Source organism: Setaria viridis, chromosome 1 (genome assembly GCF_005286985.2).
Source record: "Setaria viridis chromosome 1, Setaria_viridis_v4.0, whole genome shotgun sequence".
Lineage (NCBI taxonomy): Eukaryota > Viridiplantae > Streptophyta > Magnoliopsida > Poales > Poaceae > Setaria > Setaria viridis.
In genome coordinates this window covers 5,735,732-5,797,009 of record NC_048263.2, presented here as the reverse complement: position 1 = coordinate 5,797,009, position 61,278 = coordinate 5,735,732, and the positions used below count along the sequence as shown (strand labels likewise).

At 49.6% G+C, this 61,278-nt stretch overlaps 5 protein-coding genes across 6 annotated transcripts; 3 read left to right on the top strand and 2 right to left on the bottom strand.

The window, feature by feature from the left end:
- Positions 1-860: 860 nt before the first annotated feature.
- On the bottom strand, positions 861-4,125 carry LOC117843522 (uncharacterized). The gene has a single exon (XM_034724137.2). The coding sequence runs from the start codon at positions 3,028-3,030 to the stop codon at positions 1,021-1,023; it is 2,010 nt and encodes a 669-aa protein (XP_034580028.1). The 5' UTR covers positions 3,031-4,125; the 3' UTR covers positions 861-1,020.
- Positions 4,126-4,276: 151 nt separating this feature from the next.
- Positions 4,277-9,563, bottom strand: LOC117847499 (autophagy-related protein 11). The gene is made up of 5 exons (XM_034728716.2): positions 7,890-9,563; positions 5,779-7,417; positions 5,460-5,677; positions 5,124-5,337; positions 4,277-4,858 (listed from the first exon to the last, which is right to left on the bottom strand). The coding sequence occupies exons 1-5, from the start codon at positions 8,858-8,860 to the stop codon at positions 4,502-4,504; spliced, it is 3,399 nt and encodes a 1,132-aa protein (XP_034584607.1). The 5' UTR covers positions 8,861-9,563; the 3' UTR covers positions 4,277-4,501.
- A 4,736-nt stretch (positions 9,564-14,299) lies between these two features.
- LOC117848509 (protein RRC1) lies at positions 14,300-22,281 on the top strand. Its single transcript, XM_034729943.2, has 19 exons — positions 14,300-14,432; positions 14,522-14,544; positions 14,620-14,679; positions 14,787-14,919; positions 15,074-15,119; positions 16,387-16,438; positions 16,521-16,664; positions 16,947-17,066; positions 17,153-17,318; positions 17,445-17,557; positions 17,715-17,786; positions 18,441-18,662; positions 19,080-19,138; positions 19,252-19,330; positions 19,464-19,601; positions 20,176-20,400; positions 20,493-21,274; positions 21,366-21,541; positions 21,741-22,281. Exons 2-19 carry the CDS (start codon positions 14,530-14,532, stop codon positions 21,998-22,000), a joined length of 2,862 nt encoding a protein of 953 aa, XP_034585834.1. The 5' UTR covers positions 14,300-14,432; positions 14,522-14,529; the 3' UTR covers positions 22,001-22,281.
- Positions 22,282-24,335: 2,054 nt separating this feature from the next.
- Positions 24,336-27,450, top strand: LOC140221521 (uncharacterized). Its single transcript, XM_072291284.1, has 2 exons — positions 24,336-27,277; positions 27,361-27,450. The coding sequence occupies exons 1-2, from the start codon at positions 24,413-24,415 to the stop codon at positions 27,448-27,450; spliced, it is 2,955 nt and encodes a 984-aa protein (XP_072147385.1). The 5' UTR covers positions 24,336-24,412.
- Positions 27,451-38,142: 10,692 nt separating this feature from the next.
- LOC117852433 (probable protein phosphatase 2C 11) lies at positions 38,143-43,282 on the top strand. 2 transcript variants are annotated; one of them, XM_034734540.2, is made up of 13 exons: positions 38,143-38,549; positions 39,829-39,940; positions 40,020-40,145; positions 40,562-40,625; positions 40,766-40,874; positions 40,982-41,135; positions 41,483-41,608; positions 41,694-41,817; positions 41,902-41,978; positions 42,101-42,153; positions 42,324-42,378; positions 42,488-42,672; positions 42,745-43,282. In XM_034734540.2, the coding sequence occupies exons 3-13, from the start codon at positions 40,029-40,031 to the stop codon at positions 42,773-42,775; spliced, it is 1,095 nt and encodes a 364-aa protein (XP_034590431.1). In that variant the 5' UTR covers positions 38,143-38,549; positions 39,829-39,940; positions 40,020-40,028; the 3' UTR covers positions 42,776-43,282. The 2 variants fall into 2 exon arrangements, with proteins under 2 accessions (XP_034590431.1, XP_034590438.1); XM_034734547.2 differs by having other exon boundaries at positions 38,160-38,549; positions 42,760-43,282.
- The last annotated feature ends 17,996 nt before the right edge of the window (positions 43,283-61,278 follow it).

Here is a 61,278-nt window from a genome sequence, read left to right as displayed (position 1 = left end):
AGAGAGAGAGAGAGAGAGAGAGTGAGTGAGTAGAGACGCCGACCATCGGGCTTGGAGGACGAGCTCACCATGGGTGTCACGACGGTGGCGGTGTCGACGGCAAGGGTAGAGACGGCAGCGGCGAGGATGGTGCTGGGGCGGCGGAGCTTCCTGCCGCTTCAGCACTAGTTTGATCGGTCTAGGGTTTGTCAGGTGGGTTTAGTGGGCACGTTCAACCTTTAGCGTGCGTGACCCCGGCCCCTACCTTTCTCTTTATAGCGCTGCGCGACGAGGCCCGCCAACCATATTCGGTTGGGCGCCCCCGATCAGGGCGAGATCGTGGAGTCCTGTCGAGTGAGATCAAAACTAACAGTGACAGCGCAGAAGCTTTCAGCATGACAACGTCGCCATGGCTGAGGTGCTCCAGCGCCCCAGTGGACGAGACGATACCGGAATGCAGCGCCATTCAGCTGAAGGATTGTCACAGCGTGTCACGTTTGATGCAGCTGTGCATATCGCTTTGAATTTGAAGGTGGCTGCGCCATTGGGTTGATTCAACCACCATTCAGATGGACAAATAGTTGACTGATGGATGATGTTTTGGTGTGTTTGTATTATCGTTTGAACTGAATGGATGATGTTTAATTCAATTGATGCAATGACTATGGAGATTGACTGATGAGATTGAGTTGTCTCTGCTTCATCTGACCTGGTTTCGGCTTCATAATTGACTGCTACAGGTTTCACTCAGCAACTTGATCTGACCTGGTTTCAACAATGCGTTGAATGGATGGTGTTTAGTTCAATTGGTTAATTAATACTGTACATGTTTAACTCACCAATGCGATGCAATGCAAATGCAGTCCAAACTCGCACAGATATCACAGCAAACTTCGTTTATTTTCTTTACAAACTTCCCCAAACTTGAGTTACGGATCAAGCCAGCAAAAGTTGAAAAAAAAAACTCGTGGGAAATGCTAGCTCTCTCGCCCAGCTCTTGATGAGCAATGCATCGCCGTCTATTGATGTGCTTCTTCGGCTTCAGTCGAAGACGGCGAGCTTGTCGTACTCCGGCCCGGCGATGGCCTTCTCCATGACGGCCCTGGGGCTGACGACGCCGCCGCCGTCGAGGAACAGCTTGAGCAGGTTCTTGGAGAACCCACTGACGAGCGCCACCCCCTTCTGCCCGGCCTCCACCGGCACGGCCTTGGAGTCCCTCAGGTTCCAGAACACCACCTCCGGCACGGCGCCGCCGTACCCGGCCTCCGTGAACTTGCGCACGATCGCCTCGTGGTCCGTCTCCCACGGCTCCGCCGACGCCTGGTCGAACTCCATGTCGCTGAACACGAGCAAGCGCTTCACCATCCGCTCCGGCGCCAGCCGGGCCTCCACTGCCACCTCGAGGATCTTGTCGAACACCGCCTGGAAGTTGGTGTTCATGCCCCAGTCCATGGTGCGGACGAAACTGATCTTCTCGGCGAGGGTCTCGCCGGCGATCCGGTGGAGCTCGGGGCGCTCGCTGAAGGTGATCACGCGGCCGCGCCAGGGGTCGTCGCTGAGCTCGGACACGAGGAGGCCCAGCGCCACGCACACGTCCATGGGGACGCCCGACATGCTGCCGGACACGTCGCACACGGCGACGCAGTTGGAGAGCCTGCCGAGCGCGCGCATGTCGTCGACCATGCGCTGCCACTGCAGGTCGGCCACGCCGCCGTCGTTCTCTTCGCCGTCGTCGTCGCCGAGCGAGGCGATGATCTCGTGCGGGAGCAGCGCGCCCGCGGCGATCCGCTTCTTGCCGGACTTGACGTCGGCGAGGTAGGCGTTGAAGCGATCGGCGTCGTGCTTGAGGAAGAGGTCCTTGTAGTTCTTCATGGCGACGGAGGCGACGCGCGTGTACACCACCGATTCCCACGCGCGCGCCGAGATGAACACCTCGGGGAGCTTGAGCGCGCGGCGGAGCGGCACGAGCGCCGCCTTCCGGAGCCGCTCGCGCGCGCGGTACGCGTAGTGCTCGTCGGGGAGGTCGGCGGCGAGCTCCGGGGAGGAGCCTTTGGGGAACAGGCGCCGCGCGACGGCCTCACAGAGCAGGGTCGAGCGGTCATAGGACGAGTCAAGCGACGGGCACCACTTGGCGGCGAGCGAGAACTCCCGGACCTTGCCGTCAGCGAGCTTGCGCATGTCCTCGGCGAGGAGGCCGGCGAAGAGGTCCGCCGTGCGGTCGTGCAGGAACCGGTAGGTGGGGTCGGTCCTGTACAGCTCCACCGCCCTCGCCGCGGCCTCCGCTCTCCTGGTCCGCCGCGCCGCGGCGGCGGCGGCGGCGAGACCCCGGTCGCGCTCCAGGCTGGCTGCGACGCGCTCCTCCGTGGTGCCGGTGAGCGGAGCGTGAGCGTGATTGGCCCCGCGGCGCGGCTTACGGCCGCCGAAGCGGCCCCGACCGCGGCCACGGCGGCCGACGAACCCGCCCCCGGCGGCGAGGCGCGCCTTCTTCCCGGGTGTCCTGGTGGACGCCCCTCCGTGCACGATGCGGTGGAGCAGCTCGGGGAGGTCCTTGAGGTACCCGAAGCCGGCGACGGGGGCGGCGTTGAGGGCGAGCGTGCGCGGGTGGCGCGCGTGGAGCCAGAGCGCGGCGGCGTAGAAGCCCTCGCGGTCGGACTTGCCGCTCCCGCGCACGCCGCGGAGGTTGGCCACGAGGCGGAGCGCGGTGGCCGGGTCGGCCGCCCACGCGGCGGCCAGGAGCGCGGACACGGAGGGCCCCGGCGTGCCGGGCACCACGCGGAAGAAGAAGTCGAGGCAGGGGTCCCCCGAGGACACGAACGTCGGGGAGAGGTTCTCCGTCAGCGCCTTCCCTCCCGGCCCCGCCGCCGGCGCCGCGGGCTTGTTGAAGCCGGCGTCCATCACGTCCAGGAACTCGTTCCCCGTCGTCGCCGCCGCCTCCGCCGCTGCCGCAGCAGCAGCCGGCGCGGCATCAACCGTGGCCCGCGCTCCAGCGTGGCGGGCCTCGGGCGGGCCCACGAGGATGTAGGCGGCGTCGGCGGTGGCCGCGGCGGCCATCTGCTGCAGGGCGGAGGATCTGGGCCTCAGAGGCTCACTTGAGCCGGGCTTTGGGTGACTGAGGCTCCGTGAGACCGTGACTGACCGTGCGAGTGAAGTGTACGGCTTCTGGGCTTGAGGGCTTTGAGTTTGGACTCTTCGGGTTTTAGGCTTGAGGGCTTCGTGTGATGGGGGGATGGATGAATCGTGAAACGAGGCGAGGGAGATATAGGGGGCAAGGTTTCGTGGCGGCCAAGGATGTTTTGGGTCGGTGAGATCGATGAACCGACTTGATCAGCTTGGGTATCGTGTCCATCGTAGGCTTGTTTGTTTTGTCTGGCTCCTTGCTGCCTTCCACGTCGTGTGATCGAAAGGTTGGGGCGTTGACATTGACCGTCGACGGTGTGCCTTCACCATCCCTCCCGTGAAAGGCACCCATTCGCTCGCCTACATGTGTAGCATTTTTTTTTCCTTTCATGAGATTGTGCTGGCATTTTATTTCAAAAAAGAGATTGCGCTGGCATGTGCAGCCTCGATTGTGATTCGAAGATGTCAGTGCAGACATAATTTGAATGAAATTGTAGGCTATTTGGTACAACTACCTTTTTTTTTGGCAAAGGGCTGAGGCCCCATTATATTGAAGGTGGATAACCACAACCATGTGCATAAAAGTCCCTAAAGAAAGGAAAATTACATTGGAAAACACAGGGACATTCTTGCATCCCTCATCTTCTCTGCTGCTCGCCGGACCCAACGCCGATGCCCATTGCCCGCCCAAGACGCACAGCAGGGACAAGAGCATCCACAACTTCCAGAACAGCGAAGAAGCTCCACGCATGGTACGCCGCAAGAGATGCGAACAGACGAGCGCTGACAGCCAACTCCTGCCCGCGCAAGGTGCAGAGGTTAATGCAAAGGAATTTGGAACTTCCAGATTGAAAGTTACATCAAAGTAACATTTCCGAATGTAACATAAGTATTCCCCTTTCCTTGTAGGATTTCTACTTCAGCATTGTCTTCTTGTGGCAACCAATAACCAGTTCTTGATTTTCTTATCGTTTTCCATTTTCTTTCAGACTATTCTGGTTAATGACAGCGAGCAAATGGCGATCGAAACTACTGATTCCCATGTAGCACGGTAGCACCAACAACCTTATTAGTAGCTGAACTAAATACCAGTATACCCCACTGATAATCACTAGTAATTGAACCCTTTTATTAAAAGAACAACTCAATTTGAAACAGCAGAGGAACAATAAGGCGATGCTAGCTGAAAGAATATTCAGTCTGCTTGAACGAAGAAGATGCCTAGCATCAGTAGCTGAGTCTATTTACACCAGTGAAGCTGATCGTATATACAGACATAACTTGAACAAGCGCAAGTGCGAACTGAGAGTCTATAGCAATAAATTTCAGTATATATACACTTGATAGCTTTCTCCCTTCATTTCTGCAGCCAATGGTCAGGCAGGATCAGGAAGGTGTTTTCGTTTCAACGGACGGCGTCGGGCAGCATGGCAACCGTCACCACAAAGTACTCGCAGCCCGGGGTCAGGTTGTAGGGGTTCAGCGTGGATGCGGGCGGCCGACGGCTGCCACTGCTATCAGGGCGTGGAGCTCCTCCCATCTGGTCCGGGTGCACTATGCGACGCTCAATGTGAACAATCTGCCCAATTATGTAGGCCGGGTGCCGCGGGTGCTGCTGGGTGAAGAGGGCTACGGATTCCTCAGACAGGTAGTAGTTTGAGCAGTTCCGGTTGATCGCCTCATAGTGCCCAGCAGGATTCCGGACAAAGACGGCGAGCTCATGGACCTCGAAACGGCCAAAGGATATCTTCTCCTTGCTGGCCTGTTAAACAGTTTTCCAGGAGACACCACAGCAAATTTGCTTGTTAGCACAATTAGCAAAGAGGTTCAATCCATCAACCAATTCATTGCTAGCTGCAGGACTTCAAGTAAAAACAAATTATCTCATGAAGTCAGATAGGATCATGACTTGACAAATTCATTCTTCTTGCATATTCAAGATGAGTTTTGCTTTGTGCATGAGTATTCATCTTATGTAAAACAGTAAAAGATACCAAATTTGTAACTGCATAAGTTACAAGACAAACCTGTTTTTCAAGTTGAAGTTTATTGTAGAGATTCTTAATCAGCTCTTTCTTCTCATCCAAGTCTTTTGCGATAGCTCCGTGTGCTGCCTGCACTGTCGAGTAGCGGTCCAGCAGCTCAGCACTCTGTCGTGTCAGGAAAGTAACTTTTTCCGCCAGGATCTTGATGCATTGTTGAAACTGAACAGTGGTATCAGCTTCATCCTTCTTTACAGAGCTGGAATGAAAGAACAATACGATTTTAACTTCAGAACTGCATTATTTTAACATAGCTATTTACTTGAAAAAAGTTTTGATTTATTATGAACAATAAATATGCAGATGACAGCACTGCAATACCTTGCTAAGGAGACAGCCAAAGAACGCAGTGACTCTGCAAAGCCAGTCACGCCTGGTGCAGTGACACAACTGTTTAGTCTTTCAAACAGACCATGTATCCTCAGAGCAGATGACCGCAGAGCATCATACTCAACAGCCCTTCTGTCAGCTGAACATTTGTTGGTACGGGCCTCTTCTCTTGCCTCGTGTAAGCAGTTTTCAAGATGCGCACAATTCATCTACATCAAAATATGCAGAGGGAGCAACAGAAAAATAAGAATACAGAAGGTGATCAACTTGCACGAAGTAGTAACCTTATCTTAGATTTGGTATGACTAACCTGAGATTCATCAAGAAGACCCCGGGCGTGTTCAAGTTCTCTCTTCAGGGAGTTAACCTCATCTGCCATAGCACTAAGTCTACTTTCAGTTTCACCCAACTGTTTTGACTTTTCATCCAGGGCATTTTGCAGCTCTGACACAAGGAGCTCCTTATTCCTCAACTCTAAGGCATGATGATCTTCTACAGGAACATCAGAAGTATCAGCCATAGTAAGTTGTGTCAGCATTTGCCCTTCCTTATCGATGCTTACAATCTTGTCTTCATTGTCACGCGGCAATTCTGTCATGAAAGCATCCAGATTAGTACATGCTACTGAATCGAGCAACTGCAAGTTCAGTGCACCCGAAATGTCGGTCATGTTCTCATCGCCACCTTCTGTTTGTTTTGATGGCTGTTCGGATGTTGAAGAGGCCTCATCCATGGCCACACTTGATTCATCCCGTATTTGGGTTTGCCTGCCTCCAGACACCTCCAGGTTGCAATCATTACATTTAAATGCAGAAACAAGGGAACCAGACGTGCCTTTGCTTCCTGAAACCATGTGGCCTTGCATGTACTGGTTAGATAACCGTTCCTCAAGATCCTGGATTCGCTTCTCATATGACAAGCATTTTTCCTGATTTGCAGTGAGCAATGACTTGAGCTTGTTAGCAAACTCATCCTTTGCAGCCAGCGCCTCAGCAGTTTTTTCCCTTGCTTTTTTCAGTACAGAATCAATCTGCTCTTCATCAATAGACTCATATCCATATTCAACACCAAGATTGCAGAGAGTTGCAATTGCAGAAGCAAGCTCTGCTTTTAACCTGGCATTCTCCACTTCTAACTTACTAGTTCCTGCAATATCGATAGTGTCATAATCCCCCAGAAAATCTTGGAAATCCATCTTATCATCAGCACTCAGAAGATTTTGCTCAGATTTATTCAAATTTCCACTGGTGCTAGAATTGCTCAGTGAGGACTTGGGTAGCTGTGACCTCTCGGATTTCAGAAAAGGCCCAACTAGAGACTGGGGAGCAAGCTTTTCCACATCATCAACATCAATGGGAAGTAGATCACGATCAAAAGGAGTGACTTTTATGTCACACTGACTTGGAGAATCAAAGAGTCCCATGGAACCCATGATATCATCTGGAATGTACTTGACCCATGTCCTATAGAAATCCTCTCGTCTTGCTTTCTCAGTTTCACACTCAGTTGCCAGCTTTTCCGCATATGTTCCAGCCAATCCAGTATACAGCTTAAAATAAGATTTTCTACGTGCTACCTCAGCAAGACAAGCTCTATACGCATGACCCAAGCCACTAACTATTTTCAGGTTAGCAAAATCATCTTGATGACTCATCCCCTCCTGGAATGCAATGAGCTCATTCATGATGTCTCTGATATTCATCTGAGTAGACTTTACTCTTTGCATGGAAACATGGACCAAAGTATTCATTTCATTCTTTTTGTCCCTGCATTTCTCAAGTAATTTTGTAAGCATGTGATCAAAATTTCGTATTCGGGGCAAGTTATCCTTTTCATGTACTTCATAGATGCGACCAACTGCTGAGACTGCATCATGAGGACGGAGAGAAGCAGATAGCTGGCAGCTTGAGCAGTCATCAACAAGCTTCTTTGAAGTATCCACATCTTTGCTGCAAGACAAGAGAGTTTTCAGCATAAAGTGTGATGTGTAACCATAATCATGGGGAATGGCTGAAGAAATGGTTGGTACCAACATGTACATTTCAATTCCAAATGGGTAATTAAGAAAGAAGCAAGCCCTTTGATAAGCTATTTGTAGCAACAGCAGCAAGCCATAAAGAATCGCGAAGTCATAAGTTGTAACCATCCCATGACACGAAACATTAAGTTCATACGAATTTGTTAAATTGCTCACTAAACAAAATATATAAAAAATCAGGATGGGACTGATAGTTTGAACCCAACCTGTTATCTCAGTGATAAATCACTAATCATTCAGCTAAGCTACATTTTCCATTTTAAAAAAAATGGTATGAAGTCAATTAGATGATTCAGGCCAAATCTCTCATGGTAGAAATAAATAGTTCCTAGTGGTTCTCAGATAACAGCAACATAAGCAGGTAAACAAAAGCTAAGCCTAACCTTAGAGATTGCATGATGCTCTTCTGCTCACTGATGACTCCCTGATGCTCTTTTATCAGCTTCTCAAGATCCTTGCACCCACTTGAGCTCATAACATTGAATAAGTTATCCACCCTCTTCTTCAGCTCCAAGAAGTTTGCCTTCAGTTGCGACACCTTCATCTCAAACTGCTTCTGCGAGCTGAAGCACCCATCCGCCAATTTCCTCATGTCATTCTCCTTGAGAAGGTCCAGCAAGCACTGCCTCCCCTCGCATTGCAGCGCTGGGTGCAGCCTAACAGCACGCAACCTCTGCAAATCTCTCTCAAAATTTGTGAGCAGCTCCATGTGTGCACGGTGCTGCTGCGAGAAGCACCGCACAAACTCTAAATACCGCTGCGAGACCTTCTTGAATGTGTGATCCAGGTTGCTCCGGGCTGTGTCCAGTGCTCGCTCCTGCACCTGCTGTTCCCGTAGCAGCCGCTTGCATAGCTCAAATTTCGTATCACTACATCGGTACACCGCATTGGCAACCTGAAAGTGGTACCTGAACCTGATTTCATAGGACACCAGCGCCTTCAACGCAGGGTCGGCAGACACCTCCACGGGCGGCGAGTCCTGCGGCCGAGGCGCCGGTGGAATTTTTGGCTCCGGGATGTAAACGGACTCGGGCGGCGGGGGCCGGGAGTCGGCCAGGAGGCGAGCCTTGTTGTAGAGGAAGACCTCGCGGTCGTCGCGCGGGAGCCTGTAGTAGGCGAGAGGGTGGGCGCCGTCGAGGGAGGTGTTGCCGCAGAGGAGGCGTTGGTCGCCGGGCGGGATGCCGCAGTAGCGCTCGATGGACTGCTGGATTGCCTCGACGAGCGTGTCGCCGAAGCACCTGATCTCCAAGCTGTGGCCGTTCTCCGCCACGTGCACCAGCAGATTCTGCCCCAGAGGCACCGCCACCGCCTCCTCCTCCGCGCCGCTGCCCGTCACCGCCGACCCGGAGCTCATCTTCCCCGCAATTCAACTCCAACAATTTGGCCCCTTTTTTTGTTTCCCTCCCTTCCCTGTTTGGCTTCACGCAGTTCGGATTAAATCTACAGTCCCAACATACCACCAAACGAAGCAACCACCGGACGCGCACAGTTCAACACGAAACACCAAACTCTTCACCTCTCCGGCAGGACAGCCTCCGTCCGTCCAAGAAGAAGACGAGCCAGCGCCCGCCCGCCCGCCCAATCGCAGAAAGCTGCGGCCTTCCCTCCCACGCCTCCGATCAGACGCACCCAATCCTTATCTCCCCAACAGGAGCCGCCGAAAGGCGGCGGCTTTCTTGGAATTCCGGCGAGGAACGAGGACTCCGAGGCCGGGACCGACGTCTCTTGGCCCAATTCACCCCGCCCGCACGGATTCGGGCGAGGAGAAGTTTGGGATTTCTTGATTAACAGATGGAAGCGACCTCCGGGGAGCAATCCAACTCCTCCGACCACGTCTAGGTTTGATTCGGTCGCGGAGGGGGCTGGAGCGGAAATCAAGGGGCCGCGATGGGATTTATCTACTGCTCCGTGTGGGAGGGGAGATTGACGAGCAGTAGCGTTAGCATCAGGGAGACGAGGAGATGAGGGAGAGGAAGACGAGGACGGAGAGGGGAGAAAGAACAAAAAGGAAAATAAAGGGGGTGAATAGAAAAGTGGACAAAGCTACCGTCTGGACTCCGGAGATGGAGTATAATAATAATAGTGCGAGAATTTTTTAGAGTGGTCCTTATAGATTCCCAAATTGACGTGGCGTGAATTATTGGAGAAGGGTTGGCTTTGCTTCCGCCGGAAGAGTGGCGGTGTGGGGGATGGATGTACCAAGCTATACAACCATGGCTGTGTTCATCCGGTGGCTTTTTTTTGGGACGAGGTAGGCGCGTGAAACACGAACTCTCTGGATTATTATAATGTAAAAATGATTTTGTCATATGATACAATCATACAACTCGATAGGGTAGGTAAGTTTGATATAAAAAATTATAACTAATTAAATTTTATGATGATAGTAGTATGGCTTGTTTTATTCTCCTCCACATGCTTATGTAGCATTGCGGTCATTATATAATTTTATTACTAATAAAATTATACCTTCAAATTCAAATAATATCACTTATATACTAACTTGAATATTTATAATACCCTGAAAATTGCTAAATTAGATGCACATTTTTATGAATATTGTTTTAAATTGATTTTGCACTGCAGTATCATGTCAAGTGTTGTTAAGAAAAGAATGATTTTGCAATATATTTTCCACTATAGGTGGTTCCTTCCATCTTATTACCGATCGATGCATAATCTTTAGCTAGTGTAGACGAAGATGGCCTGCAGGTGAAAAAGATCATATGCAGTCGCATTTCTATGTATTCATTTCTCAGGTTGAATTGTTGCTGTTACTGTTTCTGTGGATCCTGACAGCTGAAACCTGAAACATTTTGTTCCAACACGGTGCTAGTGCGACACACTAGGTCCCTCTATTACACACACAAAAACATGCACGCTTTCCTAGAGGGTGCAAGGAAATATACAGCTATCATCCGAAAATCCTGTCCCTGTAGAACACTCGTCACCCTGTCGTCTCCGAATCTATGCGCTCAGAAGGAACGTGCACGCATGTGTCACGTACACTTGTGGTGCGTGTGTGTATATATATATATGTGGCACAGTTTGTTGTTTTTAATCTTATTAGTAGAAGTCTTGCTCTGAAGTTTACACAAACTGCACCATATTCTACAAATTTCTTGCGTACTAAACAAACCTTAGTTTATGGCATATGTCAATGCAACATAACAAAAACTTGATTGAAATCGAATACAAGGGATATGGGTACCCACGGGTCCCCACCGACTGGATATTGGTCAGCCTGATAAGTGGGGCCCGCCCACTCGTGGTGTGCAAGGCAAGGTATGAAGACGCGTGGAGTACAAGCTTAGAGGCTGGGCGAACGGATTCTGCTCAGATATCACGAGATACACGTTGTAGTCCGACTTAGATTGTTTTCCATGTAACAATCGACTAGAATTAGCTCTTATCCGACTTGTAACCCTAGGTCATCACCCTATATAAGGCGGCCAGGGACACCCCCGAGGGTAACTCAATCCAACGCATCTCGTACCAGCAATATAATCAATCGAAACACAAGACATAGGGTACTACTCTCCGGAGGTCCGAACCTGTCTAAAATCCTGCGCCTCTGTGTTACCATTCGAGTTCTTATCTTGCAATCTCCCCCGCCTACAAATCTACCACTTGGACACCCCCTAGGTGGACTGTCGGTCACTAAATCCGACATAATCATATCAATTATCAAAGCACTACTTCTCGGTGGATTGTCGACACTTGTTCGCTAATGTAGTTGACTACTAGTGGCTTCCTAATCCTAGCTAGGATAAACAACGGCGTGCAGAGCGCGGGCTGGGGAATCATTCCGTTTCTAGACAGCATCCATGTCAAAACCAGCAGCTCCCTTTCACCAATCCAGCAAGCAAGGATAGAGATCTTCTGCGGAGGACCATGGGCTGCGCAGCCCTCGCATGGGGTTGATCTGCCGATCCAAGCCCAGACCAGAGGGTACCTTGCAAGAATGCAGCAACCAAAGGGTATCTGCCACTACAAGCAAAGAAAACCAAAGAGTTGAGCTAGTTGACAGTGAAGTGCAGGTGCCTATCGTTGTTGCTATCAACGCCATGCAATGCTTCGCCGTACACGGACGAGCGGCAGCCCTCACATGGATCATATCCATCGCCTAGCTCCGGTCCCTTTCCAGCTCTCTACATACGAAACCCAATCTATCCACCCGCCAGAACCGAGCCGCAATGAACCACCTGCTTTGTGAATCGTGATCGTGTGCTATACCGTACATCCATGACACTCCGGGTACCAGGAGACACGACAGGGAAGTATGGGGGTGTTTGGGAGCACTCCGCTCCACAAAAAATTGCTCCACTCCACAAACTCCGAAAATTTCGCAGCCAAACGCGTCTAGCTCCAGTAACTCCGGCTCCAGAAAAAAGGTGGAGCAGGGGGTAGATCCACGTTTTTCATGGAGTACCTCAAGAGGTGCTCCAAAAACCTCCTTTTCAGACTTCCTCATGGAGTTGCGATTATTTACCCACCATTGCCACTGGTTACACAGGTTACCGGTTCGATTCTTTTTTTCTATCTCCTCCATCATCTTCATTTCCTCTCCCATGGGGCGCAGGCCGGCAGGGGCGTCCGGCCGGGAGCGAGCTCCCCTCGCGGCGGCGGCGCGGCCGGGGCGGAGGCCGGCCGGGGGCGAGCTCCCCCGCGACGGCGGCGCGGCCGGGGCGCGGGCCAGCCGGGGCGAGCTCCCCGCGGCGGCGGCGCGGCCGGGGCGAGCTCCCCCGCTGCGGGGGCGTGGCCGGTCGGGGCGCGGGCCAGCCGGGGCGAGCTCCCCGCGGCGGCGGCGTGGCCGGGGCGAGCTCCCCCGCGGCGGCGGCGTGGCCGGCCGGGGTTGTCGTGCACCAGGGCGAGGTCGCCGTTGAGCATGCCAACGGAAAGCTCCTCGCCGCGTCCTGCGCTCGGGGGGAACTGTCGCGGGAACGTGCCGGGGTTGTGGTTCATCATGCCGGGTCCGCCGCGGAGCACGCCGACGAGCACCTCGCCGCGTCCGGCGCCCTGGCGAACCTGGCGCGCGAGCTCGCCGGGATGGCCGTACATCGCGCCGAGGTGGATGCCACGGGAGAAGTCGCGGGGAACGGGCGCTGCGCCGTGCTGGCTGCCGAGCATGCCGGCGCCGATGTGGACCGCGCCTCCGTGTGCAGCGCCCGCCTTGCTGAGCTCGTTGGTGGACTCTACCGCCGCAGGCGGCGCCAGCTCGCCTCTACTGGCCATGTTCCTCGGCTTTGGTTATTCGGAACTCTAGAAGTGGTTTGGGAAATGGGAATGGATGTTGGATGGATTGGAACTCTGGCCATGTTCCTCTACTGGCCATGTTGAATGGATGTGGGAAGAAGAGAAGAGGAGAGGAGAGAGAGGAAGAAGAGAGGAGAAAATAGAAGAGTATGACATGTGGGTCCGTTTACAAAGGGTAAAATAGAACATTCACAACAAGTGCTCGTATTTTTGGAGCTGAAGCACTGCCATTAGCCAAACACGTGCAGCTGCTCTATGTTTTTTTGGAGTTGGTGGAGTGGAGCTACGAAAGTGTGGAGCTGGTGGAGTGGAGCTGGTTTTTCTAAAGTGGAGTGCTCCCAAACAGGCCCTATACATCCTCGTAGCAGTAGCCCCACAGCCACGCAGGTGGTGGCACCGCTCGGAGACAGGGACACGACATGCTCCGAGACATCCTAGGTTGATATTAGAAGTATTAAATATAGATTAATTACAAAATTAATTGGATAAACGAAGGTTAATTCGCGAGATGAATTCATCAAGCCTAATTAGTTCATGATTTGATCATGTGATGCTACCGTAAATATGTGCTAATCATGGATTAATTAGACTTAATAAATTCGTCTCGCGAATTAGCCACGGCTTATACGATTAGTTTTATAATTAGTTCACGTTTACTCCTTCTAAAAATTAGTCCATGTTCACCTCCTATATTCACGCGCCATGAAAATTATCGATGCGCGTGTGATGCTTAGACCTTGGAATAAGCGTGGGAGGTTGTGAGTGTTTGCGTATGTACTTTGTTTACAAAAAAAATGATTAAAGCTAACCTTTAGTAATATTATTGCATTTCAAGAGATCGAGTCTGTGGTCACGATGGATGCACGTAGAAATTAAAGATCAAGACTTACATGGCATCATCACATGACTTATCTAACATTTTTTATAAGAATGTTTGCCACTCGTATATGTATATAATAAGCACCTGTCTTGATGTAAAGAGTCGAGGGAATTCTTGTTACATTATAATGAGCCCAATAAGACCGAACCACCCAAACGAATTTAGCAGGCTAACTACTCCTCGATAATCCACTAAAAGGCTCAGAGGTGAAAAAATAGTTGTTCCTTATTCACTTTCCGCTCAGCGGAATCACTTCTCATAGTGAATTAGAATTACGAATTAGAATTACGAATTAGAATTACGAGGACCTATGTCAAATAGACCCTCGTGTACCAATTTCATAGAGCTCTACATCTGTATACAGCTTCGGCTGGATGCTGGCTCGTCAAGTGGGCTCGTGGCGACGCCAGATCTCTGCTTAGGACGTATTTGACGCGGAACACAATAATAGACTGAACTAAAGTTTTGGGCCAATTTTTCTCCAATCACGCTGCCATATTTGCTATAGCCTATAGGAGTATTTTGATTTTTGATTGAACCGGAAAATAAAAAAGAGCACTCGGGCTGCCTTCGGCCCAGAAGTCCAGAACGGCCCCGACCCCCGAGTGCGCGTTTGGTTTAGGGTCTCGGCCTTTCCTCCGCTGCTTTCCTATTCCCTTCCCCGTCCGCTCCACACCACTCTCGGTCTCGCGGTCCCGGCCTTTGCGGCTAGTCGGCGACGACAAGGGCGAGCGGCCACCCTCGGCCCTGGTCTTCGTCGGGCGCTTCGCCGCCGACAAGAATCAGACAGGTATGCCCTCCTATCCCCTTCCCTTCCCTTCATTTCCTGCGGTGCGAAATCGAACACCCTAAACCCTGGTGTATGCTATTTGTGTTCAGATCTGACCATGCATTCGCCTGCTGTAAACTTCGATTTTTGTTCTTCTGCAAAAATTGTCCTATGCTGCGTCCGCTCCTGATTGTGTAATAGTGTCCAGATGAGTTCGAAGAAGGTTCCGTACCACAAGCACCGAGAGGCTGAGGAGGCGAGGAAGAAGGTTAGGGTTCAATCCTTTTTAACCCTTTCATGTGACACTACAGCTTTACCTTCCCCCCCTTGTACTGCGTGTTCATGTTTTTATTTTGACTGCATCGATATGTGAAGAGGGAGGAAGATGAAGCGGCACGCGTATATGCGGAATTTGTTGAGTCATTCAAGGGTGATAGCTCATCTGGGGCTAAGTTTGTCCGAGGTGGTGTGATCGACCCCAATGCTAAGCTGAAGGCCGATCCTGAAGGTTAGTGGCAGGGGTTTCGGTTTTGATTATTTACTCTTTGGTACCCTTTCCGCTTCGTAGTTTCTCTACCTTCCAAGATGGATATATGCATTGTTTCTTTTATTGCTCCAATTGATCAAGAGATCGGCCTTTTTTATTCATTCGGCAATGGCAGGTGGAAAATCCAAAGATGGGGGGTCTGTTCCAAAGAAGGGCAGTAGGTAAACGGCAAAAATACTTGATTTCTAGAAGATGGTATTGGTATCCTGTGGTACCGCTGCTACATCTTTAGATGGTCATGCGGCCAATATAACCAGAATTCAGAGACTTGACCTAGTTGTGATTACCTTATGCTATATACTGTGGCGCATAGCTCTCTCTTTGTTACAATTATGCTTCTTGTAATAACTTAAAAATTGTTACCAAGTACTGAGTGGAGTTGAAAACAGTGATAAGGTAGTATGAAGAAGAAAATAGTTTGGCTGGACTTATTCGACCACACCATCTTGTTCCATGACTAGTGTTTGCATTTATGCTGTAGCTTCAACTACAGTTAGCTGATGGAGCAATTCATTCTAAGCTCATGATTACACTAGTTCATGTCTTGCCTTTGTTCTATAGTCATGTTTGTTTATGATGTTAGCACGTCTGTAGCGGTCCACAATGCATCATCCCTCGTGCTTCCAGGCCTTATACAACAGTGGGCTATAATGTCTAATGTCATGAATATATACTAGTCACCTAACTCAATGAGGGATACCACAAATCTGCTGTTGTGTGTGTTTGGTAGTTGTTCATTGCCCCCTTGGGTATGATATGTTCGGTTATCATATCTATGTAGATGGTATTAGGATATTGGGTTGACCGGTTGAGTATGGAGAGAGTACTCATGTTGGATCTAGGCAAGTGTAATTAGTTATGTGGTAGTTGGATACATAGGTAATGACGGTTTCTGTATATTTGGATGTGTTCTTATGAGAACTTTGAAGTTTATCATACCTTATGGTAGTAGTTATAGCTCCACACGTCAGTAATGCTAATTTTTAGTTCCAGAGTTTTCAGCCACTTGGAATCTTCTAATTTACATGTCTACTCCTCGTACCTTTTGCACTCTTCTCGGTACCCAGGCTAGATTGAATTGAAAATTTCATGTGCTTGTGATTAAATCCTTGTAGCCTGGAAGCATAAGCTTTAGGATCAATTATACTTTTCAATACAAAGTATTTTTTCTTCAAGCTTGCTGGGGAATCCAAAATTCAATTGTGTGCTTGTGCATCATTGCATTAACAGGAATTTGAGTATATAATAGGCCAAAGGAGTGGATGTTGAAATTTTAGTAGTTGAAGTGAGAATACCTGAAATACCATCATACCTTCAACTCCTTGCCTCTGTTCTCATAAGCCATATCACTTCTGTTTATATATGATATGCATGCGATCTAACTTGTGAGCACCATAGATACCTTATACATAGCATCCTTTTCTCCAGGTATGTTCCGTCCTTCTTGCCACCATCATTTTCAAAAGAGCCTGAGAAGAAGGTTAGGACACTTCCAATATTCTTATGATTTACTTCAGTCAATCTGTATAGTTCCTTTGGTGAAAATTTATCTTGACGTGCAGAAGGAAGAGGAGAGGCCAAAGGAAAAAGGAAAGCCACGCGTAATAGATAAGTTCCTGGAGGAACTTAAGTTTGAGCAAGAGCAACGAGAAAAGCGTAATCAGGACCGAGACCACCGGCGTGATCGTCATAGCGATAGCTCCATGGTAGGTCCTTATATGTGTAATCAATATTTTATTTCATTCCACGCTTCCACCAGAGGATTGTATGGAGTAATCAATATTTTGTTTGGATTGTGGGAATATTATGTGTCAAATTACTAGGATGTAGAATACCAATATTTTCAACTCCTTTGCAGCTTATTTGAACTGTTCTCAAACTCATATCCAGCTCATAGAAATTTATGTGATTGATTTGCAGCTTCTCTATAAATATTATTAGTTTCTCCTTATGTTTGCTGCATTGATAGCTGAAATTGTTTTGTGCAGCCCTCTAGCCGGTTTGATGAACTACCAGATGAATTTGATCCGACTGGAAGATTTCCAGGATCATTTGATGATGGCGATCCTCAAACCACAAACTTATATGTCGGCAATCTATCACCAAAGGTTGCTTTCTGCGCTGCACATGTTCTATCAAACTTATATGCATTATCTAGTTAGCTACCCTGGTGCATTACATGCTATGATTTCAGGTCGATGAGAATTTTCTTTTAAGGACCTTTGGTCGGTTTGGACCGATTGCTAGTGTCAAGATTATGTGGCCTAGAACAGAAGAGGAACGCAGAAGGCAAAGAAATTGTGGTTTTGTTGCCTTTATGAATAGAGCAGATGGACAGGCAGCAAAGGATGAAATGCAAGGTTAGTGTGCACATCCATGTAGTGGTAGCCCATAGGGATCGTGTTTGTTCGTTGTTTATGGGAACTTGAAATGCTATTTTTTTGGATGCTATTCTTACTTTCAGCTTATTTCAATGTTTATTTCAGGTGTTATTGTGTATGACTATGAACTGAAGATTGGATGGGGTAAATCTGTTGCTCTTCCATCACAGGCGTTGCCTGCTCCTCCCCCAGGACACATGGCAATCAGAAATAAAGAGGTCGCTCTTTTTTGTCCTTTCATGCCGAATTAAAATCTGTGTTCATCTGACTTCTTTTTTTCTCATGATACATTGTAAGTTTTAATAGAATGTAACGTTTTTGGTATTGCACACAGGATTTGGCATTGATGATCTTTTTTTTCTTTGTTTTATACAGGGTGGTTCAGTTATACTTTCTGGTCCTGGCGACCCTGCTATTGCATCTGTTACACCACAGACCTCAGAGCTGGTAGGGGAACTTGTGCATAATCCCTTATATTTTCTAGGATCCCATTTTTTTTAATCCTGCAGTAGTACTATACGCACTTGTTCTCTCTAGTAATCTGTGCTCTCTTTCGGCCATATTTTTTTTAATCCTGCAGTAGTGCTATATGCACTTGTTCGTTCCAGTGATTTATGTTCTTTTTCTTTCTCTCTCTCTTCTTTTTGTTTTTATGAGTGCCGTGATCTTGCTATCTAGGTCATCCTGTCACTGTAAAAGAATTACCATTGAAAGCTCTCCTGTGTTTTGCTTTGAGTTAAAATGTGAAGGATGGATATTTCATACTTCATAATGTGGAAGCCAAAATACTTGATTGCTTTGAATCGTGTAGACCAGGGAAATTTGATTACTTATATTGTTGTGAACAACGTAATATTGATATTTTTAAGTGTCCTCATTTTGCACACCAGTTCCAGTGTGCAGATATAATTTCTGGTCATGTTGTTCGTTACTTCTCGTGTAGGCAGATCCAATACTTTTTTTTTTCTAGACTAGAAGAGATATTGGCAGTTGACCACTTGCATATCCTGTGATTTTGCATTATATTAAATGATTGATTAGCTGTATAAGTAAATGATTTGGTAGCTTCAATTTACATTGTGGATTCACCTGACTTGATAGGTCCTTACACCAAATGTTCCTGATATTGTGGTTGCTCCACCGGATGATGGACGTCTTCGGCACGTGATTGACACAATGGCTCTGCACGTACTTGATGGTGGATGTGCTTTTGAACAAGCTGTAATGGAGAGAGGGCGAGGAAATCCTTTATTCGATTTCTTGTTCGATCTTAAATCTAAAGAGCACACATACTATGTTTGGAGGCTATACTCCTTTGCTCAGGTACTTGCTGCTGTCTATATTTCATCAAAATTCTAAATTTACATCTCTATTCTCTAACTATAGAATAGTGTTGTCCTTTTTGTTTATCATATTTACTGTTCTTAGTTGGAAGTCAAACGAGTAAAACATAAGCTCGAGTTTTTCTACCAAAGATAGCAGCAAGCAAGGCTTGTCATCCATTGCATAAGTTGTGCAAGAACTTGTTAAATTGTCAAATGAACATTACTTATTTAGTTTCTTGGAACGTTTGGGAATATGTTTTTCCTTGCTCCACAGAACTTTTCATCTATCACTGTATCATGGCTGGAACATACCTTTTTGAGAACTGGATCACAATTTATTACATCCATAAAATTTCAAGTAACTATGAACAGATTTCTGATAAGAGTGCTAACAGCTTGTGATGTTGTAACATAGGGTGATACTTTACAACGATGGAGAACAGAACCATACATAATGATCACAGGAAGTGGAAGGTAATATCGTTGTGCAGTAATAATGGTATTTAATAAGGCCAATGCGCATGGAATTTGGAATCTGTGCTTTGACTTTCTTGTGACAAAATATAATATGCAATGTGCTATTTCAGATGGGTTCCACCTCCCTTGTCATCCAACAGAAGCCCTGAACGTGAAAAGGAATATACATTTGCTGCTGGTAGAAGCAGGGTAAGTGTTTGTTAGACCTAGTCAGTTTTCTTTGCACCTTTTGATGTAGCATAATTAGTTGTTCTATTTATCTCAATAAAATAAAATAAAATAAATGGTTTACAAGGCTAATTTGCCGTTTCCCCTTCTTCAGCGTGTTGAAGTGGAGCGTACATTGACTGACTCACAGCGTGATGAATTTGAGGACATGCTACGTTCGTTGTCATTGGAGAGGAGTCAAATAAAAGAGGCCATGGGATTTGCCTTGGATAATGCTGATGCAGCTGGGGAGGTACAGCCTACCTTCTAATTTGATCTTCCTTTTCTTTTTTTCCCATTGCTTACACAGTACTGTTACTTTTTTTTAAATGTGCACCTACATAGAGATAAGTTAGCAGCTAGTTACGTGTCCACAACAATGAGTTTATGTATTTAACAGATTTATTTTGTGGTCATGGTCTTGACTGTCTATTTGAAGGACAACCCTTGTGATGGCTGATGAGATTTATCTTTAAAACAGAAATGGGTAAAAATTGGTGACATGTACAGTATATTTATACACTGATTGCTGGCAACATTTAAAATGTTCACTGATTGATGAAATGCAATCTTTGCCCCTTCACTAATGTATCTTATATTTAATTTGGTTCCTGTTCTGTTACATGGCATGGTTTAGGTGATCATATTGACTATTGGGACCTAGTTTTGCTTGTAGATTTTATCTTTGTAGTTAAGTTTAATTGTCGTTATAATCTTGTAATTCAAGCAAATGTACTGTATTCTGGTGTTTTAGACTTCTCTTATCCAAATGATATCTCTTGTGTAGTTCTCATTGCATGAATACTCATTGGTTTATTGTATTTCAGATTGTTGAGGTTCTTACAGAATCCTTGACACTCAAGGAGACACCTATTCCAACCAAGGTTGCTCGGCTTATGCTAGTGTCCGACATCCTTCACAACAGTAGTGCTCCTGTGAAGAATGCATCTGCATTCCGAACAAAGTTCGAAGCTTCTCTGCCAGATGTTATGGAGAGCTTCAATGACTTGTACCGCAGTATCACTGGAAGGATTACTGCTGAAGCTCTGAAGGTGATTTATATTGTGCCATTTCTTGAATACTTGAATTTATTTTTGTCCTTGATGTTCTTACATGATTGCTTGAATTTATTACTGTTTTGCAGGAGAGGGTTATGAAAGTTCTACAAGTGTGGGCAGACTGGTTCTTGTTTTCTGATGCATTTCTGAATGGACTGAGGGCTACTTTCCTTAGATCAGGCAACTCAGGTGTTGTTCCATTTCACTCGCTATGCGGTGATGCACCTGAAATTGAAAAGAAAGGTAGCTCTGAGGATGGAAATGATGGATTTAAGCTTAATGAAGATGGTGCCTTGGCTACAGGAAAAGCAGCAGCAACAAAGGAGCTATTAGGGCTTCCACTAGCTGAACTTGAGCGCCGTTGTAGACATAATGGCCTCTCACTATCTGGTGGTAAAGAGATGATGGTTGCCAGGTTGCTTAACTTGGAAGAGGCTGAGAAGGAACGAGTATATGAGAAAGATGTTGACATGAAATATGCGCAAGGGGAACAGCATAAAATTGGAAGAGAGGACAGCGGTTTTAATGCCCGTAGTGCATCAAGATTTGGAGAAACTCCTAATGGTGATGAATTAGATGTCTCCCGGAACAGTATGGGAGCTGGCAATGGGCGCACTAGAGAGTCTGCTTCTGCTGAACTTGAATCATTTCCAAGCAAGAAGCCAAAATATGATCCTGTTTTACCATCTTCTAAATGGAGTCGAGAGGATGACATTGACGATGATGAAGATAGAAAAGGTGGTCAAGGCTTGGGATTAAGCTATTCATCTGGAAGTGATGCTGGTGAGCTAGGAAATGCCGATACATCAGAAGTTAGTACTGATCATGCAAGTCATCATCAAGAAACGATTGTTGATGAAGAGCAGAGGTACGTATCCTTCATGTTCAATCTTCTTACCATTTCCTTACTATTTCTTATATGAGTGTTAACCAAGCACATGTTTTCCCTGATAATACAGGCAGAAGTTAAGGCAGATTGAGATTTCTGTCGTGCAGTACCGTGAATCTCTTGAAGAGCAGGGTTTGCGCAACATGGATGAGATTGAGAAGAAGGTTGCCAGCCATCGGAAGCGTCTTCAGTCTGAATATGGTTTATCCACTTCAACTGTTGGTGCAAACAGCAAGCGGTCTTCTGGTATGACGTATCCTGTTTTTTGACAATAGCATTTCTTTTTCATTAACACACATATTTTGTCTCTGAGATTTTTGCACTGTCATTATTAGTTCATGCGGTAACATTGACCCATGTTGCACCCCCTCACACTTCTTTCAGTGTACAACCTCCCCTGTTTTCTCTGCTACGTATCTTATATAAATGGTATCTAATTTTGCAGAAAGAACATCATTGGAGCGGAAAGAGAAGCACGACGATGCACATGATTATGCTAGGAAGCGGCGTCGGAGCCAGAGTAGTAGCCGCAGCCCTCCAAGGAAGTCACAGGAGAGGGACCGAGAGCACAACCGCGGCAGAGACCGATCCCATGGCAATGATGCCGGTAGGGACAGAGCACGTGAGAAAAGCACGAGCCGAGGGCGCGATGACCATTACGACAGGAGCCGAGACAGGGAGAAGGACAGGAGAAAGGGAAGGTGACCGATACCCGAAGTCCCTGTCACCATTCATCATTTGCCTGAGAACAAGGACCCCGGAGCAAGGTAACATTCGAGCTTACATCAGTTAAACATCTGCCGCGCCACGGCAGGTTTCCTGGCCTGCTCCGCGCCTTAGAGAACCTGTCTGCAAGCGGAGTTTTGAGGATTAAGGTGATGTTTTTGTAGACACGATCTGTTTGTAATAGGTAATTTTGCGGATAAGATGAACCCGATGTGCAGTTTATGCCAAAGCCAATGTTGAATACACCAAGAATTATTTCATTGGACATCCGCGGGACCCTACCAGGTAGGGTTGTACGTGGATCTTGCACAGCATCTTTGGTGAATGTCGGCGCATTCACTGAAAGTGAAGGCTAAGGTGCTCACGTCACGTTTGCGTCTGAAATCCTGCACGACTCGTCGACTCTGCAGGCGAATGTGTTGCTTTTATCTTGTCGGAGCATGTGAGCACGTGTTACTACTTGTCTATGCATGTTTTTTTTATACTGTCTATGCATGCTTTTGACACATGCTTAAACGCTGACGCTACTGTGGGAACATGCTTTTTCATACGTGGTGGATCCGAAGTTGGAGAATATTGCAACTAGGGAGAATCCGACGTTCTTGAATTTTTGAATGCCAGCTGATCTAGTGGGTGATTCGGAGTGGGAAAATGGGTTCTCCATGCAGATGACGAAGAGGGATAGATGGGTGGAGGAAGAAGGGCCAAGCGTGCAAACAACCGGGCCTTGCTTTTGCCTCTCTTCCACCGAATGGTCTCTTGGGCGAGACGTGGATGAGTCGGAGCTAGGCATTGAGCCGGCAAAGACCTTGACAAGGGTCTCTCGCGCCTGCTTGATTCGGGCATTCGCTGTTGCGGCAGAGGTGGAACATGGCTGTAGGGCTACGGAAGAAGATAGGAACGAAAAGATGCAACAGAGTACACAAGTATTGTCCGTGTATTGCAACGTTTGACATCGAATAGGCTACATATTTCCTTTTTAATTAGTAAAGTTTGTCAATATTTACATGCCTCTACTACTATGCATTGGTCATATTTAAAAGAACTCCGTAGATACTGACTAAAATTTAGAAGATCACCATCCATCCATTCCTATAGTTATAGGTGCTTTTTCTAGATGATGATTGGGCATCACCTACAGCTCTGTGATTTATGCAAGATTTAGAGTCGTAGAATAAAATAAAGTGGTTTACACCTAGCTAGCTGTTCAATTCTAAAATAATATAAAACTATACCTAACTAAAAACCCTTAATATTCCCATAGCTCCGATTCCAAGATACCGCCAACATACTTACATACACACCCACACTAGTGAAGAACTGCTTCATCAAAGGAGCTACCCTAAATGTGCAATTCAATGTAGAGATAAATCTTGTTAGTAAGCAGTTAGATAATCAAATGGAGAGAAAAATAGCCACGCTCTGTCGTAGTTGCTCTAAGTGGTCCGATAGATGAGGGAGAGATGCTACCAGCTTCTGGACGTCAGATCCTATGCTACCAGAAGTAGCTGACGCGTCAGCAAGCACGCGCCAACACGAGCACGAAACGTGTGCGTGGTGCCGGTACCGGTGCGTGCCCAGACCCGGAACGATCTGACGCAGTGATCATTAGCAGCAACAGCGACCTGCTTGGCTGCTTGCTTTCGGCACATGAGGCAAACGGGCTGTTTCTTTTTTTTTTAACAAAGCCCAAAAGCAGCTTTACCTTGTGTGATGGATGAAGGATGAGCAGCCTCCGATCTGATCTCACCTACCGTGGCAACTGGCAAGTTCAACCCTAGTCCTATCTTTTTCCCACTCCTTTTCTAGAGCTTGGACCCTGTTAGCATATTGTATATATAGCAGGTCCCTTAATTGTGGATGTAATCACGCGCCTGTGCGGTAGGCTTGCATGCCACCCCGGCTGCCCTATATGTACTCTTGTACACGTATGGAATACAACCAACTATTCCTACACTTTCATGGTATCAATCGCGGTTCCGATCCGCTACCCTTCCGCAACCCTAACCAGCGCCGCCGCCGATCCGATCGCCACCCCCGTCGCTGACTACATGTCGCCGGGTGTGTCGCCGGTCTCATCGCCCGCGCTGCCGATCCCATCGCCTGCCCCGTAGCTTCCCTCGTCACCGGGTGTGGCCGCCGATCCGATCCTGCCTTCGCTCCTGATCTTCTATTGTACGTGCTGTACGTCTCCTGCCCGCCGCCGTCGTCGTCAACGTGCTGTACGTGCTGTACGCGGCTGTACATCCTGTACGTGCTTGGCGCTGCCCACGTCGCCGGGTGTGCTGCGTGCTGTACGGGCTGTGCACGGGCTGTACGCTTGCCTGCTGCCCACATCGCCGGGTGTGCTGTTGATCGCGCCACCGGGTGCGGCTGCCGGTCCTGCCCCTCATGGCGGACGACGATGCTGCTGCCCGTGCTGAGAAAGCACGCCGCGCCGAGGAAGAGCGCTTCCGTTCCGTCGCGCTGGACGAGTACGAGGCCGCCCACGTAGCTATCTGGGCGCAGGCCACCGCCATCGTCAACGTCAAGGCCCTGATCCCCGTCATTCTCGACCAGGCCACCAACACCTACACCAAGTGGCGCGGCATGTTCCTCACCGTCCTCGGCAAGTACGCGCTGACTCGCCACGTCCTTGCGGATGAGGCGTTCCCCACGCGCCCGGCGTGGGTGCAGGCCGACTGTGTCGTGTTGACATGGATACACGGCACGGTCTCCGGCGATCTACAGCAATCGCTCATGATGCGGCAGCGACCTGCATGCGAAGCTTGGTGCTACCTCGAGGATGAGTTCCTCGGTCAGCGGGAATCCCGCGCCCTCCTCCTCGAGACGCAATTCCGCAACTTCCGCCAAGACTCCCTGACAATCACAGATTATTGCCGTCGTCTCGAGTCCATGGCTGCGTCACTTGCCGAGTTCGGCGACCCCATCGGTGATCGGCAACTAGTGCTCACCCTCCTCCGTGGCTTGAGCGGCAAGTTCCGCCACATGGTGTCCATTCTCAAGATGCATCGCCCGTTCCCAACCTTCGCGGAGGCTCGGACGCACCTCCTCCTGGAGGAGATGGAGATCAACGCGAGGCCGCCCTCGCCTCCCGCCGCACTCGTCGCCGCGCCACGCCCGGCGGCAAACACTGGTGGCCCTGCCGCGCCGCGCTATGGGGCGCCCACTCCTCCTACGCGCCCCCACGGTGCGCCCTCTGGTGGACAGCAGGGAGCACCCACTGGTGGCCAGCGTTCCGGCCGACGTCGCGGCCGCGGCGGACGTGGCGGCCAGCAGCAGCAGCAGCAACAACCTGCTGCTGGCGCCCCTCCCGGTTTCAGCCATGCATCCCCAGGTATGCACTCGTCATTTGCACACCCCTGGGCCGGCACCCTCCAGATGTGGCCCTATGGGCGTCCTCCACCGGCACCACCAGCGTTCACCGCCGTCCCGCAGTACGGCTACGACAGCTCCTTCAGCGGCGTCCCGAGCGGTGGCGCCTATGGCTCCGGCTACACCGCTCCGCCTTCACCGTACGTCTACGGGGGAGCAGCGCCAGCGTTCCAGGGGCCCTCGCCGGCCTACCAGGTGTCACAGCCGGCACCCTGGAACCCCGTCCATGGAGGCGCTTGGACTCAAGACTCCCTGGCGCAGTCGTTCAACACCATGACGCTCACTCCGCCGGCACCGTCCGAGTGGTACGCCGACTCCGGTGCTGGTTCTCACATGACCGCGGATGCTGGTAACCTCTCCACCATTTCCCCACCATCATCTTTTACACCTTCATCTATCATTGTGGGCAATGGAGCACTCCTTCCTGTCACTGCCACCGGATCACATATTTTTTCATCTCCACATCGTAATCTTGTTCTTAACAATGTTCTGGTGTCCCCCAACATTATTAAGAATTTGATTTCCATTCGTCGTTTTACCACCGATAATAATTGTTCTATTGAATTTGATCCGTTTGGTCTTTCTGTGAAGGATTTGCAAACCAGGAACGTGATCGCCAGGTGCAATAGCTCTGGCGACCTCTACCCGTTCTTTCCACCCGCCACCAGCACCTCCGCACTTATCGCTGCACCCACCTCACTTTGGCATCGTCGTCTCGGGCATCTTGGGCGTGAAGCTCTGTCCAAGCTTATTAGTTCCAGTGTTATCTCATGTAATAAAGATGATCTCCACCATATATGCCATGCGTGCCAACTTGGTCATCACACACGGCTTCCTTTTGGATCATCCAGCTCTAGGGCTAGTCATAATTTTGATTTGATACACTGTGATCTTTGGACATCTCCTATTGTTAGTGTGTCAGGGTACAAATATTATCTTGTTATTCTTGATGATTGCTCACACTACATTTGGACGTTTCCACTTCGCCTAAAATCTGAGATGTTTTCCACTCTCTCAAATTTTTTTGCCTTTATTCACACGCAATTTGGCACCACCATCAAGAGCATTCAGTGCGACAATGGCCGTGAATTTGATAATTCCACCGCCCGCACGTTCTTTCTCTCCCACGGTGTTGCACTCTGCATGTCGTGTCCATACACTTCTCAGCAAAATGGCAGAGCCGAGCGCTCCCTTCGCACCATTAATAATATTATGCGTTCTCTGCTATTTCAGGCGAGTCTTCCTCTGGTTTACTGGGTTGAGGCCCTCCACACTGCCACCTATCTTGTGAACCGCCTCCCCACCAAAACCCTCGCCTCCTCGACACCTTACACCCACCTTCATTCCACCCAACCCTCCTATGACCATCTCAAAGTTTTTGGGTGTGCTTGTTACCCCAACTTGTCCTCCACAGCACCCCACAAACTTGCACCTCGTTCTTCCCTATGCGTCTTCCTTGGCTACTCCTCGGAACACAAAGGCTATCGGTGTCTCGAGCTCCAGTCGAATCGTATTATTCTCTCTCGACATGTCGTTTTTGATGAATCTTTTTTCCCTTTCGCCGACATGTCGACCACGCCCATGGCTTCCTCCGCCTTGGACTTCCTCGTTGATGAGCATGATCTCACCGCTCCACTTCCTGGAGTTCGCGTTGTGCATGCAGGTACCCCGGCTCCTCCGACGTCGCCCGCCGTGCATGGCCCTGTGCCTGTGCATGCGCCTGTTGCCACGTCCCAGTCCGCTCCTGCACCGCTGAGCCCTGGAACACGGTCGCCCAACTCGCCCCTGACCGGCGCTACTGCCCCTGTGCATCCCGCACAGGCTGCTGCCAGTAGCGCCCCGGTCGCCTCGCCGACTGCACCATCCGGTGCTGCTGCCCCTGTGCCATTAGCACGGGTTGCTGCCAGCAGCACAACAGTGCCAGGTGCTGCTGCCCCTGTGCCATCCGCACGGGTTGCTGCCAGCAGCTCCACGACAACCGGCCGCACCATCGCCACTCGCCCGGTCTCCATCACCCCGGTCACCAATGCGCACTCTGTTGGGATACGAGGTAGGCTACACTAGCGCAAATCAAAATTTCTACCGCGTATAACCAGGAAGAACTGCCGTATAAGGATCACGGGATTACCACTCGACGCACTACTGGTGCGGAAGATGTAGATATGCGTCGGTGCAGTGAAGACGATCACGTAGTCGTACGTAGTCGATCAACGTAGTCGTACGTAGTCGATCACGTCCAGCAGCTCCTCAGCAGCTCGTCCACGTGCACAGCAAGATCGCCTCCGGTACCGCGGCTCGTCGTCGGCTCGTCGTGGCTCGTCGGCGGCTCGTCGATGGCTCGTCCAAGTGCTGCAGGCACAACACCTCCAAGGTATCCACACGTGCAGGGAGGAAGCGTCGCAAGCCGGACTGCTAGATCCGCGAGTTGCAACAGGCGAGGGCGTGGGAGGCGCGGCAGGTGTGTTCAGCCAAAAGGTGTGAAACCCTAGGGCGCCCCCACCCCTCTATTTATAGGGGTTCCTGATGGGCCTCTGGATCCGAGGCCCATTAGTACTCCTAAACCTAATCCAACTCGGATCAGATCCGAATTGGGCTTCCAGCCCCTTAAGTGTGTGACCCTATGGGTTCGGATACGTATAGACATGGCCCGAGTACTCCTACTCGGCCCAATAGTCGGTAGCGGCCTCTAGCAAGACGTGCCAACTCCTATACGCATACGAAGATCATATCAGACGAACCATCACAACATAATATACATGCTATTCCCTTTGCCTCACGATATTTGGTCTAGCTTCAAGCCGACCGCTCTTTCTCGATCCTGTGATTCGGAATCCCTTTGTAGGTTAACTCTTAACCGTACGTAGCATGGCCATGCATTTTCGGATCCGATCACTCGAGGGGCCCAGAGATATCACTCTCAATCAGAGAGGGGCAAATCCCATCTTGATTGACCATGTCTCATAGCATGCTTCTTGACAAACCCGAAAGCTACCTTTATAACTACCCTGTTACGGCATAGCGTTTGATAGCCCCTAAGTAGGTCGATCCACATCTAGAATACATGCGACAATCTCAGGTCTAAGGACAAAGCGTATATGTTGTTTAAAGAGAGAACTACTTCTCGTGCTGGGTCAGTCCTAACACATGTCTCCACATGTGTCCACATTATTAGTTCAACATCTCCATGTCCATGACTTGTGAAACATAGTCATCAACTAATACATGTGCTAGTCTAATATTCATGTGTGTCCTCACATGAACTCCGACTAGGGACAACTTTAGAATAACCATACAAGTAAAGAGTTTCACATACAATTCACATAATTGCAAATCAATTCAAGTAGCCTTTAATGGATATTCAATGAACACAATATACAAATCATGGATACAAATGGAATATCATCATCTCTATGATTGCCTCTAGGGCATACCTCCAACAGTCTCCCACTTGCACTAGAGTCAATCTAGAAGGTACCTAATACCCATAGCTCTTACATGCGCATCATGCTTAGCCTGCGGGAGTGGTTTTGTCAACGGATCAGAAATGTTCAGATCCGTGTGTATTTTGCATATCTTGATCTCACCCCGGTTAACGAAGTCTCGAATGAGATGAAATCGCCGCATTACGTGTTTGTTCTTCTGGTGGTTCCTTGGCTCCTTTGCTTGCGCAATTGCCCCATTGTTATCACAGTAGAGATTCAATGGGCTGGACGCATTTGGGAACACACCAAGCTCAATGAGGAAATTCCTTATCCAAACACCTTCCTTCGCGGCTTCCGAAGCCGCGATGTACTCGGCTTCTGTCGTAGAATCGGCCACCGTCTCCTGCTTGGAACTCTTCCAACTAACAGCACCACCATTTAGCGTGAACACAAATCCTGATTGCGACTTTGAATCATCTCTGTCGGTTTGGAAACTAGCATCGGTGTAACCTGTTACAACGAGCTCCTCCTGACCTCCATAGACGAGGAACATATCTTTAGTCCTTCTCAAGTACTTAAGAATGTTTTTCACCGCTGTCCAGTGACTCTCACCTGGATCAGATTGGTGTCTGCTTGTCATACTTAGCGCATATGAAACATCTGGGCGAGTACTTATCATTGCATACATGATAGATCCAATAGCCGAGGCATATGGCACTCTACTCATGCGATCCCGCTCATCAGCAGTCGAAGGACACTGAGTCTTGCTGAGATGTATGCCATGTGACATAGGCAAGAACCCTTTCTTTGCCTCTTCCATGCAGAACCGCTTCAACACTTTGTCAATATAAGTATCTTGGCTCAAACCTATAAGCCTTCTCGATCTATCTCTATAGATCTTAATACCCAGAATATATGCCGCTTCCCCTAAGTCCTTCATCGAAAAACTATTTTTCAGTGAAGTCTTTACGGACTCAAGCATAGGAATGTTATTTCCAATCAGTAATATGTCATCCACATATAAGATTAGAAATACTACAGAGCTCCCACTAACCTTCTTGTAAACACAAGACTCTTCTTCGTTCTTGGTGAAGTCAAACCCTTTGACTACTTCATCAAAACGAATGTTCCAACTCCTAGATGCTTGCTTCAATCCATAAATGGATCTCTGAAGCTTGCATACTTTTCCAGCATTTTTCGGATCGACAAAACCCTCGGGCTGTATCATATACACGTCCTCAGCTAGGTTTCCATTCAGGAAAGCTGTCTTGACATCCATCTGCCATATCTCATAATCGAAATATGCAGCTATAGCTAGAATAATCCGAATGGACTTAAGCATCACTACGGGCGAGAAGGTCTCGTCGTAGTCAACTCCTTGAACTTGTCGAAAACCTTTTGCGACAAGTCGTGCTTTGTAGATGTGAACATTTCCATCCATGTCCTTTTTCTTCTTATAGATCCACTTGCACTCTATGGCTTTAACACCATCAGACGGGTCAACCAAGTTCCAAACTTGATTGTCTCCCATGGACTCTATTTCGGATTGCATGGCACTCTGCCATTTTTCGGAGTCTGGGTCCATCATTGCTTCTGCATATGTCGCAGGCTCATCATTGTCCAACAATAATATTTCCCGCATTTCGCGGAGCCTTGCCGACCTTCGTGGTTGTGGCGGTGCTTCTCTTGCCATGGGTATCTCAACTTGTTCTGCTACGTTAGCATCACTCATTGATTCTTGCCCGATTGGCTCATCTTGAACTTCTTCAAGATGCACTGTCTTTCCACTCTTTTCTCCTTTGAGAAACTCTTTCTCTAGGAAAACCCCGTTCCGAGCGACAAACACTTTGCCTTCTGATCGGTTGTAGAAATAATATCCCAAAGTTTCCTTTGGATATCCCACGAAAATGCACTTATCCGACTTGGGTGTGATCTTGTCCGACTGAAGTCGCTTGACAAACACTTCACATCCCCAAATCTTTAGAAAAGACAGACTAGGAACCTTTCCAGTCCATATCTCATATGGTGTCTTAACTACGGATTTAGATGGTACCCTATTTAGTGTGAAAGCTGCTGTTTCTAGAGCGTATCCCCAAAATGACAACGGTAGGTCCGACTGGCTCATCATTGATCGAACCATGTCTAACAAAGTTCGATTACGTCGCTCGGACACACCGTTTCTCTGAGGTGTTCCAGGCGGCGTAAGTTGTGGAACAATTCCGCAACTGTTTAGATGATTGCTAAACTCGTGGCTCAAATACTCGCCTCCACGATCAGATCGTAAGGCCTTAATTTTCTTGCCACGCTGATTTTCAACTTCATTCTGAAATTCCTTGAACTTTTCAAAGGTTTCAGACTTGTGCCTCATTAAGTAGACATATCCATATCTACTAAAATCATCAGTGAAAGTTATGAAGTATTGGAATCCTCCTCTAGCCGTCGTGCTCATTGGTCCGCATACATCACTATGTACGAGTTCCAACAAGTCTACTGCTCTCTCAGGAAATCCTGTGAAAGGCGTCTTGGTCATCTTGCCTAGCAAGCAAGCCTCACATGTCTCGTATGATTCAAAATCAAACGAAGTTAGAAGTCCATCAGAATGGAGCTTCTTCATGCGCTTTTCACTTATATGACCTAAACGACAATGCCACAAGTAGGTAGGACTCAAATCATTAGGCCGAGGCCTTTTAGCACTTACATTACAGACAGGTGAACCATCAAGATTTAAAACAAATAATCCATTCACAATGGGTGCAAAAGCCATAAACATATTATTCTTAGAGATCACACAACCATTGTTTTCACTCGCAAATGAATAACCATCCCTCATCAAACATGAAGGAGACAAAATGTTTCGACTTAAACTAGGAACAAAATAACAATTATTCAACTCCATAATAAATCATGACGGGAGGTGGAGTTGCATCGTCCTGACGGTCAAAGCAGCAACTCTTGCATTATTGCCCACGCGGAAATCAACTTCTCCTCTTTCCACGCTTCTACTTCTTATCATTCCCTGCATCGAATTGCAAATATGAGCAACCGATCCGGTATCAAATACCCAAGAATTAATAACTGTATCAGCGAGAAATATGTTGTCTATAACATTAACAACAAGCGTACCTGAGGTAGAAGTACTCTTACTTCCGCCGTTCTTCAACGAAGCTAGGTACTGCTTGCAGTTTCTCTTCCAGTGACCAAGTTCATGACAGTAAAAGCACTCTTTATCTGGAGCAGGTCCAGGTCCAGCTTTAGCCTTGGGCGGTGGGTTTGGCTTGGACGTTCCAGCCTTGCCCTTCTTCTTCCAAGAATTGCCCTTCTTCTTAAAGCTGGGCTTGTTCTGTATCGCCATCACATGGCTGGTACTAGCGCTTTTCTTAATGTCAGCCTCTGCTGTCTTGAGCATACCACACAGCTCATTCAGACCCTTCTCCGTCCCATGCATATGGTAGTTCGAGATGAAGTTCCCATAGCTAGCCGGAAGAGATGAAAGAATGAAATCAGTGGCCAACTCTTGGCCCAGTGGGAAGCCTAGCTTCTCCAACCGTTGAGTGTAACCAACCATCTTGATTACGTGTGGTCCTACTGCTGCGCCTTCTGCTAGCTTGCTCTCAACAAAGGCCTTAGACACATTGAACCTTTCAGTCCTGGCCTGTGTTTGGAACATGTCTCTAAGCGCCACGATCATATCGTGCGCCTCATGGTTTGTTTCGAACTGCATCTGCAGCTCGGGTTCCATGCAAGCAAGCATAAGGCAGCTTACTTCAAGGTTAGCATCACATGCTTTCTTGTAAGCATTCTTAGCAGCAGCGGGTGCATCCTCAGCAGGTTCTTCTGGTAGTGGGTTGTCTAGAACATCTTCCTTTTTCTCAGCCCTGAGAACAATTCTCAGGTTGCGGATCCAATCCGAGTAGTTTGTTCCATTCAACTTGTCCTTCTCAAGGACCGAACGCAAAGCAAACGATGTGGTGGTGTTGCTAGGTGCCATTTAATCTACAACAAAAGTAATGCAAAATACACTAAGACAAACGTATCCATGATAGAGCAAATTACATTAAACTATTTTAACAGAATCTACTCCCACTAAAATCAATATCCCTCTATTGAAACTTAGTGATTCAGGATCCACAACTAACAAGTCTACTAGTGAGCTTTAGCATCACCGCTAGCAAACGAGGTAGATCGGTAAGCAACTTTTGCTAATCATATCACATATGACTCCTGTTGTTGGGTGACATCTCTATGTCTCGGCGCCCAACCTTTATGCCCCAAGGTCCTTAACCGTTAAGATAACCTTGTTAAGTAAACCAACCCTTATGCGTGTAAGTGTCCGACACAAACCCGTCTAGTCAAGGAAAACTAGTGGCACTCTAATTTCATAGACCCACCACTAATTGTACAAGACATGGGACGATGCAAGTTTTAGTTGGGAGGGCATACTAACTTAAACTTTGTGAGGGATCGTTCTACTTCTAACATCACAGCATGCAGAAAGTAAAACATAAACAGAATAGCATTCACATAGTTGTGACACAGTATGGCCCGTTTTCATATGGTGATCTCCATCTCCATAGAACCTGTTCACCATGGTGATCTTCATCTCCATGTTCCATGTGCGCCATCCTCCTGGTGATGAGTCCTCCAAGAACTAGAGTATGCTATTACACCTAATAGCTAGTAAAGAATCTAGTAATGAAAATTACATAGTTGCTTGGATCATCACAGATTGGTACGCAGACCATTAATTACAATAAAGTGACAACACATATGGCTCCTGCCGTGTTGCCATACGCGCGACACGCAGGTCACGAATTAGTTACACACATGCATCGCATACACAAGGGGGCCATACTGATCACAAGTTACATGCATACATCCTGCAAAATAGAGTTAGGCGTCCTAACGTTCCAAACTTGGGAGGCCCGAAACTCCATCTTCCAAGCCGAATTTGGCAAATCTAATTTCGCCGAAAACGGCAAAGCCGTTGAAATTCACGTGTAACTTTTTCTGTAGATCAATTTTCGTATAGAAATCGCCCCGATCCGAGATCGTACCGAAAAGTTACGGCTGATTTACCGCAGCATGCGCATACGGCAAAATCCCGACCCCGGCAGTAGATCCCATCTACTATAGCACATCTAATGCGCCTGGCGTATGACCCTGGATCTCGATTCGACCAATCATATTGATCTTCCCTCACTGCAACTGGGTTTACGTGTATCACTTAACTCCGATGGCGGAAACCGACCGGTAGGAGTATGTCGTTACACTACCATTGCAGCAAGGGCACGAAATCAGGACATAGATCAAACAGAGAACTCGCATATCTCCATATGCACACATCCCGAATCCAAAACTAAGCAGCTAAGGCTCTTGATACCACTGTTGGGATACGAGGTAGGCTACACTAGCGCAAATCAAAATTTCTACCGCGTATAACCAGGAAGAACTGCCGTATAAGGATCACGGGATTACCACTCGACGCACTACTGGTGCGGAAGATGTAGATATGCGTCGGTGCAGTGAAGACGATCACGTAGTCGTACGTAGTCGATCAACGTAGTCGTACGTAGTCGATCACGTCCAGCAGCTCCTCAGCAGCTCGTCCACGTGCACAGCAAGATCGCCTCCGGTACCGCGGCTCGTCGTCGGCTCGTCGTGGCTCGTCGGCGGCTCGTCGATGGCTCGTCCAAGTGCTGCAGGCACAACACCTCCAAGGTATCCACACGTGCAGGGAGGAAGCGTCGCAAGCCGGACTGCTAGATCCGCGAGTTGCAACAGGCGAGGGCGTGGGAGGCGCGGCAGGTGTGTTCAGCCAAAAGGTGTGAAACCCTAGGGCGCCCCCACCCCTCTATTTATAGGGGTTCCTGATGGGCCTCTGGATCCGAGGCCCATTAGTACTCCTAAACCTAATCCAACTCGGATCAGATCCGAATTGGGCTTCCAGCCCCTTAAGTGTGTGACCCTATGGGTTCGGATACGTATAGACATGGCCCGAGTACTCCTACTCGGCCCAATAGTCGGTAGCGGCCTCTAGCAAGACGTGCCAACTCCTATACGCATACGAAGATCATATCAGACGAACCATCACAACATAATATACATGCTATTCCCTTTGCCTCACGATATTTGGTCTAGCTTCAAGCCGACCGCTCTTTCTCGATCCTGTGATTCGGAATCCCTTTGTAGGTTAACTCTTAACCGTACGTAGCATGGCCATGCATTTTCGGATCCGATCACTCGAGGGGCCCAGAGATATCACTCTCAATCAGAGAGGGGCAAATCCCATCTTGATTGACCATGTCTCATAGCATGCTTCTTGACAAACCCGAAAGCTACCTTTATAACTACCCTGTTACGGCATAGCGTTTGATAGCCCCTAAGTAGGTCGATCCACATCTAGAATACATGCGACAATCTCAGGTCTAAGGACAAAGCGTATATGTTGTTTAAAGAGAGAACTACTTCTCGTGCTGGGTCAGTCCTAACACATGTCTCCACATGTGTCCACATTATTAGTTCAACATCTCCATGTCCATGACTTGTGAAACATAGTCATCAACTAATACATGTGCTAGTCTAATATTCATGTGTGTCCTCACATGAACTCCGACTAGGGACAACTTTAGAATAACCATACAAGTAAAGAGTTTCACATACAATTCACATAATTGCAAATCAATTCAAGTAGCCTTTAATGGATATTCAATGAACACAATATACAAATCATGGATACAAATGGAATATCATCATCTCTATGATTGCCTCTAGGGCATACCTCCAACACACTCAATGCGCACGCGCAGCAAGGCTGGCATCGCCCAACCTATGGATCGCCTCAACCTCCACACCGTGCCCATGTCGCCTTTGCCGCGCTCTGTTCGGGATGCTCTGTCAGACCCCAATTGGCGCTCCGCTATGCAGGCTGAGTATGATGCTCTTCTCGCCAATGACACTTGGAGCCTTGTTCCTCGGCCGCCTGGTGTCAATCTTGTGACTGGCAAATGGATTTATCGTCACAAGTTGCGGGCCGATGGTTCCCTTGATCGCTACAAGGCTCGCTGGGTATTGCGGGGTTTCACACAGCGCCCCGGTGTTGATTATGATGAGACTTTCAGCCCAGTGGTCAAGCCTGCGACTGTCCGGGTGGTTCTATCTCTGGCATTGTCTCAGCAGTGGCCCATTCATCAGCTGGATGTCAAGAATGCATTCTTACACGGCACCCTCACTGAGACAGTATACTGTGTTCAGCCCAGTGGTTTTGTTGACTCCTCACGTCCGGATTATGTCTGCCGCCTCAACAAGTCTCTTTATGGCCTGAAGCAAGCGCCCCGTGCCTGGCGCCACAAGTTCGCTTCACACCTTGTGTCCCTCGGCTTTGTTGAGACTCAGTCTGATACTTCATTATTCTCATACCATCAGGGTTCAGATACTGCCTATCTGCTGCTGTATGTGGATGATATTGTTCTTACTGCCTCCTCCGCCAGATTTCTCCAACAAATTATTGCAGCTCTCCAGCGTGAGTTCGCCATGACCGATATGGGACAGCTACACCATTTTTTGGGCATCTCTGTGACACACTGTGCTGGTGGCCTTTTTCTCTCTCAGCGGCAGTACACTCTGGATGTTTTGGAGCGCGCCGGGATGAGTGCTTGCAAACCTTGCAGCACCCCTGTTGACCTTCACTCCAAATTATCTGCAGATGGGGCTCCGATTGCCGACGCCACACAGTACCGCAGTTTGGCTGGTGCTCTACAGTATCTGACTTTCACCCGACCAGATATCGCCTTTGCAGTTCAGCAGATTTGCTTATATATGCATGATCCTCGTGAGCCCCACCTTGCTGCACTCAAGAGGATTTTGCGCTACCTGCAGGGTTCTCTCTCACTTGGGCTGACCATGCGTCGGTCACCACCTGCGGAGCTAGTCGTCTACACTGATGCTGACTGGGCCGGCTGTCCCGACACTCGACGTTCCACGTCCGGTTACGCAGTGTTCCTTGGGGACAATCTGGTGTCCTGGTCCTCCAAGCGTCAGCCAACAGTCTCCCGGTCCAGTGCAGAGGCCGAATATCGTGCTGTGGCCAATGGTGTTGCTGAAGCTACTTGGCTCCGCCAGCTGCTTACCGAGCTTCGCCACCCGCCTCGCCGTGCCACCCTGGTTTATTGTGATAACATCAGTGCTGTTTACCTCTCTAGCAATCCGGTGCAGCATCAGCGGACAAAGCATGTTGAGATTGATCTTCACTTTGTCAGGGAGAAGGTCACCCTCGGTCACGTTCGGGTACTTCATGTTCCGACGACATCACAGTACGCCGACGTCTTCACCAAGGGCCTTCCTACCTCGTTGTTTCAGGAGTTTCGATCCAGCCTGAACGTCCGCCATGCTCCCGATCAGACTGCGGGGGAGTGTTAGCATATTGTATATATAGCAGGTCCCTTAATTGTGGATGTAATCACGCGCCTGTGCGGTAGGCTTGCATGCCACCCCGGCTGCCCTATATGTACTTTTGTACACGTATGGAATACAACCAACTATTCCTACACTTTCAGACCCCTCCCCAGTTCAGGACAGAGAAAGCGAGGGGAAAAAAAATTTGACCCGATGAGATGAACCCGCCCGCCTTCGGACAGTGACGAGGTTAGCAGGAATTTTGATAAAACCATTCGAGGATCAGTCAAGCCAGCTGAAAAGCTGAAACGACTGATTTGTTGTGAGAGAAAAATACTGTTCGATGGCTGATAAGCTGAAGTGAACAGAGCCGACTCAATTTTCAAACCAAGTCGAGAAAAAAAAACAGCAGTCGTTTTTTAAAGGATCCCAGTATCCCATGGTCGATCGTCAGTTCCTCACCAGGCCGTTGAACTGTTGAAGTAGCTATTGTCAACCTCACTCAACCAGGATGGATGGCACCCGTGCATGCAGTGCACGTAGCAGTAACCCCATGCGAGTCCAGGTGACGAGTGACCGTGGAGCCGCCAGTGCCAGGGTCCCAGTGAGAGCAACACCCGGATGGAAATGGAATCATGGATGCCATGCCGCATTGAAACAATATCCCCAGCGGCAACGAGGTCACCAGTGGCAGTGAGAGACAGTGACCAGCGGCGCGGCCCTCCGCGATCCGAAAGGCCACTGCCCTCTTGTGTGTGGCGCCCCGGTCCCCTGATCCCGCCGGGCTCCCGGCTCCGGATCAGAGAATCTCCTGCCTCGTGAATGAATTCTTTCATTCTCCGGCCGGATCTGAATCTTCTTTTTCCCTGCGTTTGCTGCCAACGGAAAACGAGCTGCTTTCCGTTAAAATTCCCGCAAAAACCTCGTGAAATTCGGCCAAAAGCCAGGAGCGCGAAGAACGCGTTGCTCTGGGGGCTCTGGCATCCCCTGACAGGTGGGCCACCACGCCGGCGGCGGCCCCGCGGGGCAGTGGGGTTCGAGTGTTTGACTACCACCACTGCCAGGCTACCAGTAGCAGTGCAGCGCATCTGATCCCCTCTTCTCCGTCGTCACTCGTGGCCTCCACCCATCTCAGGCAGGCAGCATTCTCTCGCTTTCCTTTCTCCTCTTCTCCTCCTCCCGCATCCTCCTCTGTTCGTTCCGATCGCCGCCGCTCTCCCCGTGAGAGGCCGTTGAGCCACCCCCGCCCGATGCGGCGGCCGGCGCTTCGAGTGACGAGTTGACGGCTACAGTGGCGGCGGGATCTTGCCGCCAGCGGCAGCGGCACTCGGCCGACGCAGGTGAGACAGGCAGTGGCCTGACCTTCTTTATTTATTTTTATATATATTTCCTGCAAGAGTAGAATAATTTCCCAGTTAGGCGAGTCTGTTGTGTTGTTGAGCGGAAAAGAGAAATGCCATTGCTTCAGAAATTCCCATGCCAATTTCATGAAGAAAGGATCTTTTCTAAACGGCCGCGATTTTTTTTTGTTATTCACTTTCTTTCTTCCGAAAGCTTTGTACCCTGGGATCTTTTCTTGTCAGCGTTGATTCTGGGAGGCGCGGGGGTGGTTTGGTTTTGTCGCAGTCCGATCTTACAGTTCCTGAAGGAGTCAGTCGGCTGGGTGTGCCCTTTCTTTCCCACCCTTAATTGAGATGCGCCTAGAAGTGGTACCGATAATTGAATTGAATACGATGGAATCTGTTAGGAATATCTTGTGCGTTTATCCAGTCCAAACGAACCATTTTCTTGTTTCTGTAATGCTAAGTTTGTTGCATTTCGACCGAACGAACGATGATTGGCTATATTTATCAAAAATAAGCTTGTCTCGTTTATATTAGGAGCACCCGCCGGGTGGTGGGGCTCCGAGCTCTCACCTAACTCTGGGTTTAAGGAAAAGCAGCTGCGGTGGTGGAGTCATCGTCCACGGTTTGATGTTGTCATCGCCCATCATTTCAATTATAGGATATATTTTATTATTCGTCACTACTCCTTTTTCCTTTTTTTTTGGGAAAAAAGAAAGGCTGTTTGTGTCTTATGAAGCAATTCGTCATGTCATTCACGCTGATAATTGTGGATGGTGGTTGGCCAAAGTGTACTAGTTTATCACATTTTATGGTACCCTGGGGGGTTAGGCTGGTTCCGTTCCTGTGCAGGTGTACCTGGGTTTGGGTTTTTCAATTGTCCTTTTCCGATTGCTGAGGTACTGTGCAATTATTGCTTTTCTTATATGAAGGGGTTTGAACTGTGCTGATTATACCTGTGGGGAGTGGGGACCGTATCCTATGTCCTCCCTGGAAGTAAATGGCACCTCCCTAAATTTATTAGGTCCTTTATTCAGATATCTTTGTCATGTTACATCTGCATTAGTCATCCTAGTTCCTACCAATGCATATTGTCATGTTAATGTGGTATTTTGGGTGGTCGCGTTCTTTGCTGTTTGGTTTATTCTGGTGATTCGCCTATTTATGTTGTTCAAATGCCTTTTGAGTTCATTGGACAAGTTATACTTTAGTTTTACTCTTGACGATCAGAGGCTGGCTCTTCTCATGTTGATGCCTTTTGGTTGGAGCTTTGCAGTGTAAGAATTACTAATTACTGAGGAACTTGAACTGAATTTTCGTTGATGCAAGACTTCGTGAGTACACTGGTCTAACTTGTCAAGTTCTTGACGTTGCCTGATTAATTCCTGGTATGCCATTGTTCTGTTAAGTTTACTTTTGTTAATGACCATAGATTTCTTTCGTTATGATTGATCTTCTAATCTACAGCTTGTAAGTATGGGAATTTACCTCAGTACTCCAAAAACCGATAAGCTATCTGAAAACGGGGAAAATGATAGGCTTAAATTTGGTCTTTCGTCTATGCAAGGATGGCGAGCAAGCATGGAAGATGCTGTGAGTTTCCTCTATTATCATCTTTTCACATTGTATTTGCATGGCGGCTGTAGTTTATCCTCCTCACTGAAGGCTGGTAGAAAAACATTTTAGAATACTAACTCTGGGAGGTAGAATGAGTGACGTTTTATGGGCTACAGTTAATGCGGGCATGTGTTCAGTTTCACCCCCCGAAATAGATTAAGAGAGAATCAAAGAACCAAGCCATAATTTCTCATAGGCTGGAAGCATAGCCGTATTTTTACCAATTGTTAACCGATATTACTTGCTTTAACACAATGATTTTAATTAGTTCATTGTCGCACTATATGCGTATTGCTATTTATTTGAAGGTGTGATCCTAGCAATTTCATCGGTCACGCCAGTTCTGTAATCATTCGTTAATACAATGTTTGACATTCTGTGCAACCCTGCAGCATTCAGCATTGCTAGATCTTGATAGTGAGACAGCATTCTTTGGTGTTTTTGATGGTCATGGAGGTAAGCATCCTCACAAAGATCAGTGCTTTTCATGTTTCCTCATTATTTTACTCACGAGGGATGCTGCTATGCCAAGTATTTGTAGAGGCTTTTATTATCTCCTTAACATTGCGCCACCTAATAAAGTCTGCTTTACTCAGGAAGAGTGGTTGCCAAATTCTGTGCAAAATATCTGCACAGTCAAGTTCTCAAAACTGAAGCTTATTCAGCTGGTGACCTAGGCAGTGCTGTGCATAGAGCTTTCTTCAGGTATATTGTGAACCAGATGCCACATGAGATGAAAACCTTCAACATTTTATAGCATTACTGTCAGCATGATGATGATAATTTCTAATTATCTGGTCGTGCTACTTCAGAATGGATGAAATGATGCGAGGACAGAGAGGTTGGCGAGAACTATCTGCACTTGGAGATAAGATAAACAAGTTTAGTGGTATGATAGAGGGGTTGATTTGGTCCCCAAGAGGCAGTGATTCGAATAATCAACAAGATGATTGGGCTTCTGAGGAGGTATATATACAACTTTCTACCGCCACTTTCACTTTTCTAAAATAGAAGTACAGATTATTTATTTTCTCACTGAGATATATATATTTTATCCGTTTCAGATTCTCAACTCCTTGTAAACTGTGTCAAATGTGAATTGCAATAACAGCTGCACTTTATGTTGGAGAGAGAAACCTATGCAAAGATCCCAAACACAAAAGACTCTGTTGTCAATAATTATGTACTATGACCTAATAATGAAATCTGAAATTCATTTTTTTGATATTCTGAAGTCCATGTGTTGTGATTATTTACGTTTGAGTTATGATATAAAGTTGATGGAATAGCTCACAGAGTTATTCTTTTATCAGGGACCTCACTCTGATTTTGCTGGGCCGACATGTGGGAGTACAGCATGTGTAGCACTAATAAGAAATAACCAACTTGTTGTGGCAAATGCTGGTGATTCACGGTGTGTTATTTCAAGGGCTGGAAAGGTATGCTACTCTTGCTCTTTCATTAGTTGGCAAAATGGATATCCTTGACTGCCTGAGTTTGTGTTCTATGTCTCATCTATGATAGGCATACAATCTTTCAAGGGACCACAAACCTGAGCTTGCAGTTGAGAGAGAAAGAATAATGAAGGCAGCAGGTTTCATCCATATGGGACGAGTAAATGGGAGTTTAAATTTGTCAAGAGCAATTGGTAAGCATTTTCTCGCACCTTTTTTTTTCAAAAAATATAGCGCACCTTGCTTTGTGCCTTAAGTATGCAAGTACCTCTTTATAGGTGATGTGGAATTTAAACAGAACAAATTTCTGCCTCCTGAGAAGCAAATTGTGACAGCAAATCCTGACATTAATGTTGTAAGCTCCCTAAATCTTATTCTTCTTTGAAGTTGTACAGCAAGATATTATGTGCTATGGAGCTGTTAAGCTACTAGTGTTTGCCTTCCCTTAAACGTTCATGCAATCTTGTCCTTTGTTAGGTGGAGCTCTGCGATGACGATGACTTTGTTGTTGTAGCATGTGATGGCATTTGGTAAGGCTAATTACCTACAATTTCGTACCTTCATGCTTTGTATAGCTAAAGTGCATCAAGTTCCTAGAGCACAAAATCCTAAACTTTATGCTATCCCTACTTCTATCAAGTGCTTGGCTTTAACATGTCATTAGCTTCTTAGAGAACTAACATGTTTGTTTGATGAACAGGGATTGCATGTCAAGCCAACAGCTGGTGAACTTCATCCATGAGCATATAAACAAGGTGAGTGCCACTGCCACTTTATATTTACAGATTGGCGGCTTAACTGAACTTTTGGTAAGGTTATAGTGCCAGGCAATGACAGATTATGGGTGTTGCTAAAAAAATGCAGGAGAGCAGCCTATCTGCTGTGTGTGAAAGAGTGCTTGATAGATGCCTGGCTCCATCAACAATCACTGGAGAGGGGTGTGATAACATGACGATGATCCTGGTGCAGTTCAAAAAACCAGTCGATCGGAGGAAAAAGTCCGAAGTGGCTGAGCAATCTAGCAGCAGCGCAGATGAAACTGAGATTCAGTGAGTACATGCCTTGTTTGCTTCCTGATTTCACCACCAGTCTTTCCTGCATCTTCGTCATGCATTAACCAGAATGCTTCGGACCAGTGTTGCCGAGGAGTAAAAAGAGCTCGACACTTGCAAGGGCGCAATGCAACCGTCTGGATTGAGAAGAGCTGGAAAGGCAAAGAAATGTGTAGTGTGCATATCCCAACTATATGAGGCACTCACGCACATCCTTCCTGAAAGGACCCTCAGATAATGGTGTCGGCTGCTGCAAATGGTGAATCTCCAGAGCACGACCATTCTTCATTCGTCGTCGAGCATCCAGGTTGCAGTTTTTCGGTCATCGTGCGGCGAAGTCTGTGTATTCTGTGGTGTGAGATTCCAAGTGTGCTGTAAAAAGGTTTGGTTACGTGCCTGCCTCACTAGGTTGCGCTTTCTTTCTGAATAATATGCGTCGAATCTGAATCCGAATCTGGATCCTGGGCTGTGTATGTTGTTTGTTGGATGGGAAGCGGTTAGGATGAACCCGCTGGCCTTACCGTATTCCGGTTACAGTCAGCGGCGATTGTGAAGTGCCAGTGTGCTGATTTGTTGATGGTTGATGCAGTTTGTTTTTTTTGGATTATTCAATCTTTACATTTGCCGTTGCCTTCTTTGCCTGCGATTATGAACATGAACTGCTGATTTCTGTTCGCCCCAAAGCTGTCTTATTGCTGATGGTTCACGAAGTCGGAGGCGATGCAGTTGTTACTCGAACTGCAGATTAAGCAGTTGGAGCCTCGAGTATCACTGTCAGATTAAAGTATAAACTGCAGAGGATCTTTTTAGGTCTGATCGTGCCATGGCCGTAGAGAGAGAACGCATCGCTTCGCAACACAAGTTACGATCAGGAGAACACTGCACATTAATCTAAGCAAGATATTAACACGTTAATTTATTAGGCTAAGCAAGATGTTGACACTATTAGCTAGTTACGTCATGTCAGATATGTGCTGCTAAACTACTACCATTAGGCTTGCCATCCCGGTCGAGGACGCGGGAGCAGCACGAAGCCATGGCCGTCGTGCGTCGTGGCCTTAGTTGTCGCCGCCGCCGTCAGTGACCGGCGTCCTCGTCGAGGGGATGCACTCGGGTGGCCTTCTCATGGGCCGCCCTCGCCGCCGCGTAGAGATCCGCGATGGCCGAGGCGAGCAAGGTGGCGCCCTTGACGAGGCCGACGGCGCCCGTGATGAGGCCGATCACGAGAAATGCGAGCGCGAGGCTGCCGAAGAAGAAGAGCACGAGGCCGAAGGCAACTTCGAGGATGATCCACGGGTGGCCGGCCGCGGCGTCGGCGTCGGCGTGGCCAGCGGGGGACGCCGCCGGGGCCGGGGCGTCGGCTGGGATGATGTCGTCGGAGGCCGCTGCGGCCGGCGCGTCGGCGGGGATGTCGGAGAGGCGGCGGGCGCCGCGGGCGACGACCACCGCCGCGACGCTGTCGTCAACCGTGCTCTGGACGTTGGTGTCGTTGGTCGTGGCCGAGGCGTCGCGGGACGGCGGCGGCTGCGGCGGCAGCGCGGCGTCGACGGGGCAGCTGGCGGCGAGGAGGCACGACGCGGCCGCGACGGCGACCAGCTGGAGCAGGAGGAGGCGGCGGGTGGCCATGGCGCACAGCGGCTGGCCTGATCGGAGTTGGTGGTGGCGATCGATGATCGCTTGTGGAGTTGTGGTTTGCGGTTTGCCCGAAAAGAAAAGCGCGTGCCCTGACTCCCTCAGCGAGCCTGCGGCAGAGCACTGAGTGTGCTCTACACTTCTGCTAGCTCTGGAGTAGGACGCGTGTTGGCTGCCAAGTGATCCCAGCGAGACAGGACAGGATCGAGTCCTCAGCTCCTCACTAGTCACTCTCTGTTGTGCGTGTGAAAGAGTAGCTAAAATGCCTTAACACTCATTGGAATTGGACTACAGCAGATGCATACGCATCCACCATCAGATCAACAGGTAGTAATTTTCGTCCTGGCTTCTTGACTCTCTAGTGTTATACTGGTACTAATTTTAGACATTCACTTATCAAGTTATCCATCTCTTTACTTGCATGCCATTGACAGTCAAGATTCAGTTCTGGATCAGTTGGATGCTCCAGGGACCAGGTTGCAAGAGAACAGATTGACTATATACTAAGAAACGTGCTGAAGAAAAGATAGATTGTAAGAAATTTAAATTAAGCAAAGGCAGCTCTCTTGATTGTAAAAGTGCAAATTCACTTTTCTAGTATGCAGTCCAAGGATTCATATTTTTCATGATAAAATCGGATTCTTGTACTTGTTACAGAGCAAAAAATAGACTTCTTCGGAAACTACATATATCAATTGCTTTCCTTGTATGATCGAGAACAGCTGGAGAGCTGCCGAACGCCAGTTGCAGTTTCTGTGTGCTGTTGTGAGGCGATGGGAAAAGGATCCCATGCACTTGGAGGAGCATCTAACAGTGGCATCTAATGATCTTACAGCTGCCGTTTGGCCTGAAGATTGACGGCCGAGATTTGCTGCATCCGCTATTAACTGTGCAGTCTTAACTACCCCTATGGTAGGCTTCTCAAAGGGGTTCTCCATCGACTTTTGGTGAAGCCCTACTAAAGGGACAACTTCAAAATGGCTCTACCACCAAAGCTGGGGAGAAGCCATAAAATGGTTTATACTAAAGAGGAGAAATTAAAAAAAAGGCTTCACCGGCTTCTACTCCATCTCCAAGTATTAATTAACCATAAAATTGCCCATATTACTACTAAGAAGTCATTTTACCAAATGTTTTTCAAAACGGCTTCAGCTCTACTAGAGAAACCACTCCACCAAAGAAGGCGGAGCCGAAACCATTTTGGTAGGAGCTGGATCTTAAATGGGGACTTAGCGTAAACTGCCGGCGATCTCATCAGTCATCGCTGTGGCATTGTCACTCCGAAATCACTGGTTCTCTGATTTTTTTTTTGATAATCTGGTTCTCTGATCGTGGCATGGCCATGGCCGTAGAGACTAGAGAGAGAACTTACGCGTCGGAAAACTAGTTAAGTTACTGTAGAGACTAACAAAGATGTTAACAATGCTAGTTAAGTCAAACAAGACTAGTACGACGTGGCTTGCCGGTCATCCCTGTCGAGGACGTGATCAAGCAGCGCTAAGAAGCCATGGCCGTCGTGGCCGCCGTCATCGTCACTGGCCGGCGGCCTCGACGGCGTCCTGGCCGAGGGGACGCACGCGCCTGGCCTTCTGACGCCTGGCCTTCGCCGCCGCGCAGAGGTCGGCGGACTTGAAGAGGCCGGCGATGAACAAGCCGCAGCCGAGGATGAAGAGCACGGGGCTGAAGATGGCGAGCAGCGATGGGCTGGCGGCGGCGTGGGCACCGGAGGGGACCGCGGCAGGGGCGTCGGCGGGGGCGGTTTCGGAGAGGCTAAGGTGGCGGGGCGGGCGCAGGCCGAGGCGGCGGGTGTCGCGGAGGACGACCGCCACGACGTCGTCGGACGCGGCCATCGGCACGCCGGTGTCGTCGTTGTTGACGGCCGTGCGCGGGACCGCAGCAGCTGCAGCTGGAGCGACGGCCGTGGCCGCCGGGACGTCGCGGGACGGAGGCAGCAGCTCCGCGTCGGCGACTGGGCAGCTGGCGGCGAGGAGGCAGAGGCACGACGCGGCGGCGACGGCGCCCAGCTGGAGCAGCAGGAGGCGGCGGCAGAGGGGGGCCATGGCGGGACGATAGCCAAAACGCGTGCCCTGATGAGCGGAGCCTGTGGCCAAGTGCTGATCACTGTGTCTGGCGTGGCAGAGGGGATAGCTCGACGAGAGTGGCAACTCGACGCGCAGCGCAGGGGAAAAACCATGGATGCGTCGCGTACTTGCATGCAACGAGGCGCACAAACTCCGCGTCCGTTGCAGGACACGCACGATGCCCATCCGTGATCCGTCGCGGTCTCGGCTACTAGCTGCATCTCTGACCCTGATCTCTCCAAGGAAAACGAGCGAGCGCGCGGGTCCATATCCATCCATGGCGGCGACGGAGAGGGCCTCAAGGCACATGGCTCTTTACGCCAGAGATGTGGCTAGCGGAGCAGCACTAAGCCATGGCCATGGCGGTGGCGTGGGGACCGACCGGATCGGAGCTGATGGTGGGTCGCGATTGATCGCTTGTGTTTGCACTTTGCAGGAGACCGAATGAAGAAAAACGCGTGCTCCGTGCTTGCTGGAGTACCACGCGTTGGTTGCCAAGCCAAGGGTAGGTAGCTGCAACGACGGTTCGAGGCGATGGGATGGGAGTGGCAGGGCCGTGCTGCTGTAGCCTGCAGGATATGTCTCGCCCTCGCACTGCAAAGCCATGGAGGCAATGCAACAGCTGGTGGTGGCATTAGCTGTTGTTGTTCTTGAGATGGCATTATATTTGCTGCTTAATTCTGATCAATCTTCTTCACTTTATTATTGTTCCATTATTATTACCGATCAAGACACACCGCAACTATTTCACTAAACTAGTTTAGTTGTTACGTTCGTTGATGTGCCGTTGGAGCAGCACGGCGGCGAAATGTTGGTGCAGTAGTAGCACTCGCACACGCCGCCGTCGCGGCACTCGCCGGTTGCGTTGGTGACGAACTCCCTGCGGCATGCGCTCGAGCACTTGTCGGACATCTCGGGCCCAACGCACTGGCCATTAGGGATCCCCGAATCCTTGCTCGGCGTCCAGCCACAACCGCCAGCGCCACCCAACGCCGAAACACCTGGAATCAATAGTGCCAGGCCGTGAGCTAATTTTTTCTGCAGCAGGAATGATAATTGACAACTATGTATACCTGATGATAGAGCCACGAGTGCAAGGGCTAGTATCAGCATAAACTGGATGGTCCTCATCTTGGTGCCAACTTTGGAAGTCTTCAACAATGGAGATATGGTGTTCAGTGATAGCTGTGATTTGTGAATTGTACTGATGCAGTGGCATGGTTATATAGTGATGATGCTGAGCATATCATCATGCCTGCCAAATTAAGAGCGACATCTGATTGGTCATGAGTTTATAGGATGTAATATAATGCCATAAATTACTTCCATTCCATGGGAGAGGTAGTCATCTCGTTGACTACTGCCTCCCTAATGGTACTACACCCTCTATCCCAAACTATAGGTCTAATTTTAGCTATGCATCTAGATACAGTGCCTGCCTAGATGCATAGCAAAATCTATAAACTTCTACAATTTGAAGCGGAGGGAGTATATGTTTATCCGGCTCATTACCTAAATGGTAAAAAATTAAGTTTTTTTTTGGAATAGGTCAATGCGTGCCAGCAGACAAAATAAGAGCATTAGAGTCATGAATGATACGGCGGTTCGCAATATGTAATATGAGGATGCCATAAATTACTTCCATTATATGGGAGAGGAAGATAGGCATGTTGTTGACGACTACCTCCATTTCATAATGCGTTTTATGTAGAGTGAGGATTAGTGTATTACATAGAAAAAACTATAAAAAGAACTACTAGTATACTACATTGTGATTCATGATCTATCGGCATGAATCATCAATGCCAATAAACACCCATGCTATCTCTCCCTCGCATACTTCCCAGTAGAGTGCTTCCATGTGACTGTCTGAGGAAGAGATAGCAACGGTAGCATCGTTCTCTCAAGATCAGGACACCGATTCTACATTAGGCTTCATCTTGATTATTAGGACTAAACATGTGCATATGTGTGGATCGATCCATCCATTTGATGAGATATATGAGATCTTCTCTTAAATAATATACTAGTAGAAAAGAAGGACATCGTCTTTGTCCGGACCGGACCAACCTTTTTGCAACGGAACATTAAGCGAACAATCTGTGTGAAAATACTCCTTATTTTTCAAAATATAAGATGTGGTTCGACTAGTGTCGTTGTCAAGATCAGCGGATCAAGACTTAGACCAGTAAATTTCTTTTATGCGCGTAAGCCTCAGGTGGTTGCGTGGGAGACACGGGTTTAGACTGGTTCGGGCAAGGGAAGCCCTACGTCCAGTATCGAGGATGTTCGTATTGCCCACGCGGGGTTCTGTAGTAGGGGTTACAGGTCGACGAGAGAGGGACTGGTCCCAAGTCTCTTTAGTGCTTGTGCCCTCAGGGAGAGTCGTTGTGTGCTGTGGCTTGTGGGAGAAGAAGCCGATCCCCCCTCCGGCCCTGGATTCCTCCTTTTATATCACAAGGGGGGTGGTCGGAGTTACAGCTGGGATCGGGTGAAGAGGACTGTAAAGAGTAAAGCGTAGAATGGTAAAAAATACGGCAGGAAGGAGGAGCAAGTTTCTAGGCGCCCGACGCCTCCGCCGGCCCCTGGCGAACGCCGACGTGCATGCCGGAGGGGGAGGCCACCGTGTGCCAACTGTCGTCGCACCCTACAGATAGCTCCTTCGATACTCGTAGGCGTCGGGTCATGATGAGGGCGTTGCGTCGTTATCCTGGTGTCTGTTGGGGAGGACGGTGGATGCTGTCGTTCAGATGACGGCTCCTGGAGAGAGGGCGTCACATCCTTGCTGCTGGGCGCGCGGGACCCGAGGGCGTGCGGGGCCCGAGGACAGGCCGGTCTCTCCTTCGCCCCGGCCGGCGCAGGTCATGAGTACCCTGCGGCGAATGGGAGCGAGCCGCCCGCACTGTAGCCTGTACAGTGTGGTCGTGCATGGGTACTTGCGACGGGTTGCGTGAGGAGCGCGGTCATCCCTTCCCTCCGCCAGGCCTGCGGCGCATTTATGGCAAGGCCGACGGGGGGACCCACAGGATTTTGTCTGTCTCGTCCATCTGGACCGCATCCGAGGGGGATGCCTGTCCCGGGGGGCCCAGCGCGCCCGACCCCTTCGCTTGGGGTCAGACGAGGCGGAACTCCGTGGCGAGGGGTCGGGCGCCCCCGACCCCGGGGCCGTAGTCGGGCAAGGTGGAAACTTTGTGGAGGGGGGTCGGACGTTCCCGATCCTGGCGCCTTGGTCGGGCGAGGCAGGGCTTTTGATTATGTCTAGGTGGGCCCGGGCCTTCGTGTCTGCTTCTTTAAGTGGTATTTTAGGGGATCGTTAATATTTCCCCCCAACAACTAGGTATGGTCTCTAGGATCATACTTTGATCAGTATCATCTATGCTACACTGCTCATGCATGATAAAAAAAAATGGCATCGATATAATTCTATGAACTACTGTCAAGCAAGGAGAACATGCATTCCTTGCATTGTTTCTAACTGTCTAGAGGTTGAGAGGAGGACGATGCATCCCGTTGGTGCGTGCATGCATGAGAGAGATGTTGGTGCACTTAGATGCAACCACCACGTTGGTATGCGTCAGTAGTCGACAGCATAGGCACATCGTCGTCGTCGGTCTCGTTTCGTTTGTTTGTACAACGAGCTGCCTGTAGCTGGGGCACCTTGGCTACACTTGCTATAGCTACTCCCTCCGTCCCATCATTTTGATTTTTCTAGACATAATTATATATCTAGGTGCATATATAAAGTTATGTACCTAGAAAAACTCTAGTAGTTAGAGTTCTTTTTCAAAGATACAGTTTGATTCATGTGGGATCTCTAAACTCTTTCTCAAAGATGCGCATTGACTTGGAGCGATCTCTAAACTCTCTCTCAAAAATGCACTTTTTTTTCGAGGAATCTACCATAGGCAATCGCCGACCTGAACTTCTCATTAAATAGTGTGGCAAATCCACATATTACACAAAGAAAGTAATAAAAATGCACTTTGATTCGTGCAGTCTCCAATAATGTCACATTTTGATCGTGTCTTTTACATTATAATGTTCACAACTACAAAATTAACATATGAATTAATCGTTTTTGAATATGGACCCAATTGGTACCAATTTATACATACGGTATAATTAACAAATTATTAGGTTAAGTGTTGGTAAAGAAAAAAATGAGACTGAATCTTGGGATCGGAGAAGGTGTGCCACATTTCTGGATCATCATGAGAAGGAGCAAAGCTCATTTGTGTGAAAAGATATGTAGTGTGCGCAGGCACCACTACACTTACGAGCTCGTACGATGAGAAGGCATGGGCGATAACGAGAGAGCACACGACGACGAGCATGCAAACTAACAATGCAATCAACACCAGAATTACTAGAAATAATTAAGCAGCAGCACGGCGCTCAGATATCACCGCGGGGCAGCTTCACGGCGTCGGCATGGACGAGGTCGGCGAGCTCGGACTTCACCGGGACGGCAGCGTCGCCGGAGTACGCCTCGTCGCCGTCGCCTCGGATGTTGATTATCAGCTCGAGGCAGAAGAGAAAGATGATAGGGGCACCGGACACGAGGTGAGCCGCTATGAGCACGGGGACGAACAACTCCTCGCGGTGTCCGCCGTCGTCGTCACCGGCGACGGAGCCCGGCGGGACGCCGCCGCCGGGGATGATGTGGTAGTAGTACTGGCCGCGGCGCCGGGCGGCGCGGAACATGACCGTGACGTTGTAGACCCCGCGCGGGCCCGCGGGGGCGGCGGCGCGGATCATGTCGGGTGGGATGATGATGAGGCCGCAGGCGCCGCAGCGGAGGGCGTCGTCGTCGTCGACGACGACGTTCCGAGGGGCGGCGGCTGGGAGCTCGCCGGACGGTGGCTCTGGCTCGTGCGCCGCGTGGAGTACGGCTGGGGACGCCGCCGCCAGCAGGGACGACGCGGCGGCGACGGCCACCAGGAGCAGGAGGAGCCGGCAGAGCGCCATGGCGCGGCGACGCGACCGCCCGGCCGGAGGTAGGTGGCTTGCTTGTTTCTGGCTGGTTTGCGAGAAGCACGCGGCGGGTGTGAAGTCCCTCGCTCTCGGCTGGCACGGAGCCAGGCCCGCCGTCCAGCGGCTGGACGTGGCGACGTGGCGTGATCGGCTCCTTTCTCTCTCTGCGTACTACTAGTCTTGGGCAATGGAACAATGGTAGCGTCGCCGTCGGCCCCATGAGCAGTTTCACTGCACAGCTCGACGAAAGAAACAGAGAGAGGACGGGCGACGACGACGTGTCGGTGGGAGCGCGGCGGATGGCAAATTGCCCATTGCGAAGGCCGTCCGGACGGGCATGAGACAGTACGTCCATGTTTTGCGTGTGTTTACATGCAACAAAAACTTGATCGGATCTGGGTAGCCACAGCAAACCCATGGAAGCTGTGGTCCGGCCCTTACATTTGAAAAATCAACGACAAGCTACTCGTGCCCTTACATTTGAAAAATTAGAATTGTAAGCAGTAGAACACTTGCTTAACAGGAAAGGCTTCTCCACATGTACATATGGTCACATGTTCTATCTATAACGTCCATCTCGCTTACATAATGTGCCATCTAACCGTTGATTTCTCACGTACCCAGAATTTAGTCCACCTCTTAATTTGAAAATGGATGGCTATGATAGATCATGCGGTCAATAACATGTGAAAATTCCATGTTCCAGCCTAACCGGAAAAAACAATAAACGTGGCGTGGCCGTGATCGCCTCCATTCTCTCTCTGCATACTACTAGAGTACTAGTTCTGGGCTCGGTATACGTAGCGTCGGTTTCGGCTCCATGCTTTCACCGCTTAGCTCGGTAGAACACTGCATCAAGGAATCACTACGCTACATACTAGCAGCGAGTAGCTAGCTACGACTAATATACTAGCATGAGTATCGAGGACAGTAAGCAGCAGCAGCAGATGACGGGTCATGCAGCAGGGGCACATGCCGCCGTCGCGGCAGGCTCAGCTCCACCTGGCCCGTCGTCGCCGCTGCCGTCTCCACGGGCAGCCCTGATCGCCTCCTCGTCGCTGACGAACACGAACCTGATCGCCTTCTCGTCGCGGACGACGAAGAGGACGGCGCAGACGGCGAAACCGAGGACGAAAGAACCGAAATCCCAGTCGTCATCGCGGCAGGCCGCGGGTAGCGGGGCGCCGGCCGTGGCGTGCTTGGAGGAGGAGCTCGGCGCCGGCGCGGGGATGACGACGGAGCTGGTTGGACGACGGTCCTCCTCCGGGCCGAGGCGGTGGGCTGGGCGGGGGGAGACGGCGGCGGTGGCGCCGTCCTTGCCGACGTCCGGGACCGGGGCGACGACGCCGGGGAGGTCCGCCGAGACGCTGCGGCCCGGTGGCGCGGCGTCGTCGGATGCGGCGCTGGCGGCGAGGAGGAGCGACGCGGCGGCGACGGCGCCCAGGAGCAGGAGGAAGAGGACGCGACGACGGGGCGCCATGGCAGCGGCGACGGACGAAGCCGCGCGGGAGGATCGGAGGTGGCCGGAGCAGCACGCGGTTTCTTCTTGAGTCTTGGCGCACGCCGCAGTGCACGGAGGCGAGGATCGGTAGGTGCCGCAGGGCAGGGCAGGCGGAGGATCGGAGTACCTGTAGGCCGCTTGCTGTGGCGATCGATCTTCGATGGCGCGTCGACAGTGTCGTGTCGTCTGTCTTTCTGCTTGCCATGGGCGCCTCTCGCTCGCTTTTACTAGTTTTGGGCGCAGCGTCGGTAACCTTTTAGCGAATACGTTTTCGCACATTGCATTGCACCTTCGTGAAGAGGTAAAAGTGTAAAACTGTAAAACACACACACACGCAACCGATCAACGGAGCTAAGCATTGCAAAAGTTGTTTAAGTTAGTAAAAAATCAGGTGCTGAGGACAGAAGAAACACCCTGGAGAGAAGAAAGCACGCTGCCCTGCACCACGAAACTCAGTTACGCGAGAGCACGACGATCGCACATCACAATACTAGTCAAGTCAGACATGCAAGTATCAGTATCATCACTACTTGGCGTGTCCTCACAGAGCCGGCCGGGAGCAAGCACTAACACAAGCCATAGCCCATGGGCGTCGTGGCCTTAGTTGTCGCCACTGTCATCGTCATGGGCCGGCAGCCTCGCTACGGTGTCGTGGTCAAAGGGACGCACAGGCGGCCGACCTTGCTGGGGTGGGGCCGGCTTCGCCGAACGCCCCTGCCGTCGTGGTCGTCGGGCAAATCCTCGTCTCCGTCGCCATACTCGCCGCCGCAGCAGAAGATGTAGACGGTGGCGAACACCGGATCGGAGTCGGTGGCGATCCGTCGATTGTGGAATGAATTGTGGTTTGAAGAAAAAGCAAAGCGCGTGCCTGCTTCTCAGTCCTTGGCGAAGTATCTAGGCTTCCTGTGCCCCAATACCAAGTGATCGATCACTCTCACAGTCTCACTCCTCCTATCTCTGTTGTGCCAGTATATAGGTAGGGTAAGGTAGCTACGTATACCTCCCATGGCTTCGCCTTTACTGTTACCACTCCTCAACGAGAGAGGCAAAGAGGCCATTCGACGAGCCGCCGTGGTGGCGGGGCATGTCTCGTCTCGCCGTCGCGATGCCAATTAAACCATGGATGCACGGAGAGATGGATCATCGTGCCATGCATGGCAGTACAGACAGACTACACTCGGAGCTGAGGATCGTGATTAGTAAGGACATCAGGACTCATAAGATATTAGGCAATCACATCTTGTTATTGACCACGAAAGACATCAAAGATCAGTGCCAACGCACTAAGCACACAGGGCACGAGCACGACCGAGCTTAACTACAACGGGGTAGCTAGCAGCGAAAACGCAGCACAGTCGCAATGATCAACAGAACGAAGCGCCGTACGCCGTGATCGGCCGGCGCCTCAGTAGCCGCCGCGGGCCTTGGCGGCGCCCGCAGCCTGAGCGAGGACGATCTTGGGATTCTTCGGGATGGCGCGGTCGCCGGAGGACTCGTTGTCGTCGTCGCCGAGGAGGTTGCTTTTGTGGATGAGGACGCTCATGGCGCCGAGGAAGGCGCCCAAGAGAAGACCCAGGAAGAACATGATCAGGCCCACGTCAGCACGGGCTTTGGTGTCGTCAGCGCCGCCGGAGATCGGGACGCTGGCGTCGGCCGGGACGACGTAGTACTGGAGGCGGGGCGGGCCGAGGCGGGCGGTGGCGCGGAAGACCACCGTGACGTCGTACCGTGCGCTGGACGGCGGGGTTGTCGGTGGCGTCGGCGAGGATGGCGGGGTGGATCAGGTGGGGAGGGACGCTGAGGCCGCCGTCGGCATCGACGGTGAGCGGCTGGAAGCCGGTGGTGGCCTCGGCGACCGGGAGCTGGTCGCAGGACACACCCGGGTCACGCGCGGCGTGGACGAGGACGGCGGAGGACGACGCGAGGAGGGAGGACGCCGCGGCGGCGGCCACCAGGAGCAGGAGGACGGCGCGGCGGGGCGCCATGGCGGTGGCGACGTGCGCGGCGCGACCGCGCCAAGAGGACGAAGGTGGTGAGCCGGAGGAGAGAGCGCTACCTTAGCTGGCTTCTGCCTTCTGGTCTGGTCGTGTGCAAGGGAAGGGGGTTTCCAGTCTTGTAGCAAGGGCCTTGGAGACGCACGCCGTGCCCCTGTTCACATAGCATGCATGGCTCTCCCTTACCCTTCGCTTTCAGTAGTACCAAGACTCATCAGAGCAGGCGACGACGACGGGTCGACGAGAGTGGCCAAAAGGACATGCGGCGTGCAAACATAAGCTAGGTAGACGTGTAAAAGCTAGCGCGCGCTTGAAGGAGAGGCCGATCACGAGCTGTGTACGCGTGACTGGTCGCATGTGGAAGACCTGACCTGGCCGGAGCGATCGAGAGCCGTCGAGCTAGGAAGCTTCGTTCACTGCTTCATGGAACTGGCCGCCGGTGATGCTAGCTTCTGAATCTTCTGATGATCATGTGGTGGGGTTTGGGCCATCGTATCAGATGGCTGAATCCGGCTGGATCGGACCGTCGCCTGGCTGCTTGTACCGAGAGGGGAGGAGCGCTCTACCACCGCGACGTCGTGACTGATCACGATTCCGCGACGCGACGATCGAGATTGGCAAAAAGCCAGGCAGGGCACGCTGGACGGCTGTGTGCATGTCTGTCCCTGCCAATGCAACACCATGCAATAATACACACACCGGATCGGATGAGAGACCTGCGATGGCGATCGATTCCGCTTTGCAGAATTGGGAAAGCTAGCGCGTGCCTTGAGTGGTTGAGCGAGTCGATCTATGGCGCATTGCTACTAGCTGGGGGGCTGGCGCTACGTGTCGGCTGCCCCGTGGATCCACAGAGCGAGAGACCCAAACCACCCAATGGCGGATGGGCAATGGGTAGCTTGCTTGCCTCGTTTACATCCATCTCCGATCCGGTGACGACGACGGCTCGAGCTCGACGAGCGGCAACAATGGCTAACAATGCAATCAACAACTCAAAGTCTTTAATTTCATCGAGCAAGAATTTCACAGTACTTATATATATATATATACATATGTAAACATCGATCGATCGATATTCGAGAGCAAACATCGATCGCAATCAGTATAGTACTAGCTAAGTCTTAGTCACACCGGCCGACCAGCGTCGTCGTCACGGGCCGGCGGCATCGACGCCGTCCTGGCCGAGGGGACGAACCCGGGTGGCCTTCTCACGGGCCACCTTCGCCGCCGCGTAGAGGTCTGCGACGGAGGAGGCGAGCAGCTCGCCAGGCTTGCGTAGGATGACGATGAGCAAGGCCAGCAAGGCGGAAAAGACGGCGAAGCCGAGCACGACGGCGGGAACCAAGAACATGGCGACGACGAGCGCTAGCCCCCCGTCGTCGTCATTAGCGTCGGGGGCTGGTGCCGGACCCGGAGCAGGGGCGGGGGCGGGGGCGTCGGCGTCGGAGGAGGAGGATGCCGCGGCCGGGGGCTCCGAGTCCGATGGGAGCTCTGAGAGGCGGCGGTGGTGGGGCGGGCCAAGCCGGCGCGCGCCGCGGAAGATGGTCGCCGCCGCCGGGCGCGGGACGGCGGGGGAGGACGGCGGCGTGGCGGTGGTGTGGATGTGGACGGGGGAGGCGGCAAGGAGGAGGGACGCGGCGGCGGCGAGCGCCAGGAGCTGGGCAAGCACAAGCAGGCGGCGGCGGGCCATGTTGGCTGCTGGCCGGGCAAGATCGCTGATCGGAGGAGGTGGTTTTCTCTTGTGAAAACGAAAAGCGCGTCCGGTACGGTAAAAATGGGTTCTTGGGAAGAGCGGTATGTACCAAATCTTTGCATATATTGATGTCGGGACCAAGAATGTAAAAAGGTTGTGGAAGAGAGCTTCTTCCTCCCAAGCTCAAAGTCTTCGTGCGGCTAGCTTTTCAGTTTTCACAATCTACTACTACTCGTTTTGCACACTTTTGTTTTGTTTTGCACCAAGCCCTTTGGATGGGCCCGATGGAATCCCTGAACATACGAAAAGAATTTCGAGGAACATGTTTTCCTTGGCTTCCTGCTGGGGGACTCAAATTGTATATTCAAAGGTGGGGTTTTACAGTGGCCGTAATGAGTTAAAAAATTGTTTCACTTAACATCGATAAATCGTGATGCTAAAAACTGATGCTTTAGAGTAACAATGGCTGAAAAGGATCTAGCTGATTTAGCATTTAACAGTTTGTGTTCTCGTTTCAAGGAAAAATACTTGAGAGCTTGGAGTTTGTGGACGACCAGCTCGTGTTACCAACTTACCATTGCTACTGTGCTAGTCGGCACCAACACACAGGATTGCTAGTACTAGCTAGCTAGCGCGAGGAGGCTGGCAATTGGTGATGAGAAGGATGCTTGTGTATACTCACATGCAACCGAACTTGATTGCTAGCCTCTGCTGCGACCTCCACACGCGATACGTACGATAGGTTCGTGACTGCCCAGAGACACCGCGTCGCCGCCTCGCCGGCCTTAGCTTTCTTTCCTTTGCTTTTCACTCCTGTCCTCGACTGCTTGCAAAGATGATCGATCGACCGATCGTATTATTAGTAGTTTCAGAACTCATTCGAGGAAGCCAAGCTCATTTACTTATCCAGACACATCACGGAGTAGATTATACGTGACAGCTACGAGGACGATCACACATCAGTGCCAACCACAACGAACAAGCTACGCCAATGCCCTTAGCACTAGTAACAAAGCAACAGCGGCGGCGCTAGCCTTGACCCTGCTACGTGCCCTGACGTCGCGCCGCCCGCAGAAGATGCCGAGGGAGAGGCCGCCGACTGCCGCGCAGGTGAGGAGGATGACGACGCGTCGCGGGGACGGGACGCAGGCCTTGGCGCCGTCGCCGGCGCGGACGGCGGAGCGGTGGGTCATCATCAGGTGGTGGTCCGGGCCGAGGCGCCGGGAGCCGACGACGGGCGTGCGCGGGAGGAGGAGGAGGAGGAGGACGGTGTCGGCCGCCTCCGAAGCGTTGCGGGCCGGCGGCGGCACCGGGGCGTCGGAGGAGGAGGAGGAGCTCGGGGCGGGGGCGGCGGCGTCGTCGGCCGGGATGACGGAGCGGAGCAGGTGGGGGCGTGGCGCGTCGAGGCGGCGGCGGGCGATGCTGCCGGAGACGACATGGGTGGTGTCGTTGACGGCGGCGGCCGTGCGTGGGAGGACGTCGTCGTCGGCAGCCGAGGCGTTGTCGCGGCCCGGCGGTGCGGTGGATCCGGCGAGAAGGAGGGACGCGGCGGCGAGGGCGGCCAGCACCAGGGCGACGAGGCGGCGGGGCGCCATGGCGGGCTGGCGGCGACGCGCGCAGCCGGCCGGGGCGGAGGAGGTGCACTGGACGTGGAAGACGCGGGGTGCTTCACTGCTGGCGCGCTCGATCGGAGCCGAGAGCTAAAGGTGGCCGCCGCCGCCGCTGCTGTGCTGCACGCGGAGCGGGGTACTTGTAGGCTGCTGGAGGCGTGCGTGCCTAGGACCTTTGGGAAAGGGAAATGTGTCGATCAAGGCGACGCGAGGGGCAAAAGCTAGTCCACCGCCGGACGCGCAAGAGCTGCGACCTATCGTGTGTGTCAGTGTGTGTGAACCGTGAACGCGCATGGAATCGCTTGCGACCTTCACGCGTCGACGCAACAGATCCCTCTTGCTCCCTTTACCCTCCACTGTTGCCCTCCAGTTAAAGATGGATCGATGTGAGCTTCAGCTTGGGGTCGAAGGCCGGCGTGGCACCGAGGTTTATTAGTTAGGGACATCACTGACGGCCGAACAGCATCCTGCAATTAGAGTGGACTTGTGGTTAACACCAGCTAGAGCTAGCTCAGTGTCATATTGTGGATCGGGCCGGTGTCTGCCTAGCTTGTTGGGAAAGGGCCCAACTTCAGTGTGGACAGAAAGAAGCAAGCATTACGGGCCCCTCACTCGAGCGCACGTACCGGGCAGCTGCTGCTGTCTTCTTCCTGACGACGGCGGCCATATCCAACCAACCCTCTCCCCACCGCCACTCAACACCCCACCCCGCGCTCCATGATCGACGGCACGTCCACCTATCCGCTACTACTGCAACCTTGCACTAAGTACCCGTGCACGGCCGGCAACCGGATCGCCGTCTCGCCGCAATCCGCATCACTTGCCTCCCACCGCTGACCACTTCGATTTCTCATCCCGCCGCTGATCCTTTCCTACCACCGGCAATTCCCATCATCTAGGTGGCCGTAACCACGATATGCCACCGCCATTAGGCCGACCACCGTCGGCAACTGTCCCTCTAGGTACCCGGCCACTACTACTCAAATACACCCCATAACCCTAATCCTTTAACTCTAACGCCATCAGCTTCTTCTCCAGCTGAGTCCCACACAAGGCCACAATCCGCCTCCACCACGGCAGTACGGCACCACATCTCTTTATATGGTGCTAAATTCCCATTCTCACTCCAAGCAATTTATCTTGTAAAAATAACTTCGACGATGATATTAAAGATCATGTAAATATATAATTATTTTTTACCATACTCTAATATGCATGATAATATTGAAATATAATTTTGTTTTTTACAATAATGATGCACGCATATGCACAATAGAAAATCCTCATATTAGTGAGTGTGCCTCCTACCAGCTAAAAATGCACGTGTGTGTGGATGAATTAGTGTACCTACGCATCTATTCCCCGCTACGAGGTGGTTCTTCGTTCAGAAAAATCATCTAAAGCTTATACTTTTAAATATAATTCTAAACAAAGATATTTATCTAGAATATACACCGGCGTTGTTATATAAATATTCTGCAATGACCAATATAGGTTATAAGCGTGAGATTTAGCCATATAAAAATATAGTTATTTCAAAATAGGGAACGATGTCTACTGCATTTGCTAGAATCTTTGTTTCAAAATTTAAGCGTGATGGTCTCTCTACTTCTCTCCTGGTACAATGGCCTTTCCGTTAAGATATATTTTTCATGAATCCACAAATAAATTTATCAAAAAGAGTCCCCGATGAATTAATCCTAAAAGCAAAGGAAGATGAGTAAGATCAATGCCCCCGTACCTCATCCTAATGCAAAAATTAATACTTGCTTTCTGAACCTCTTCGTTGTTGCGGTTCTTTGCCATTCACACATATTGAAGTATTAAAATAAATAAAATATTCATTATATTTATTTTTTAATATCAATTTGTAGAACTAGTCCATCAACTCGTGCTCCCGCACGGGCTAATATTTTTAGAAACTATTGTATTTAAAAATTATTTAGAAATTAAACTCCTAGCTAATAATCAAAATTGTTTACCTACTACTCTCTTATTTTTCAATACTTCAACATAATACTTATGTAGATATGTACCTATCTTTGTCCAGTTGTGATTGATTTTTAATTAATAATTACTCAATGCACTTTTTCATCCATATTCATATTTTTTTCATTTTGTATCACACCTCCGATCCTCCATACATTATGTTTAGCATACAAATCAATATTTTTCATCTATTCCTCACATATATGTATAAATGGTCTAAATGGTGGCACTCATCATGTGTATATACTTTAACTTAGTATTTTTATATTAACAATGACATATATAGGTAATTTAAAATCATATATTAGTTTACTTTTTGACATTTCTGTATGATGCACATGAAGATAATTAGATTAAGATTTAGGTGCTTACTTTAGGTTATTTTTAACAACGACGTACGTGGATAACATAGATAAAATTTTAGAATGACATTTTAAGTTATGCTTTATCATGATGTGTATTAGTAAATTGGATGAAGGTTATGGGGTTATTTTAGATTATTTTTTATAATAGATGAGCTCAGTAATTGAAATATAGGTTTAGAGCTCATTTTTGAATATTTTCATAATGATAGTGGTGGGTAACTTTTTAGAAAATATAATAGATCAATGGCTATGATTATTAGAGTTTACAGGATTGGTGTTTGACATTTTTAATTTTTATGAGAATTTGTCTCTTTTTTCTGACTTGTCTCATGGGAACTAATGCGAAGCCTCCAATGGAAAAAAATGAGACTACATTGCTAAAAAAACTATTACCATAAGCTAGCTCTCGTTCATTAAATATTCGAACACACAATGCTTATGTAGATATATACTTAATATCTTCATCCAATTGTGATAGTTTTAGTTAGTAATTACTCTATAATATTTTCATCCACATTTATAATCTTTAACTTTTCACTTTGCCTCGCAGGTATGCACTTGAATTTGTTTAATGAACCTTAAGTTTGAGATACAATTTTAGCATAGAAATCTATATTCTCATCACTTTATATCCTTATAAATGGTGGCACACATCATGCATATAGACCTTAATTATTATATCGTATAGCAATAGTGCAAGATATAGACGATTTAGAATCATATATTGCTGTATATTTTTAATTAAGGTTATTTGATTCAAACGT

What these genes read in the sequence shown, in the direction of transcription:
- LOC117843522 (XM_034724137.2), bottom strand. Translation starts at nt 3,030, where the DNA reads ATGGCCGCCGCGGCCACCGCCGACGCCGCCTACATCCTCGTGGGCCCG.
- LOC117847499 (XM_034728716.2), bottom strand. Translation starts at nt 8,860, where the DNA reads ATGAGCTCCGGGTCGGCGGTGACGGGCAGCGGCGCGGAGGAGGAGGCG. An exon ending in TTGGCTGTCTCCTTAGCAAG is followed by an intron (nt 5,338 to 5,459) that starts GTATTGCAGTGC and finishes CTTTCATTCCAG; the next exon opens with CTCTGTAAAGAAGGATGAAG. An exon ending in AACTTCAACTTGAAAAACAG is followed by an intron (nt 4,859 to 5,123) that starts GTTTGTCTTGTA and finishes ACTGTTTAACAG; the next exon opens with GCCAGCAAGGAGAAGATATC.
- LOC117848509 (XM_034729943.2), top strand. An exon ending in GCTGAAGGCCGATCCTGAAG is followed by an intron (nt 14,920 to 15,073) that starts GTTAGTGGCAGG and finishes CGGCAATGGCAG; the next exon opens with GTGGAAAATCCAAAGATGGG. An exon ending in GGCTATACTCCTTTGCTCAG is followed by an intron (nt 18,663 to 19,079) that starts GTACTTGCTGCT and finishes GTTGTAACATAG; the next exon opens with GGTGATACTTTACAACGATG.
- LOC140221521 (XM_072291284.1), top strand. Translation starts at nt 24,413, where the DNA reads ATGGCGGACGACGATGCTGCTGCCCGTGCTGAGAAAGCACGCCGCGCC. An exon ending in CATCCGGTGCTGCTGCCCCT is followed by an intron (nt 27,278 to 27,360) that starts GTGCCATTAGCA and finishes GGTTGCTGCCAG; the next exon opens with CAGCTCCACGACAACCGGCC.
- LOC117852433 (XM_034734540.2), top strand. Translation starts at nt 40,029, where the DNA reads ATGGGAATTTACCTCAGTACTCCAAAAACCGATAAGCTATCTGAAAAC. An exon ending in GTGCATAGAGCTTTCTTCAG is followed by an intron (nt 40,875 to 40,981) that starts GTATATTGTGAA and finishes GTGCTACTTCAG; the next exon opens with AATGGATGAAATGATGCGAG. An exon ending in AAATTTGTCAAGAGCAATTG is followed by an intron (nt 41,818 to 41,901) that starts GTAAGCATTTTC and finishes ACCTCTTTATAG; the next exon opens with GTGATGTGGAATTTAAACAG.